At 35.3% G+C, this 72089-nt stretch overlaps 3 protein-coding genes and 2 long non-coding RNA genes across 8 annotated transcripts; 2 read left to right on the top strand and 3 right to left on the bottom strand.

The window, feature by feature from the left end:
* Positions 1-13454: 13454 nt before the first annotated feature.
* LOC111240937 lies at positions 13455-14637 on the bottom strand. The gene is made up of 2 exons (XR_002666605.1): positions 14406-14637; positions 13455-14199 (listed from the first exon to the last, which is right to left on the bottom strand). It is a non-coding gene; the product is annotated as an uncharacterized LOC111240937 (long non-coding RNA).
* A 14149-nt stretch (positions 14638-28786) lies between these two features.
* Positions 28787-30233, top strand: LOC111240938. The gene is made up of 3 exons (XR_002666607.1): positions 28787-28814; positions 29352-29408; positions 29501-30233. It is a non-coding gene; the product is annotated as an uncharacterized LOC111240938 (long non-coding RNA).
* A 7924-nt stretch (positions 30234-38157) lies between these two features.
* Positions 38158-39291, bottom strand: LOC106780628 (senescence-specific cysteine protease SAG39-like). The gene has a single exon (XM_014668923.2). It carries the CDS (start codon positions 39289-39291, stop codon positions 38260-38262), a length of 1032 nt encoding a protein of 343 aa, XP_014524409.1. The 3' UTR covers positions 38158-38259.
* Positions 39292-46123: 6832 nt separating this feature from the next.
* LOC106780620 (auxin-induced protein 15A) lies at positions 46124-46660 on the bottom strand. Its single transcript, XM_014668914.2, has one exon. It carries the CDS (start codon positions 46592-46594, stop codon positions 46322-46324), a length of 273 nt encoding a protein of 90 aa, XP_014524400.1. The 5' UTR covers positions 46595-46660; the 3' UTR covers positions 46124-46321.
* A 17372-nt stretch (positions 46661-64032) lies between these two features.
* Positions 64033-65320, top strand: LOC106780626. Of its 4 annotated transcripts, none has more exons than XM_022777052.1 (3): positions 64033-64177; positions 64280-64324; positions 64590-65320. In XM_022777052.1, exons 1-3 carry the CDS (start codon positions 64073-64075, stop codon positions 64971-64973), a joined length of 534 nt encoding a protein of 177 aa, XP_022632773.1. In that variant the 5' UTR covers positions 64033-64072; the 3' UTR covers positions 64974-65320. The 4 variants fall into 4 exon arrangements, with proteins under 4 accessions (XP_022632773.1, XP_014524407.1, XP_022632772.1 ...); XM_014668921.2 differs by having other exon boundaries at positions 64587-65320; XM_022777051.1 differs by having other exon boundaries at positions 64256-64324.
* Positions 65321-72089: the final 6769 nt, after the last annotated feature.

Below are 72089 nucleotides of genomic sequence, written 5' to 3'. Positions count from 1 at the left end.
ACGCACCAAGAGGGTCGTCATCAGGTAAATGAGTATTCTTGAGTGTAGGACTTCCTTCTTGATGTGTTTGTTGTTACATGAAAAAATGGTCATGTTATGACGTAAATAAGAAGTAAATATTAAAGTTGTGAAGTTGTTAACACTGGCAAGTGTACCAGATTGTATCAAGTAATAATAAGTGGTAAGACCAAGTATCGTTTTCCCAAGAGACTCGCAACACTAAACAGGTGAGCTTTTCCTTAACCAACTATAAGAACAATATTTTGTGGTTTTCGAATGCAAAACAGTAAAAGTAAATATGCATGCAATTTGATCAATTGAGACTAAACACAAAGGTGAATGGATGATGTTGATAATATAAGATGAATATGTTGTTAAGGTTTAGATTTCACCTAATCACTCTCATGCATAAACGAATTCATCTTCTTGATTAATGTTAATGCAACTTTCTAAATTACCCTAAACCCGATATCTCAGAGAAGAGAGCCTACTCCCAATTACTAGTTTACTATGTTTAGTCTCCATAGTAATTAGTATGCATTTCAGTGCAGAGAAGCTTAAAGAGAATTCCCTGTATTGCTAATCAAGAGAATTCCCTCATGTCTAGATTTCCCTGTATGTGTCCATATCGATAAAATCAATGATCATGACATTGAATGAGTTAAACAATGCAAGCATAAAGTATAGAGAAGAAAAGACCTAACAAATAATGAAGGAAAGTATATATCTTCAAGAACAATTCAAATACAAGAGAGTTTAGAGGTTACATATTCCCCAATAACAAATGAGATTAGTTCTCCACCGTCATGAAAAAGCTAGGTGTACAATGGAATGAAAGAGATATAAACCCTAGAAAGAGAAGAGGAGAGTTGTCACCACCTCCAAATCTGCCCCCAAAGGGGTGAAAAGTATGTTTCTGTGCCTAAGCCATCAAAAGATACAAACCCTAAAACGTCTAGGTCTTTAAATAGGGTAGAAAAATAACAGAAAACATGTCCAAGCCCAAAATAAATCATAAAGATAACAGAAAACAGGTCCAAAAATGGCGTCGTTAAGTGCTACAATATTGCTTAATGGTAGGTGCGACACTCAGAATGGCGCCTAGTGGTGTCGCCCAAGCACAAAAGAGTGAAACATTCGCGAGAAAACTGGCGCTTAGCGCCACCTGCGGTTCTGAAAAGCTGCACTCTGGTTGACTTTTCAGCATTCTGGTTGACTAGTGGACTTTTCTGGTTGTTTGGTTGACTTTTCTGCATTCTGGTTGACTTTTCTACACTGCAACTCCTTAATACTTCAACCCTTCTTTCAAATCATTCCAATAACCTACAAAATCAAGGGAATTTAGTGATAAAATCATCAGGTATAACCTCAACTCTCTTATTCATAAAAGTAAAGCAAAAACATGAGTCAAAGCAAGTTTTTAAGTCATTAAGGGTGTTTTTGATATCAAAATTAAGAGTAAAAATAACGGTTTTTGAACCGTTATCAGAAGTATATAGCAGAAGTATTTATCGGGAGGTCAAATACATCACCAACCAAATGTCTAGGCTAGGCGACGAAGGACTTAGATGCCTCTTGCACAGTGAAAAACTCATTTGTACGAAAACTTTATCCACTGTGCCCTTGACCTCATCTTCTACTAACTGTACACCATGCACTATAGTGGATGTCTCATAGACTGTGCCACGAGCCACTAGCATGATCCCGATATCAGAGAGAATATATAACTTTCATTGACGAGTGTTGTTCATGTCGTCCCCTGGGGCACCGGCAGCTGAGCAACTTCCTTTGTCGCTTCTACCTGTTAGATTAAATGTTAGGTTATAAAAAAAATAAATTAGTAAAAAACCATGATTATTAAGTTTACCTGTAGAGGGCACAACATGTTCCGCTACAGGAGATGGCAGAGGACAATTGCCATAATCCTCCTAACGCTGCTTGAACTAGCGCGCAACCATTTCAGCAACTTCATCATACAACTCTGCCTGATCTGCATCATCTCTTTTCTTATTTCCTTCTTCAGCTTTTGTTCATACTCTTTACTTAATCCATATGAAGATAAATGCGAGGAAGACCCAAAGAACTGTCGTATGCTTATGCCAGTCCCAACAACATGCACCCGTTCTAGGTGCTCAGGTCATCCAATAGCTGTGGCAAAAATATCTTGACGACCTTCTTGTGTGAATTGACCTTGGGAGCTCTGCTTAACCAAGGAGTCTTGCAACATAACAACACTACATAATTATTTGAAAGATCTATGTAATATATCACTAGTGTGTAATTGGGTTTTAACGTCACCTCATAGATGTCGGACCAGAAAACACCCAACATAAATTATTGACCGGTGGCATTTTCTTAAATAAGTTGGGTATGTAAATGTCAATTAGTAGGGGCCCAGACGTCTATAATATTATAGACGTCGGGGCCCCTACTAACTGACATTTATATGTCTGACGGGTAGGTGAAAAGTCATTTATTTCCGCCATATAGACGTCGGTTAGGAGGGGCACCGACGTGTATAATATTATAGACGTCAAGGCCCTCCGAACCGACGTCTATATGTTTGATAGGTAGGTGCAAAGTCATTTCTTTCCGCCATCTAGATGTTTGATCTCGCCACCCCGACGTCTATATGTGATTATAGATGTCAGCTCCCCTACAATCAACGTCTATATATACCACAAATATTAATTTTTAAATTGAATGGACGTCACATTAGTGAGGTCCCCGACGTATATTCGAGAATAGACGTCGGTCGCTGGGGCAACTAACATCTTATTTCCTGTTAAATAAGACATTTCGAATCAGCAGTTACGCACACTTCATCGTCTTCTTTCGCCTTTTCTCTCTACGGCATTACATTTCCAAGTGAGTTTTATCTCTTTTGAACTGTTTAAACTTACTTTTACTCCGATTAAAGTAGTCTTTGATGTATTATCTTTCGTTTGAACCGATTAAAATGAGTTTTTGTTGTGTTTTGGTGTAGTTTTTTCTCGTCTCTTTGGGTATCGTAGTGCACCTTCTCTGTTTGCTAATTTCCTTGTAAGAAAAGCTTGGGTCTTTTGGATATCTTATGGCATTGTAACCTAAAGATGAACCTAGGTCCTTGCCTAGTTTTCATGTCACCATATTCCTTTTCTTTGGCGGTTGGAATGGAACTAGGCAATGGCCCAAGTTCCCTTTTGGGTTGAAATGCTAGAAGAGATCGAAAAGACGTAATTTTTTCTTACGAAGAAACTAGCAAAGGAAGGAGGTACTACTACGCTACCCAAAGACACGAGCAAAACTGCATTAAAACACAATGAAAACTTAGTAGACGTTGGTTAATGCCATGCCTGACGTCTATAGTGCCCTTAGACGTTGGTTCGTGCCATGTCCGATGTCTTTATAGTGCCCGTAGACGTCGGTTAGTGCCATGTCTGACGTTTTTATAGACGTTGGACATGGCACCTAACCGACGTCTATAACGATGTCGGACCTGTAGAGTCCGACGTCCCATTAACGTCACCCGTAAAGACGTCCGATCGGGATGTGACGTTAAAAGCCCAAAATAACAGACGTTTAAAGCCCTTTTTGTACTAGTTTATATAACAAAAATGTATTAAAAATATGAGAAATGACATCTTACAATTCTTTCAGATATCTCTCTAGCAGTGTCGGAAGTGTAGGAGCCCGATGATCATAAATGGGCTAACTTCCATTTCTCGTGCCGAGATGACGAGGAGGAGAAGGGTCACCACCCTCAAAAAGTGAAAGTCTACTATCTAACTTCTGCTTCATTATTTTCTCCTCAAGCTTCCTGTATCCACCACAAGACAATAGGTGTGGATTTTTATTCTAAGCACTTATATCGTGTGCTTTTGACCTTGTTTCCTATGACAAAATGAAACAATTGTTAGGATATAAATTATGAATGATGAATTGAATGATTTTACCTACACTTACCTGTCACGTCTTGGATGTCCTAAGTTGTACAAACTGACGCCATGTTTCTTCGTCAGTTGCAGAATATTTAGAACATGGAGTTTCATTACTTTTTGCTCCAAATATATATTTGGACATCAATTTTGTCTTAAACCCTCCAAATCTTTCTACAATTGTAGATAAACACCTACTCTTAAGCTTGTGACATTTGGCATATCAAATGTCATTTGCAATAAATAAAGTAATAACCTTATATCAATACAAATTTATCAATTTAATGAATCTAGAATTTGGAGCAATGTTGTTTAACTTACAAATAGATCTTGCCAGATAAGATTCTGATTAACCTCAGATACATGGTCAAAGGATGGAGTAAGTATAAAGATATGATCATGTGCTAGTACTCCAAGGTAAGACCTAAATACATCTGCATTTGGGCTAACTACAACTCTAGTGACCACATCAATAATGACAGGTGTCCTCTCACCTGCATTTCTTCTAAGTATAAGTTGTCATAACCTCGTCGCTCCTCTCGTCCATCTAGAAGTGGTTGGGACTTCATCCCCTGACGAATTAGGTGGCTCAACCATATATCTGTCACAATGAATAAGATGAAAGATTAACAAAAGACTTATAAAATAACATATATTATTTAACAAAAGCCATAAATATTTACACAAACATGAAATTCATACATAATCATATGGATTGGTCATATGTGTATTCCCTCATTGTGATCTTCCCGAATTGCTTGTATATCACCAATTAGAGGGTTGTCATCCAAATTTATTGTCGTTTTAAATTCTCTTCTTTGTCTTCAATTTGTCTTTTTCCTTAAAGAGAGACATACCAATGGTCAGACGTAAGATCTTTGACATAAAAAACCTGACTTGGTTGATATGCCATGATAAACGGTTCGTCTCCATAACCAACCTTTCAAAAATCAACCAGTGTCATACCAGATTCATCTATTTTCACACCACATTGTCGACGCACTTACATTTGAAGAGTGCAACAGAAAACTTAGTGTAATTAACCTCCCATATCTCCTCTATTCTACCATAATATCTCATTGATCCAATTACAAGTTTTTGATCTTTGGATGTAGAAAATTGTAGCGGCTCAACTTCTAGACTAACGCCATTATTTTGTATTGTGCTTTTATCATCCAAAGTCTTTGTATAGAATGTGCAATTATTAATTTCATAGCATGTACAACATACAACATGAAACTTCAAACCATTTGCTAGCCACAACAAAGTCTCAAAAGACCGTGGTTCTTTCAAAACTTCAGATTTGAACCAGGACAAGAATGTTCTGTTATGCTCCATCAGCTGTCATTTCTCTGATTGTCTTGGATACTTGTCCTTTACAACAACTTTGCGTACTTCCAAAAACAGGATCACTTCATCTGTGTTGTTTAATATGTATAGATGTGCTTCCATAAATTCTTCACGACTTTCCGTCACCACATTCACACCTCGGATGCTTTTACTTGTAGAACATCTATTCAACCATGATGTTGGAGGGACTCCTATCGGATTTGCTTTAGTCATATAATTAGAGCAAAACTCGTTACTTTCTTCAACAATATATCTTTCAATCATTGAACCTTCTAGACGATATTGCTTTTTGACGTAACCTTTCAAAATCTTCATATAACGCTCAATAGGATACATCCATCTTAAGTATACTGGTCCACGCAACTTTCTTTCTCTAACCAAATGAACAAGTAAATGCACCATGATGACAAAAAAGGACGGAGGGAAAAACATTTCACTGACACAAGATGATGATAATGTCGCTTTGAAGTTCATCTAACTTTCTAGGATCGATGACTTTACTACAAATTGACGAGAAAAATGAGCACAATCGAGTAATGGTCTGCCTAACTTTTTTGGGCAAAATTCCACGAATTACAACTGGTAAAAAATTGTTGCATTAAGACATGACAATTGTGAGAATTGATTCCAACAAGCTTTAAGTCCTGCATTGACACTAAGCTCTTGATATTTGAAGAGTATCCTTGTGGTACCTTGATACTCTTTAAACAAAGACAAAAACTTATCTTCTCTTGTCTAGACATTGTGTAACATGCAGGGGGCAAATAAGTACGTTTACCAATCTCTCTTGGTGTCAACTCTTCTTGGATCTTCATGTCAACCAAATCCAAGCGCGTATTCGCTCCATCTTTTGTTTTTCCCTGGATGTTTAGTAGTGTACCAATCAAGCTTTCACAAACACTCTTCTCTACATGCATGACATATATGCAATGTCTAACATCTAACTTTGACCAATATGGAAGATTAAAGAATATTGGTTTCTTCTTCCAAGGGCACGTTACAGAAGACTTCTTGAACGTTTTCCCAAATACATGATGTACTCTATTAACTTTTTCAAGAACTTCAAGTCCAGTAAGTGGAATAGGTGCATTGTCTTTCTCTTGTTCTCCATTGAATGCTTTCTTTAACCTTCGATATGGATGATTAAATTGTAAAAATCATCGATAACGCATATATAATGTCTTCCTTCTGTGTTTTAATTGATGAGTTGTAGTGTTTTCTTAACATATAGGACATGCTTTATAACCATTCACACTATACCCCGACAAATTACAGTAAGCTGACAAGTCATTAATGGTGCAAAATAACATGGCATGCATCATGAAAGTTTCTGAAGCAAAGACATCAAATATTTTAACCCCATCAACCCACAACAACTTCAAGTCTTCAACTAGTGGCTGAGATACACATCTATATCATTTCCAGGCTGTTTTGGACCAGATATCAACATTGACAACATCATGTACTTTCTTTTCATGCACAACCCAGGAGATAAGTTGTAAATTATCGGTATAACGGGCCAACAACTGTGGTTGGTACTTAAATTACCAGATGGGTTCATTCCATCAGTAACTAAGCCAAACCTAAGATTTCTACATTATTGACCAAATTGGGGGAATTCTTGATCAATATTTTTCCATTGCTTTGAATCAGCTAGATGACAAAGGAGCCCATCAATTGTTCTTTCATCTACATCCCATCTTAGGATTTTAGCGTCTTTGGGATTCGCGATCAAACGCTTAAGTTTGGCCACAAGTAGAAGGTACCAAACTACTTTCAAAGCATAACCATTTTGATAACCCATATTTTGGACACGTTTTCAAAACTTCATACTCATTCCTTTATAATATGCAACCATCCGGACATTCATGTATCCATTTATACTCCAAACCCATCAGACAAAGAATTTTTTTTGCATAATAATTACGATTGGGTAATGTATTTCCATCTGGCAGCATGTCATTCAACAACAACAATAATTCTGTAATACTCTTATCAGTCCATCCATCGGTCGCCTTTAAATTCATTAGCCTTAACACCGCTGACAACCGTGTGAACTTAGTTGAACCGGCATACAAAGGAGTCTCCGCATCAGTTGACATCGTTTCATACACATGCACTTGGACAAAAGCTTCCACATGTCCTCTAAATTGTCTTCTTTCGGTCGATCTTCCACATCCATGGTGGTATCATATACATTTTCAGTTAGAGAGACAGTTCGAAAGTCTATTAATTCGTTGTGTCATATACATGTTGTATAACTTCGTATGAAACCATCATAGAGAAGATGTTCCCTAATATCAGTTGCCTTCAAGTTCCTCCCATTCAAACAGTTTGCATAGGGACATCTAAACTTGACTTCATCATCACCACTTCTACTCGCATTACGTTGCGCAAACTCTATAAATTCTTCTACCCCTCTCTCGTACTTAGTGCTGATGCGTGGTAAATTAATCAACCCTCGATCAATATGCATGTTTACTGAAATTGTTTACACAATTTCAATAATCTTGAATGATCACTTTGATCGTGCTTGTATTCAAGGTGTGACCTTATCCCATTCAAGAAGATTCACTTTTTTTAGTTTATTAAACATATCAATTTTAAACAACATATCTAAAATTTCACAAAATTTTGCTAGCATTTCACATTGCTCTTCAGGTTACATGAAATGAAAGTGATTATAAATCACAATCAAATATGCACCCGAAGATCAATACAAAACACAACTACAAGATTTCATGAAATTTAAGACTCGTAAATTTAAATTGATATGTATTAGTAAACTATGAAAAAGTTATTGCTCTTCTTAAACTGTCCAACCGGACAATTCAAGATTCAATACTTATAAATTATTATTATTATCTCAAATGGGAGATAGTCAATAATTTTTGTATTGAATCTCAAACGGGAAACTAAGGCTAATCCACAACAACAATATATTCAATCTCAAATAATTACATGCAACATACAATATATTCAAGTAAACAATATATTGAAGCAAACAAATAATTACATGTTCATATTAAAAGGAAAATTTAGGAATAGGAACCTGGGAGCATGAAAGTCGGTCAACAATAAAGAATTTTCGCTTATAAGAAGCTATAACCTCATCACAAAAATGCAATATCTAGACAAAACCAAACAACACATTGGTTAGTCTCATTATTTCTAACCTTAAAAAGTTTATTTAATCACCAAATACCCCAATTTAAACAATTCAAAATTATAATCCATAATTTCTATACTTTTAATTTCTATATACCTAATTTAAAATTATACACCAATTTACATCATCAACTAATTTAAAATTATGTTCCCTTAATTTCTATATCCCTAATTAAAAATTATACATCAATTTACATCTTCAACCAATTTACATTTCCTAATTTCTATATTCCTAAGTTCAAAATTATACATTATCAAATTATACACAAATTCAACCTAATTTCTATATTCCTAAGTTCTATTCCCTAAGTTATTCCTATCAAACACACTGGACCATACCAAACCAACAAGAACATACCAAACCAACAATTACCATTAAACAAAAAAATGGAGGTGGTCTAAAGAACATATCGGACCAACAAGAACAACAACACCAATGGCGGATGAACAACAGCAACAGCAGTGACGAAGACGGTGGCGAAAGTGGAGCACTTGGTAGTGGCAACGACAGTAGTGGTGCAACGACGTGGCAGGGAGGCAAGGACTAGTGGCGAGGATGAAGAACAGTCGAAACCACGACACCCAGAGGTTGAGCCACTAACGGTAGTGGGGCACCTGACAATGGGAACTGAGAAGACGGGGGCGGTGGTGCAGTAGCATGGCGACGAGGCAAAGAGCAGTGGTGAACGGCGAGGCAGAGAGGTTTCACTTAGAGACTTGGGAAGAAGAACAATGAAACTAAATAGAGTTTTGGATTTTAACCCTCGAAGACCTAACTATAGGTACCGGTTAACATAAAAATTGAGGCAAAAACCCTAATATAGGCATCTGTTAAAATAGATTTGAAGCATAAACATTATACGACATCGTTTAATCTACAATAGATGCAATATCCCTCGACAAAATGAAGTTATTGGAACGTTCTTAACCAAAGAAAGTCAGTACCTAACAGGAGATACTGCCTCAGTTAGCCAGAGAACCGAGGTAGTATCCCTATTTGAAAAAGTAAACGTCTAATCTAGAGTTTAAAGTTGTCAGTTGCAGATGTTTATGCCTTGGTTCTCTGAGAAACCGAGGCAGTATCCCTCTTCAAAAAAACAAAAGTTTAATCTGTAGTTTAAAAGTTGTCAGTGGCACGGGTTTATGCTTTGGTTCTCTGAGCAACCTGTTAAATCCCTAGCAAGTGTACCAGATCGTTATCAAGTAATATAAAACGGGTAAGTCCGAGTATCATTTCCCAAAGGACTCTTAGGCCTTAACTTTCATGTAAACTAATCGCATAAGACTTTAGAAGAAATTAATTTTAGGGCTTGGATGCAGAACAAAAATAAACATGCAATATGCAGTAATCAATTAGCTAGAAGAAACTATGGATGAATGGAATTGTTGGGGTTTACAATTTCATCTTATCCACCCTCTTATATCTACTCTTCTTATTTAATTCGCTTATTTATCATATTGTCATGCAAACTTTCTTAGTCTACCCTAAACCCAATCTCTTGGCGAAAATAGCCTATTATTAATTACTGGCTTGCTATCTCTAGCCTCCCCTAGTAACTAACAATGCATGATAAACGGAAGCAAAATACAATTCATCGTCCTACCCCTATCTCTAGGCGGTATTAGCATAATCAAGGAATTCCCCCCAATTCATGACATTATTGTACGTCTCCGTATCAATAAAGACAAACAACATTTACCGAATGAGTTAAACGATAAAAGCATTAAGCAAAGGTAAGGAACCCAACAATTGATAATATAAGCATATGCAAGCATATAAAGAAAATAAGAATTTTGATATAAGAGAGTTTCAAAAGATTACATTGTTCCCCAACAACAAAAGGTTTAGTTCACCATGGACATGGTGAAACTAGATGGAATACAATGGAAGAATGAAAGAATAAACCCTAAATTTGGTAGATTGGAGCCTAAGCATCCAAGGAACCTCCTCCAAGGTGTGTAGAACAACTCTGGACGTTTCTGCCTACCAAAAGATTATAATTTAAATCACACTAGGGCTATTTATGGACCAAAAAAGTAACAGAATTCAAGCCCAAGCCTAAGCAGACAACCGCTCAGCGCCTAATTTAACCGCCCAGCGGTTTCTCCTTAATCGCGTCACCGCTCAACGGTTTGCCTCTAATCGATCTGGTCACTCAACGTTGGATTTGGACATTGAGCGGTTCACTCGATTCTTCCTTTCATCCTTTTTCTTCTTCTTTCATGAGTTTAAGTCCACCTTGCTTCACTTCCATCTTCAATTCACATCAAAACCCTGCAAAAAATGCAAAAACAAGCATAATATCTCTAAAACCAACTTTTGACTCTCACATGACTCAACTAAGTGTTTTACTTGATTTTAAGCTCATTCTAAACCATAAAGGGTGTATTTTGATATCAAATTTAAACATGAGAATAACGATTTTTAGACCGTTATCACAACCGAGACAGTAAACCTGTCTCCAAATATATGTTAAGTCAAATATTATTTTTTTAAGAAGTCAAAAAAAGTTTTCTACCTCGGTCCTTTGACCAACTAAGACAATATACCCTTTTAAACAACATATTCAAAAGAACCGAAACGTATAATGTCTTTAAAATTACATCTTTGTTATCATGTTTATACTTCAATTTTTCGAAAACCAAAACGTAATAGGCAATTTAAAAACTTTATTTTTTACTAATGCAATACATGAGTAACTTTTTAGAATAATTGAGGAAGAAAAATATTTATATATATGGATTCATTAGGAGATAAAAGAATCAGCTAATTTGAAAAATTTTTAGAAGGCTAAGTGTAGTGAATTCGAGTTTTACTTATTTTATTTTATTTTTCTTCAAGGGAATACTAATACCTCTTATCCCCAAAATTTTATATATATAAAGGTTGATCTAATCCTTTTACAGGTAAGTACATGGTACCATAAGATATAAATTTTTTATATGCATAATCAAATAACATTTAACAACTTAGACACATCCTTTCCCAAAAAAAAAAAATTATTTACATGAATTTCCATACAAGAATTTTGTTATAATAACAGTGAGGGAATGCTGAACTGTAAATATTTATTTAACACCAAAAAGAAATATTTTTATCGTAAAGTACAAAATAATTTGAAATGAATAATGAGAGATGTAAAGATCGAAAGCTACATAATTTTTCCCCCTTTTTTATGCTACATAAATTGTCTACTGGAATGTGTGATGTTAAAGTGTTTAACTATCACATCGTAAGTTTACAAGGGAGAGATTAACCTTACGTAACCTTATATTATTAACGAAACATTCGTTTCTCTTCAAATCCATATAGAATCAAACATGGATGTCATATAACTAAGAAAGGGTTAGTTAGATTTGCTGGTGTTGATAGAGAGTGTTCCTATACTGGCTTCTGGTGCTCAGCAAGTTGTTTTAAGCACACCAATAATAGACCCACTTGCCTCACACCAGTGGACCAAAACCACGTATACATTGTCGTACCATTGTATTTGTACCATGTATGGACCAAAACCAAGCACAGATAAGGCAATTAGGATAACGAAGGACAGAAAGGGAGTGGGACAGGATACGAATCCTATGAGGGAAATAGGAGTTGTATAACTTAGCTTTGTAAATTACAGTCATAGTTTGAGCCTTATTATTATTGGGGAGTTTTTCGCAATAGAGTTGCGACTATAGGCAATTTACTACATATAAAGGAGTAGTTATGCGTGTCATGTGCTATATGAAAGTTCTAAGTAGTTTCATGTGATATATGAAAGTTAAAGGAATAATCATATATAAACGTGAATATATAGATTTGAAAGTTTAAGACATAACTCATAAAGTGAATAGCTAGTTATAGAAGGCTGTGTAAGCTCTTCTTATATACTCACAAAATAAAGATATTATTATAATGGATATTATAAAAGGTTAAATTAATTTATAGTTTTTAAACTTAAATAAAAAAATTAGAATTCATCCATATCTTAAATTTAATATATTTTATTTTTAAACTTTAAAAATAAATTTGATATAATTTTTTAACCAATTATATATATATATATATATATATATATATATATATATATATATATATATATATATATATATATGATAAATAGAGGTGTATATCTAGATATATAAGTTTAAATATAAACCATGTAAAATATTTTTAATTAAAATATCTCTCAACCAGACTCTTAATCTNTAAACTTTAAAAATAAATTTGATATAATTTTTTATACACACATATATATATATATATATATATATATATATATATATATATATATATATATATATATATATTTGATAAATAGAGGTGTATATCTAGATATATAAGTTTAAATATAAACCATGTAAAATATTTTTAATTAAAATATCTCTCAACCAGACTCTTAATCTTTACATCTTATATATCTTTTAGGTTTAAACTTCTTTTTGGTCTCTAAGTTATGAGTGGATGTTCAGTTTAGTCCCCGCTTTTAAAAATGTAAACATTTAGTTCCTAAGTTATAAAAAATGTATCAAATGAGTCCTTTTTTGATGTTCATGGTCAAAGTATAAAGAGCAATCTAAATTGCTGTTATTATTAAGAAACAAATCAGAGCAATCTAAAAATGTAGCAGTTGTTAAGAAACAACCAAAAACAGTATTTCAAGTCAAAAAAGGACTCATTTGATACAATTTTTATAACTTAGAGACTAAAGATTTACATTTTTAAAAACGGAGACTAAACTGAACATCCGCTTATAACTTAGGGACCAAAAAGAGGTTTAAACCTATCTTTTACATTGAAATAAAAGTTGTAAAATAATTTTAAAATTATGTGGATAGATAGAACTTGTAAAATTTAAATTAAAACTTGATATAGTGAATGTGAATCCGAAATAAACTTAACACACCGTTTGGATTGAGCAGGACAAAAGAAAAAAGAGAAAGTAAGACTAATGTATCAAAAGTTCATAATAATTCTTAGGTTAAACCACTTCAGAGGTTCCTATTTTCGCGTTTTTTTTTCAATTTAGTCCTTGACTTATTTTTTTTGCCAATTAAGTCCTTCAGAGTGAAAAATTGAAAGAAATTGACCCTTACCGTTAAATGAAGTTAACGGAGTTAAGTTTCACCTTACTTGTGATCACGTGGTTCACGCTGACGTAAAAATATTTTATTACCTGGAATTTTTTTTAAAAAAATAAGTTTTTTATGGGAATAAGGCACACTGTTCTGGTCCGAAGAGGTGCAAGGAGAAGGCACATTGTTCTGGGTTTCTGCAATTTGAGATTTTTACGAATGGGGTTTTGTGTTTAGGATTCTTCGTGGTTTCTGTTTTCTGATGCAGGTGGAAGGCGTAGGAGTTAACGATTTAGGGAAGGTGAAGGCGCGAATTGGGGTCACGCGATTCTAGGGTTTCTCTTTCTGATTTTGGGATGAACTGTGTTGATTTTCTAGGTTTGCAGATTAAGAACCGCTAAGGAGAAAACATGATTTGCGGTTGTTCATTGCTGATTGCGTTTATGGGGACACTGGATCCCTTATGTGTCGTGGCAGAGGTGCAATTGTTCGTTGCTGATTGCTTTTCTGGATGAGGGGAGAACTCGTGGTGGAGGTTTGGATGACGCTGCTTGCGGCGTGAAGAAGAGGCTTTGGGTGGTGGCGCGTTTCGCTCTGCTGTAGAGGTGGCAAGGCACTGACGGTGGCTTGCGATATTGCCTTCATCTCTCCAAGCAATCTTCTTGTACATCGTCGGAATATCCAACCTCACCTTCAATTTTTCCCACTGCCACCACAACACACACGGTCAAGTTCTAACAACCCAAGATAAAAAAAAATAAAAAAAAAAAAAATTGGAAAACAGAACAATCACACCCATGCCCTAAAACAAAGACCAATCAATTTAAGAGAAAACAGGGTATTTGCTTGCAAGCGGCATTTAATCAATCAATTTAAGAGAAAACAGGATATTTCAAGAAACAATACCCCCACCTTTCAGCTTCAGGAGCACTCTTTGAAGACGATGAAGATCTAATGCCAACGGGCAAGCCCGTTGGAGCCAAATCCAATAACCTTCCTCTCTCTCTCAAACCCTCCACTGTTGGAGGCGACGAACAGCGGTGGGGGAGGCGCGGCAAGCAGTAGTAGCAATGGTGGAGATGCAGAGGAAGAAGAAAATTGGACGCAATGAAGGATATACAATAAAAAATATTTTTATTGTTTAAAATATTGCCACATATACATAATAAAACAAATATTAAAAGGTTTTGTAGATGTCACGTAAAGATATCTTTCCACCTCATTCCAACAACTAAGCTTAAACTTAACTCGTTAACTTGATTTAACGGTAAGGATTAATTTTTTTCAATTTTGCAATCTTTGGGATTAAATTGGTAAAAAATAAAAGACGGGACTAAATTGGGAAAAAACACGAAAATAAGAACCTCTGGAGTGATTTAACCTAATTCTTACCATGATCTTATTTAGAGATTGACATAAAAAAATAAAAGTCGAACTGGTTGGATAATGCAGTGAATTATAAATATAATATTGGTTAAACTATAATTAAAAAATGAATACGGATTAAAATTCAAAAATAATTAATTACGAAGTATTTATCTTTAAAAAAATTAAAAAATAATATTTAAAATTAAAATCAATAAATAAATGGAAATTATTTATAATTTTTTTCTCATATAAGTTTTAAAAATTAAAATATCAATAGTAGGACTTGATGATAATGTCGATCCAAAATTGAGACTAGTTATTTCTTCTAAGGAGGCTAGGATGTAAGATATATATGAATTTAGGGTTCGGTTTCAATGAAGGTGAAAATAATTCAGGACATGAGATTTTAATGTGATGATTGTAATTTAAATATTCCTTCATTGTATGTGGAATTAAAATTAGGGTTTGGCTGATTTAGTAAAGAGATTGTGATTGAGTGTTGTTGTTATTGTTGAGTAAAGTTTGTCATCTTTTGTAAAGATTTAAAGGAAGTGTTCATCCTTTGTGAAGATTAAAAAGAGGTGGTTATCTTTCGTGAAGTATTTGGAGGAGTCGTTCGTCCCTTGTGACTTAAGGGGAAACAAGTTTCATCTCTTGGGGTAACAAAAGAAGTGTTCAATACCTTAAACTTGTTTATTTCTTTGTGATTGTAACAATTTATTGGTTTTGTGATTGTGGATCATTAATTCTCATTTGAGATTAACAACTGGACGTAGGATCCTTGTGATCTGAACCACCATAAAATCACTTGTGTAATTTTCTCTATTCCTTACTCATTTTGTTTAATTTATCATTAAGGAATTTGAATTACAAAAGAAAATTATTAGAGGCACAATTTGCGATAAGAAACCAATTTATCCCCCTCTTGGTTTGTTGTTCATGTTAACTATTCCGTTAAATCGCTCTAACAAGACAAAATTAAGCTTTTAAAATTAGGGAGAAGAAAAAAAAATGAAATGACAATGAAAAATGAAAGGAAAGAATCACTCTTTCTATGGGAGGAAACACACAAAAGATGGGAAAATCCGTTTGTATAGCGAAAGGTTCTATAAGAACTTAGGAGAATCACTCTCATTAAGATACAATAGTTAAAACTAATATTTTTCAAAAACATTTCACCTGTATTCTTTGATGATAATGGTTAAGCTTATTGAAAGCTTTAGCCAACAAAATTACAAAAGAATCAATGGTTGATTGTAACTACAATTAGTGGCAACCAAAAGTCAGCAAAAACATTCAAATTTGCATCCTTTTGGTCTATAAATGTTGACCATTAAGTGACCAATTGAGTCTTTATTACAACTTGAAATAAAAACAAAATAAAGGCCATTAACTGATTAACCCAAAACATAGTTTGGTCAGCCAATTTTATAAAGGATTAGGTCATTAGTTAAACAAATTAATTACTTAAGAAAAAAAATAGCAGCCAAGTGGCACTTTAGTCTTCCTCCATATGGCTAATGATGTAATTAACCACCTTGGTCTTTTTTTGATGAACCTTGTGCTTGTATTTCATTAATATGGACAACACTTGTTGAAGATCTTCCTTTGCTTTCTTGCTTTGGCCTTTATTATAGGTCCTCCAAGTTCTTCAAGTGGATCCTTGCCCTTGCACATGGTCACGTCTCCATCAATAGAGAGATTCAAGACGTAATGGAAAAGTAACATTATGAGACTTTGGAGGATCTTATTCACAAAGCCACCAAAGTGGAAAAACAACTTTAGAGAAGAAGCTCTTACAGAAAGATGTCTAACTCATGGGGCTTAATTCAACTTTTGAAATGAAGGTGTGTCAAGGGGCTCCAAAGTGTCTCTTGAACTTTCACCTAGGGTCGTTAGTTTTCTTGCATCTGTACATTCCATTTTATATTCCATATATTTCTTAATTTTGTTCCCTTTTATAGATCTTTGTGATATATAGGTAATTTTGATGCATATTAGTTAAATCTTTCTTTGGTTTAGGAGCATTTCTGCATAGAATTTAATAAAATTGTTTTAGAAGATTTTTACCTAGAAGCTTGGGTAAAGGTAATCTAGGGAAAATTTTTCTAGGAATGAATTTATTTCTAAGCTTGTCCATTGTGACTCACCTTTCTTTCCTAGGGGCTACTTGGAACACCTATACTCTTTGTTTCTTTCTAGAAATCCAATACCCAAAAAGAAAACCTTGTTTGTGAAAATCTTGCCATTCACAATTGTGAAGATCTTTTGAAAACCTTTGTGAAATTACTTTCTACTTCAAAGCATGAGTGATCAATCTCATCATTCTAGTGTACTTGGGACTGTGAGGGATAACCAAGAAGGTGTTTATTTGGTCGATGAACTTCAACACTAAAGCCAAGAAATTAATGAGTTGAAGAACATTTTTTCCCAATTCATGACGAATCAAAGTAAGGAAAAACAACAAAGAGGAAACCTCACAAAGAAGGAGGAAGTACACTAGAGAAATTTCCCCCTCTTCTCGCAAAAATGAGGGCTATAGTAACCATCACCATGATATTTTTACCTATCCCTACCTAGGAGATCCCATAGACATGGATATAGTATAGAAGATTACCTAGATTGGGAGATGGAGGTTGAGCAATTTTTTAGTGCCATCATATTAGTAAGGAAAGGAGAGTACCCCTAGCTACTTTAAGTTTCCAAAGTTCTAGAATGTATTAGTGGACTTCCTTGGTTAAAGACCATCAAATCAATAACTTTCCCAAGTCCACTATTGGAATGACCTTAAGACTACCCTTAAAGGAAGGCAAGTACCTTCTTATTATGATAGGTAATTGATGGACAAGCTTCAAAGAATCCAACAAAAGAACATGAGTGTTGAAGAATATAGACAAAAAATGGAGTTGCTCATGTTGAAGGTTGTGATTAGGAAGAACCAAGCATAACAATTGCTAGGTTTCAAAGTGGTTTAAATTATGATATTAGGGTTAGGGCAGAGTTTTTACCTTATAATGACCTAGTCCAACTAAGTATTAAGGTCAAGCAACAATTAAAGAAGAAAACCTCGTCTAAGAAAGACTACCCTAGCACATCTTACCTTAGAAAAGATTCAAAGAAGGAGGGCTATCCCTCCAAATCAAAATATAAGGGAGGGATAGGGAAAAGGAAAAGGAGACATATCTCCAAAAGGAACCTTCAAAACGGGTGTGAAGTACCACCTTTGGAGGGAGATTGTTTTATGGTTGGAAGGTTGTTAGGTAGCATGAATAAAGAGGAGGATGAAAACCAAAGAAAAAATATTTTTCATTCTAGATGTTTGGTTATGGGAAAGGTGTGTACACTCAATCTTGGTTTGGTGACAACTATACACCCTAGTCTTTATGCTTTGCAATGGTTGAATGAGGATGGAGAATTGGTGTTGAATAAGCAGGTGAACATTTTCTTTATAGGTAAATATGTTGGTGAGTTAGTATATGATGTGGTACCTATGGAGGTGAGTCACTTGTTGGGAAGGCCTTGGTAATATGATAGAGAGGTAACCTATGATGTTCTAACCAATAAGTATTCTTTCTTGTTTAAAATGTAGAAGGAGTCCCTAAAACCTTTATCTCTTAGAGCAATTTGTAAGGATAAAATTAAGATGAAAGTGAAAAAAAGAGCAAGAGAGAAAAGAAGGAAGAAAGGAAATTCTAGAAAAAAGGTAAAGAAAAGGAAAATAAAAAAAATAAAGAGTTGCAAAAGCCTTTTCTTGAGAGAAAAAGAGGTAAAGAAAGTGTTGTTTAGGAAACAACCTTTATATTTTCTTATTCCTAACAATATTTGTTTGTCTTTTGCGCACATTTCTTTGTCTTTAGGTATAAAACTTCTCAAGGAAATTCCTCATAGCTTACCTCTTAAAAGGAGTATTGTACATAACATGGACCTTATTCCTCGTGCATCCCTTCCTAATAGGTCAACCTATAGGAGCAATCCGGAAAATACTAGAGAAATAGAAAAGAAAGTAGAGCAACTCATGGAGAAAGGATGGGTTAGAGAGAGCTTGAGCCCATGTGGCATGTTGATAATCATTGCTCCTAAGAAAGTGGATCATGGAGGATTTGCTTTGATTGTCAGGCCATCAAAAACATCACCATCAACTATAGAAATCCTATTCCTAAACATAATGGTTTGGCCCATTCCTAAGAATGTAAGTGAAGTGAGAAGTTTCCATGGCTTGGCTAATTTCTATAGGAGTTTTGTCCTGAATTTCCACACCAAAAGATCCCCATTAAATGAAATTGTTAAGAAAGATGTGAGGTTTAAGTGGAAAAGGAACAATAAAAGGCTTTTGATAGTCTCAAAGGCAAACTCACACATGGACCTATGTTAGCTTTACTAAATTGTAAAAGATCTTTTGCGATATAGAGTGTGATGCTTCAAATGTTGGCATAAGAGGTGTTCTTTTGCAAGAAGGTCACCCTATAGCTTATTTTAGTGAAAACTTGAAAGAGATAGTGGGAAATTATTCCACTGATGACAAGAGCTATATGCCTTAGTGAGAGCCTTAAGCACTAGGCAACATTATTTGCTTTCTAAGGAATTTTTAATTCATATTGATTATGAATCCCTTAAATACATTAAAATTCAAGGAAAGCCCAGTAAGAGTAATTCCAAATAGGTAGAATTTATTGAATAATTTCCTTATGTTATTAAGCATAAACAAGGCAAGGCAAATGTTGTAGTTAATGCCTTATCTAGGAGACATGCCTTATTGTCCATGGTTGAAACTAGGGATGACAACGGATCGGGTTTTGGCCGAATAGTGCGATACTTGAACTCGACCCGTATGTAAAAAGTGTACTCGCTACCCGCCGGGTACCCGCATAAAAAAAACCCGCGGATTTTTTTCAACCCGTGGATATTCGTTGGATATCCGTTAACAGTGTCGGTATTATTATTCAAACCCAATTTTTGATCCAAACTCTATTTTCCATTCTTTTTCAAAACTTATAAACCCTAGATCTTCACTTCAAAACTCTGATCTACACCAAAATATTTCATATCTGCACCAAAACATATCAGATTTGCACTCAAGGATCTCAGATTTGTATAAAGGATCTCAGATATGCGCTAAAGGATCACATATCTACACCAAAGAGTCTCAGATCTGCCTCTCGTCGTCGCTCCCGACACGTTTCAGCCTCTCAAGCTCTACGAATGGGATCACCTGTTGTTGGCAGAAGAAGTTGTTGCGGATGGAGCCGTGAATGGTGGAAGAAGAAGCTGTCACGGACAGAGCCGTGAATGGTGGAAGAAGAAGTTGTCTCGAACGGTGCCGTGAATGGTGGAAGAAGAAGTTGCCACGGACGGAGCCGTGAATGGTGGAAGAAGAAGTTGCAAACGCTGCGACGACAGCGGCAACGTGAGGCGTCGTTGAAAACGATGGTTCTTGTTATTGGTAGGTGGTGGAAAGAAGAAGGGAAAGGAATATTGAGAAAGAAGAAGAAAGAAGAAAGGAAGGAGGTTTGAAAGAGAAGTCTGAGAGAGAAGAAGAAAAATGAAGAAGTGACCTTTTACTTCCTCTGCAACACCAAATATTTTAATTTTATTTTGTAATTTTATATTTTAATTTATTTTGTAATTTCATAAAAAAAGTAATGGGTAAAATTGGAATTTTGTTTTTTAAACGGGTAGCAAATACCCGTAGGTACGGATAATGTGATATCCGTACCGACCTGTTAACGAGCGGGTATTAAATTACCCGTTACCCGCTACCCACGGGTACCTTTTGCCCACGAATATTAAATATCCGCAACGGGTTTCGCCCGCGGATACCCGCAGGTACGGGTATTATTGCCATCCCTAGTTGAAACTAAGTGCTTGGTTTTGAAATGCTTATGGAATTGTATGATGATGATCATGATTTTTAAAAAATTTATAAAGATTGTGAAAAGGGAGCTTCTAATGATTTTTATCCACAAGATGATTTTCGTTTTAAGGGAATTAATTTGTGTGTGTTTAAATGGTTAATGAAAGAACTATTTGTTAAAGAAGCTCATGAAGGGAGTTAATGGAACATTTTGGGATTCAAATGATATTAGATATATTACATGATCATTTCTTTTGGCCTCAGATAAAACATGATGTGTTTTCATTTTGTAATAGATGCATTAATTATAAGCATACTAAATCTAAATCCATGCATCATGGAATATTTATGCCATTACCTATTCCTAACCGTCCTTGGATCGATATTTCTACGGATTTTGTTTTTACGCTTCCATGATCTAAAGGAGGAAAATATTTTGTTTTTGTTGTTGTAAATAGGTTCTCAAAGATGGCTCACTTCATTTTGTGCCATAAAAGTGATGACGCCAACCACGTGGCCAATTTTTTTTTTCAATGAAATGGTGAAACTACATGGTATTCTAAGGAGCATTATTATTTTTGTTTTTAAATTTTCAAGTTACTTTTGAACTCGATGTCTTTCGGCTTTTTTTTAAGATTTCTTTGGTGACTTAAACATTTCTGCCTATATGTAGGAATACCAAATACATATGTAGACACCTTTGAGTCATATTATATGCTATTGCATTCTTTAAGAGAGGATTATCTTAAGTCTTGGATTAAATTTTTGTGGTGAATCTTCACTTGACTATCCTATTTTGTATTCTTCTTTGATTCATTTTCTTCGCGTCTCTTAAGGGTTCAAATTTAAAAGTAATCGTACTCTTTCTTGGACATGATCATATCAATACCACTAATCATTACCATGCTTCCTTGTGAATATTAAGGTATCTAAATGGTTCTTTTGGAAAAGAAATTTTCCTTACTGCTAACAAAAACTCTAGATGTGTTGATACTTGACATTTTATTACTAGATACATTTGTTAACATAAAATCGTCAATGCACCTAAACGTGCTCATGTTTATAAGTTTTACCAAATAACATTAAAATGAGATAATAATCTGAAAACAACTTATGATGAAAACACAAGACTTAGAACTAAAATCCCCAACATAGAAAACCTTAGGAAAACACTTAGGTTCTTAGGAATTAAAAAAAAATTTAGGTTAAAACACTCAGACGCTATGCTAAATAATTAAAATGCCTAAAGCGTCTAAGAGAGTTAAAGTTAAACACTTAATGCTTATCATACCCAAAGGGTATTTGTTAAAGAAAAAAATTGCGATATGCCCAAAAGCTCTTATGCTTTGATGTTTAATTAATCAAATAACATTAAAAACAGTTGATAATAAGAAAATAACTTAGGGTGAAAACATAAGACTTAGAGCCTAAACCCTAAACAAACACAACCTAGAACTAAAATCCCTAAACATAGAAAAACATAGGAAAACACTTAGGTCTTAGGAAAGAGAAAAACATCTAGGCTAAAACACCTAAACGCATGGCTAAACGATGTTCTACCTAAAGCGTTTAAGAGAGATTGAGTTAAATGCTTAATGTTTATAATATCTAGAATAGTTATTTAGCTTCTCTCGAAAACAAAATAAGTTGAGACAATGTCTCTGACAAAAAATATTGAAAGACTTAATATACGAAAAAGCTTAAGCAAGTTAAACATTATCTGTCTAAAAAGAGATAAAAGCTAAAGAAGTGTTTACTTGACTAAACGATGCCATGAGCTCAACAAGTACCTCATCTTATGATGAATTATATATATATGCTTGGAATCTTCAAAGAAAAGAACTTGATTGTAAAATGCTACCTAACGGTAGGAAATCAAAAGCACTTTGTTGTTCTGAGCAAGCATTAAATGACCTTAAATTCTCAACGTTCAAAAACAACAAAAGCGATAAGAAAAGTCATATCTGCTGCCTACACAATTTAATTTAATTTTGCCGATAAGTTATTCTACACGCACAGTCATGTATACTGCATGCATAATCCTTTGAGGAAGATTTTTTTTTTTTTGGTTAGGAGGTTGTTGCGTAGTATTAATAAGGAGGAGGATGGGCGCTAAAGAAGGAATATTTTTCATTTTAGATGTATGGTTATAAGAAAGGTGTGTTTGCTCATCATTGATGAAGAAAGTTGTACAAATGTAGCAACTAAATGGCTAATGGAGAATCTTGGTTTGGTAACATCTACACACCCTAGTCTTGATGCTTTGCAATGGTTGAGTAAGAATGGAGAATTGATGGTGAGTAAGTAGGTGAACATTTCTCTCTCTCTATAGGTATATATGTCAATGAGTTAGTATGTGATGTGGTACCTATGGAGGCGAGTCACTCGTTGTTGGGATGGCCTTGGTAATATGATAGAAATGTAACTGATGATGGTCTAACCAATACGTATTCTTTCTTGTTTAAAGTGCAAAATATGTCCCTAAATCCTTTATCTCTTATAATGGTTTGTAAGGATCAAATTAAGATGAAAGCAAAAAAAGAGCAGGAAAGAAAAGAAGGAATAAAGAAAATTCTAGAAAAAGCAAAATGAAAAAGATAAAGAGTGGTAAAAGCCTTTTCTTAAAAGAGAAAGACGTAAACATAGCATTGGTTAAGAAAAAAATTTAATATTTGCTTAGGTCTAAAAATATTTGCTTATCTTTTGAACATGTTTCTTTGTCTTTAGGTATGGAACTTCTCAAGGACATTCCTCATAGCTTACCTCCTAAAAGGACTATTAAACATAACATAAACCTTATTTTGGGTTCATCCCTTCCAAATAGGTCAACCTATAGGAGAAATTTGGAAATTACTAAAGAAATACAAAAGCAAGTGGAGCAACTCATGAAGAAAGGATGGGTTACCTATTCCTGATTGTCCTTGGATCGATATTTTTATGGATTTTGTTTTGGCAGTTCCACGATCCAAACGAGAAAAAGAATTTTTGTTGTTGTTGTTTTAAGGTTCTCAAAGATGGCTCACCTCATTCCTTGTCATAAGAGTGATGATGCCAACCATGTGGCCAATTTATTTTTCACTAAAGTGGTGTGACTACATGGTATTCTAAGGAGCATTATTATAGATAGAGATGTAAAATTTATTAGACATTTTTGGAAGGTATTATAAGGTAAGTTAGGTAAAAAAAAATCTTTTCTCTACAATATGTCATCCACAAACGGTTGGACAAACCAAAGTGCTAAATTGAACTCTTTCTCAACTCCTTAGATGCTTTGTAAATAAAAATTTGTGAACTCAGGAAGCATGGATAACTCATGTGGAATTTTCTTATGATAGGGAATTCATTCTACTACTTGTGTGTCTCCATTTGAGATAGTTTATTATTGAAAGGCTTTTGGGTCGCACTAAAGCTTAACATGTTGGTACCAGCGGGATATGGTTCGAAGAGTATAACGCAACGGAATAAAACTAAGAGTAGCGTATAAGCGTGTTCGGTCACTTTTTACAAATAAATTGGTCCGTCTTAGAAATTCAATTTTCTTTCAGAAAATTTATCGAACAGTTAATATGCGTAAAATGAAATGAGTGTAGGGAATAGAAAAATCACACAAGTATTTTTACACTGGTTCAATTCAACAGAATCTACGTCCAGTCGTTAATCACTGTAAAGAGTGATTAACAGTTCCACTAAAAAACAATTTCACAGATTTACAATAAGTGAACAAAATATAAAAGAACCTTCCTTCGACGAACGAACTGGAAGAAGAACACTCGGCCAACTCGAAGAGAACCGCTCCGGCAATCGACCAACGATTCGCGCGCTTCTCCTTTTCACGAGACCAGGCAGAGCAGCTTGCTAACTCGAAGAGAGCCTGCTCCGACTATCGACAAACGATACACGAGCCTCTCTTATTCATGAGACCAAGCAAGGGAACTTTTGAACAAACTACTGAGAACTTCCTCTGACAAATAGTGTTCTACTTAGCTATCAGTTCAAAAACGTTGCCTCTGAAATTTACAGAAGCCAAATATATAGCCAATTGCACTGAATGCCAAAGGTCAGGTCCCAACTGCCACGAATAATCGATTATTGTAAGTGATAATCGATTATTCAAGTCCATTACAGGTTTTTCAAAAAGTGATAATCGATTATATCAAATGATAATCGATTATTCCTTAAGGACTTGTGATAATCGATTATTGCTTGTCCATAATTGATTATTCTAGTACAAAATACAAGTGATAATCGATTGTTACTTGTTCGTAATCGATTATTCCAGTAGAAAGTGCAAGGTTTACAATTTATTTAAGACTTTCCTACTACGCTCAATTTCTACAAGTTGCTGTTTAAATAATTCTAATGTCCTCTTCAAATAACACTTCTTGCAGCATCATCAAAACAATTCTTGAAGATTTACCAATACTCCTTATTGGTAACATAACAAACCTAAATTCTCCACTAATGTAGATTAGGGGCAACCTAGGGTCTAATTCGTAGACTTGGTACTTGTTAAGATAAAATTGTAGAATTAAACCTATTTATTTATTTACTAAAACTAAAACTATGTGGGGAAAATTGAATTTAAATTGCATTAAAAGAAAATAATACTAACTACTAATACGTACAACAATACTAACACTATAAAACTATGTCTGTGAAAGGAAACGGAATATTCAATACCATATAGTATCTAAAAAAGAGTAATGAAAAAAATTAAACCTAATCACCTATAATTGAACAAATCAGAAAATAATTGAAACAAGCAAAATTTAGAGTAAAGGTCAAATACAAATTTGTTATTGAATTTAAACTTCAAATCTTAAAGCAACCTATTTCTCAAGAAGACATCTTGAACCGTCAGGCCCTCTTTGGGGTCCTGTAGCATCTAATCTAGACACTATTGATTTGCATAGTCTTCTTTATGTTTCAAGTCAAATTCAACCGCAAAAGATGCATTAACCACGACTCTTAAAGAAATGGAGAATGACTATTATTAGTACTAAAGAACGAAGAGTAACACACATTCAAGATTCTTATTCTACTCCTAAATTGAAATTACTCAGAATCTGCAATGAAAAGAAAAAGAGAAACAAATTGAATCAAGACTAAAATAAAGCAATAAAGCCAAGTCTAACAAAATCCAAAATCCCTAATATGCTACTCTAAATATCAAGTACTGAAGTCATAAATATCAAAACTAAATCATTGCAAGAATTAAACAATAGCTGTGTTGGGAATTTAAAAGTGCAAATAGAAACGTAAATTGAAACTGAAATTGGAAAGAGCAACTTTTATTAAGAACTGGAAATCAAAAGTACAAATACCAGAAATCCCAGAGAGTTCAAAGTCTATCACCCATTGATCATCCCCAAGAATACCAGTGCAAAGAACGATTCTTCTACTTTAAGAAAGCTTTAAATCTAAAACTAAAGCATGAAATTGAGAATCTAGAGTGGTGTCTGTCACCCACCACTTGTACATTCCATATTACAAGTTGTAATAGAAAACAAACTTGGAATATTCGCGAAGTTTTCTTAACAAACTTCTCTCAATCAACTGCTTTGTGCCTTCAACTGTCGACCTTGAAGCTTCATTCTGATCGATCAACCATAAGGGTTGGCCTCCTTTGGTCCGATCATCCTTTTGGGTTGTGTTCCTTTGGGTTGTGGAGCTCACGTCTGTTACATCTCTTCTTCTATGCTTGAAGAACCCTAACTCCAGAGTTTGAGAGAATTGGGGAAACCCCTTACTCGAGATTTTCTTTTTGTCTAAATGAAGAGTAAGACTTTGAACCCCTTCCAAAAGATTTCCTTCAACCCTGTGTTTCATTAAACTTCTTCAAAAGGGCTTCAGCCCATCTAAATCGCAGCCCGATTCATTATTGCTTCAACTTTTCAGCTTTGGGCTTATGGCAACTACTACTAGCCTCCCTTATTTGAGCCTTTGTTATTTCATTGGATGTTGTTCCCTCCACCACCTCCAAATGCTCCTTCCACCTCTCCTTCCTCTTTTGTCCTTAATTAAAAATTAATTACTGTAGTAAATTTTCACCCACATCCGTCATCGGATGTCCAATATTCGTTGGCCTTCGCGACTCTATTCAAGCGATAAACAATGGAGACAACACATTAAACAAAGAGCATGAACAACAACAATAACATAGATTCAAACCATAATACACCCCTAACATGCAAACAAAGATAGAAACCTACGAGTAGTGAAGAAAACCAATCCAGGATAGAGACCACAAGTCGCAACGAAATAAAAGTAAAAGTTTTAACCTTTAACCTAAGGATGATTTTGGAAATAAAAGAATATGGGGAGGTGCAGAGAGTGTTTGGTGGTGGTGGAGGCAGCAACTCCCTATTTCTTTTCATCCAGCCACTCAATACACCAATCTTATTAAGTTCATTTCCATTAAGTTCATGTGTTTCATTAAGTTCATTTCCATGTGCAACGACCCAATCTTATTAACATCAACAGCAACCCAATTTTATCAACACCAACGTTGATTGAATTGCTACATTCAGCTTGATTTCTACTGTTGCCTTCCAGCCCATTTGACCAATAATAACTCTTCTTAAATTGGCCCAAACAACTTTAGCCCCTTTACATCTTATTGACCCAATTTTTCGCCCCTTTGACCAGGGGTTAATCCTACAAAAAAGAAAATGAAGAATTAAATTGTAAAAAAAAAAAGTAAAAACCTAAAAAATTTATTTACTTTTCTGATTATTTTTATCTAAAGAGGAAAAAAGACTTATTTTTTTAAAAACTTATTTATTTAAGTAAACACTTATTTTTACAAAAACCTATTTTAATCCTAATTACTATCACACAAAAAAAATAGAAAAAATTGGGAGTTACAATTTATGGTTTTAACCACCAAACTCCCTTAGATTTGTCGTATTTGTCTAATATTTATTCTATGACTAACGAACATGTTCTTTCAAAAGTTGCTTTTGTTAGGAACTTGTATAAGGAAGTGAAGGCACAAATCACTACAAAAATAATATATTTTAATGGAGGTTTATTTCCGACGGTTATAAAAACCGCAGTGAAGTTATGATTTTTTTTTTTAAATGTTTTTGGCGCTTTGGGACACCTGACAACATTTTTTCTTCTCCTTCCGCCACGCCTCTTCTTCACAGTTCACTCCAAAACTGCTCTTGGACACCGTTCTGTGTTGTTCACTACACTGGCCTGAGTCCTCATCATCCGTCTGAGTCGCGTTCATCCGTCTGAGTCGCGTTCAGGGTCATTCGCCTGAGTCGCGTCCTTCGCCTGAGTCGCTTCCTTCGCTTGAGTCGCTTCCTTCACCTGAGTTTCATCCATCGTGTGACTCTCCATTCGTCGTCCACCATTGTTGCATGTGCTTTTCCCGTCACAGTTAAGTTCTCTTCTTCGACAATCCCTAACTCTCTCGTCCTCTTAGCCTCATCTGAATTCTCTTTTTCATCATCCTATCCTCCTTCCAAAACCTTAGAAATTGGGAAACCTCGTTCCATTCAAATTTAGGTGTTTTAATATCATGTAAATTATTGTGGTTAAATTGAATGATTTTCGTTTTATATTGAGCATGTTGTGATGTATGGTATTGGCTGTAATGCATATAATGTTTTAGAGTTCTTGTTTTTCTTTTTACGTTAGGTACTGGGAAACGTAAACTCGTGTTGAATCGAGATTTCCATAATCCTGATTCAAGAGAAAGACACCAGGAAGTCCAGTTTTGAAAAATATTGATTTTAGAGCAGGGCACAGAGAGAGTTAGAAGCATGAAAAAGAAATATAAGGTCAAGAAGTTGATATTTTGGTACAAAATTTAGAAGCATACATGATTAAAGGTCATATTTCAAAATGCATAGACTAAATACTATCCAGAAACAGAACAAGCTTCTTCTTGTTATAATGCACAAAAAAATTTAGATTCTTAGGAAGTGCTTCCTTATTTCATTTTGAATTCCATTACTTATTCCAGTGTGGTCCTTACATAGAGATTTGTATCTTAATTAGTAGTTTTTGTTTTATAGACCGGAGATTCACGTTTTGAGGTTCGTGAGCGTGTGTAATATATTAGAGATCAACTTTTAGAGCTTCACGAGGTAATTATTTTCTACTGTAATTTAGCTTTAGTTTTAATTCTATAAATCTGTTTCTGAATATGCAGAATGCTACAAAATTCTACCCAACGGGTAAGTATTGGAAGAAATAAATCAGTTTAATGGCTAATGCTACACAACTGCCTTAACTATTTTTCTTTCCCTCACAGTAAAAGAAATAAATATGAGATGAGATTTTTTCAAAAGGAGAGATTGCTATACTTACATTTATTTTTACTTGATATATATTTAATCATAAAATTTTTCGACATATTTCCTGATGAGCCTGTGACCAATATTTGCATGATTTTATTTTTGTTTTCTAGTTTTTATATGTGCCAACATGTAATGTTATGCATGTTGATCGAATTGGACATGTGATGCAATCATCACCACTAAGCAGCTAACTTACATGATAGGCTGTTGTCTTAGTAAATAAATTTTATGGTTTTTCTTTCCTTTTCTTAATTTGTTGGTTGCAATGTAGCTTTATTTGCTTTTATCCATGCGTAAATGGTCACTTTCATTTTGCTGTTGTAGTGTGTTTAGTTACAAAATGAGACAAAAGTTATTTACTTGATCAAGTCTTCAACGAAGGTGTTTGGTTATATTAAATGGCAACTTTAATTTTGCTGTTTTAATTTGATTCTACTTCTGTGTACCTAATGTTGGTTATTTGATTTGTCAAGCTTCTAGTTGAAACATGTGTTTTCGAGATAAGCATCAAAGGAGGACCGTCACTTGTTTGAACAAGATAAAGTTTGCCCAAAATAGAGACTTTTGGAGACAAAATACTATCTCAAAAAAAGATTGTAAAAGTACAAATCAACTCAAAATTCAATTGATTCAAGGTAAGGTGTACAAAAGGGGACCCTTAAGCCTTCTTATATAGCCTTTGGAGTGAGCTTCGAGAATAGATTCAAGAGATGTGGGATTTTTGAGTGTGAGGGCTGGCCAACAGCTCCTGCACGTCTTCTAGGGGCTTTTGAGTCCCACATTGCTTAAATTTTTCCACTCCAAAAGGTTTATAAGGCAACTAGTTCTCCTATAGTTCAAAATATGAAAGCTAGCTATGCTATCTAGTACTACACGCCTAGCTACTGAACTTGTGAAACTTTTGACTCTGGAAAAATCAATGAGAGGTGCAATAAAACTTGTTACTGCTCTGAAACTTCCAAACTTGGCCGAAAGGTTCAACAGCATATTGGAGGGGAAGGAAAAAATGCTCTACGGAAACCAACATCAAAGAAAACTGTGTTGCACTCATTAAAGCTGATGCTCTTCATAATGCAAGCAAGGCCCCAACTCAATCATTAAACGCAGTTACGATGTCATCACCATTATAATGTAACAGATCTCTGCTAGTTTAATGAAGTGTCTTCCCTATGGACCTAATACATATAACTATTGCATCATTGATTTTGATTTGTACTTTCTTTTGAAGGAATTGTGCATCAACAAAGCAGTGTTGCTGAAAGTTTCAATCCTCCAAAGCTTAGGAGGAATGCTTCTGCTGCATCTGATATAAGTAGCTCTGCTTTCCAGGTGGTCAAATACTTCCAGGTTATACTTTAGAAATATAGGTTACCTTATTAAGAAATAATGAAGATGCTAATCCAGCTAAAAGATTAATGTCACATATCACAGAAACTAGTTCCATCATTTTATACATAAGGAATGTTGAGAAGCTCGTTCTTCAATCAAGGTCATTGGATGAGTCAGTTCATAGTTTCCATCTGTAGGATGCACTCTCTCACTGTGCTCAATGTTTTCTTTTGAACAAAAAAAGAAAACACAAGATGTGTATATTGTAATATGCCAAATTCTGTAAACATTTCAAAAGAGAGTAACATGAGGAAGGGAAGAAAGAGAGAAAGAGTGAGGATAGATGTAATGTGATGTGACTATTACAGAATATTGTCAGAATGAAGGTTGGAAAGAAATAAGCATGACATTCAAGAATGAAGGTTGAATGACCATTATTGTGTTTGAGTTTCTCTCATTCTAGAAATTACCCATTTCATCTTCTTTTCTGGTTTACAAACCCATTTTCTGCATTTGCATTTTAATTCTGTTTTTTTATTCAGAATTTAGTCTTCAATTTGTTTTTGTGATGCGTTTTGTTAATATAATTTCATTTTAATTTTTTCAAAAGGAACTAAAAACAATTATATTTTTATTTTATATATAAACTTGTTGGCTTTAATAGATACAGTTTCTCAATGTTACATCTAGAACTATAAGTAATTCTATAGTCTATATTTTGCATCTTCAGAATTTCTAAAAACATCTTAAGGTGAATTAATAGAAGATCATGATGAAAATACATTAAAATTACTTTAAAAGGAAAAATAATTTTTAATTTATTAGACCAATGTTAAAGAACACTGCTCAACATTTACTAAAATAAAATAAACTGTCTTAATTGTACCACTTGTTAGTACTCGAATATAAAAGTAAAGATATAGAAGAAAAAAAATCCAAGAGGGAAAGCAAAAGGGAATATTTAGGGTTTGATGAGATGCATATTAAAAGAGGAAGTATTTATTTTTGTCTGGTAAATTGAAAGTTATATATTACAGTATATGTTAGTATATGTTAATGCATCTTCCTCTTGCAATATTCTTAAATGCCTATATATTAGTGCTTTGTTAAATATTCAGCAAGCGTGTTTGAATGAAGGTATGTATGTTACTAGTCTCTCTTGAATAAGAATCTAAATAAAATAATCTCACTTTCTAAGAACTAAGTTACACCAACAACTAAGTTACACTAACGTGAACTTTGTGAGTCAAAGAAAAAGGCTTAATTGTGAAACTAATTTGATGATAATATCATTTTATCGTAATTGGAAAATGTTAGATATTGTGTTTATGTTAATTAGGGAAACATAGTTCATATATGTTTATTAGGAAAACATTTTATTTATTCTTATTATTTTATTTTTACATATTCGTTTGTATTTGGGCTTAGTCCACATTCGTATTATTATAAATACATTACCTTATGTGTATGCAAAGACACACAAGGGAGATTTCCCCTAATCTCTTTCACTATTTCATATGGTATCTAGAACTTAGGTTCTACTCCAGCCTCTTCCACGGTCTATGGTACTCATCACTGTCACAATCGTCGTCGTCGCCGCTGTAGCCGCCATCGTCGCTGTTGCCGTCGCCGTCGTCATCACCGTCGCCGGCACCGTCGCTGGAGTTCCAGAATCGACCGGCGACCACTCCATCTGAATCGCCTCGGCCGGGCGACCACCTTGGTCCAAAGATCTCGATGATCAGAGCACCCACGCGCCGTCGCCAGAGTTCACAGATCCGCCACTTCCTACCGCGCGTGCCGGCGCGTCGCTGGAGCCCACCGCCCCCGACCAGCACCACCATGATCGCCTCCTCGTCCTCTTTCTGGATCTATGGTTGTTACGTCAATCGGAGCATGTTGAATTTTTAGGGTTTCTCCCTCTCCATGGCGTCTTCCTCGTCTACAACCACCTCTGCTAGTGCCTCATCTTCTTCTGCTGGTGCCTCATCTGATTCCCCAATATACACCAATTATGTGAATGTACACTTGTCATTGACAAGTGAGATGGCACGAATTATGCAACATAGGCGTCCGACATCAAACTTTGGCTGAAGAGTCAAGGGTATGTGGATCACCTTACTAAAAATGTGACTAGTGCTACCGCTAGATGAAAATTGATGCTCAGCTATGCATCGTCATAAAGTCCACCATTCACTCTTCTCTGAAACAAATGTTTCGATCATATGAAACATGTTCAGAAGTATGGGCACAAGCTAAGTTATTATACACGAATGACACCCAACGTCTTTATGGTGTTTGTCAGGATCTATTCACTATTATTGGTTCGCGCAATCCTGGTCCCATGGCAGAATATTTGGGTAAAGTTCATACCCTCCTTCATGATTTTAATGAGCTATTACCTCCTGCTTCCACTCCTACTGAAGAACTGGAACAACGATTAAAGTTCTTCATGCTATTGGCATTATACGAACTCTCTGATGATTCCTCCCATGTCTGTGATCAGATTTTGGGTTCTCCCGTCATACCCAACTTTACTTCTACTTGTTCTGCTCTTTTGCGTATTTCGAGCAAACTAATCATTGAGACATCTCCTCATATTGATGATTCTTCTGTTATGGCTGCCCAACTTGATGATAAAAGTCGGTCTCGCAAGCTAGGTAAAGGACGACAAAAATGTGACCACTGTGGCAAGCTAGGCCACAAAATTGATAGATGTTATGCCCTTCATGGACGTCCCCCTCGATCTGTAGCAATGGCTAATTCTGATCCACCTCCTCGGCCTGTAGACCATCCTACTTCATCAAATACTGTAGATAACCCTGTAGTCTTCAACGAATTTCTCAGATGGTATGAGGATCGTCAGCAATCTAGTTCCACTACATCTGCATCTATTGCACGCACAGGTACACCTTTTGTTGGTCTGACTCACTCCCTCGGATCTTGGGTCCTTGACTCAGGCGCCACTGATCATATAACTGGTAACAAATCCTTGTTTTCTTCCTTGTTGTGTCCGGATAATTTACCCTCGATAACAATGACTGATGGGTCTAGAGTCTCATCTCATGGTATTAGTACTGTTCATATTTTTCCATCCATATCCATTGATCATGTACTTTATGTCCCTGGGTCTCCTTTCAATTTATTGTCCGTCAGTCGTCTAACTCATTCCCTTAATTGTGTTATTTCATTCACTAAAGATTTTGTTTGTTTGTAGGACCGAAGTTCGAAACACATGATTGGCACAAGATGTGAGTCTCATGGCCTATATCTTCTCCGCCCTTCTCCACATGTTGGCATCATCATGGAGTCACCATCCTTTCTTCATGTTCAGTTAGGTCATCCCAGCCTTGCCAAACTGCAGCAACTTGTTTCGAGTTTGTCGACGTTATCCAACTTGTCGTGTGAGTCTTGTCAGTTAGGAAAGCATACTCGTAGTTCCTTTCCTCGTAGTGTTTCACAACGAGCGTCGTCCCCTTTTTCATTAGTTCATTTTGATATTTGAGGACCTAGTCGTGTTAAGTCCACTTTAGGATTTCAGTATTTTGTTACTTTTATTGATGATTACTCAAGATGTACTTGGTTGTTTTTAATGAAGAATCATTCTAAGTTGTTTTCTATTTTCCAATCATTTTTTAATGAAATAAAAACACAGTTTGGGGTTTCTATTCGAACTTTACGCAAGCCGTGAATACCTTTCTCAACAGTTTAAACATTTTGTGGCTTCTCATGACATTCTTCACCAGACTTCCTGTGCTTATACTCCTCAACAAAATGGGGTGGCTGAGCGTAAGAGTAGACACCTCATTGAAACAACTCGTACACTTCTAATTCATGGCCAAGTACCCTCGCATTTTTAGGGTGATGCAGTTCTCACTGCATGTTATCTTATCAACCGCATGCCGTCTTCTGTCCTAGATAACAAAATCCCTCATTCTGTCTTATTTCCTCAAGACCCTTTACATCCATTACCTCTTAAAGTTTTTGGGTCTACATGTTTTGTTCATGATTTTAGTCCCGGTCTTGATAAGTTATCTCCTAGATCTCACAAATGTGTCTTCTTAGGATTTCCACGGTCACAAAAAGGGCTATAAGTGTTTTCCTCCTTCCCTCAATCGTCATTTTATCTCTGCTGATGTCACTTTTGATGAATCTTTGTTTTATTTTTCACAAGTCTCTTCGAGGTCTGTACCTCCACCTACCATTGTTGATATTCCTGTTGTTTGTGATCCTTTAGACTCTCATTCCCCACAGGATCATCCTTCAACTCCACCCCTTCAGGTTTATAGTCGCCGCAATCGTCTCCCTCATGACTCACCTCCTGTGTCGCCTCTTGTGTCTCCTCCGGCTCCAACAAATGAGTCTGACCTGCCTATTACCCTCCTTAAAGGTATACGCTCTACTCGTAACCCTTCCCCCCATTATACTGTTCTTAGTTACCATAGGTTATCTCCATCGTTTTACACATGTCTCTCATCCATTTCTTCTGTGTCAATTCCCAAGTCTGTGGGTGATGCCTTAACTCATCCTGGTTGGCGTCAAGCCATGCTGGATGAATTAAGTGCTTTACAGAAAAGTGGAACTTGGGAGCTTGCCCAATTACCATTTGGAAAGTCTGTTGTTGGTTGCAGGCGGGTGTATGCTATCAAAGTTGGCCCTGATGGTACAATTGATCGTTTGAAGGCTCGACTGGTTGCCAAAGGCTACACACAGATTTTTGGTTTGGATTATGGTGATACCTTTTCTCCAGTGGCGAAAATGACCACAGTTCGCCTATTCATTACCATGGCCGCTCTTCGACAATGGCCTATTTACCAACTTGATGTCAAAAATGCTTTCCTTAATGGTGATTTGCATGAAGAAATTTATATGGAGCAATCGCCCAACTTTGCTGCTCAGGGGGAGTCATCTGGATTGGTATGTCGTCTTCGCAAATCTCTATATGGCCTAAAACAGTCTCCTCGGGCCTAGTTTGGTAAATTTAGCTGTGTTGTTCAACAATTTGGTATGCCTCGCAGTGAAGCAGATAATTCAGTGTTCTATCACCACTCAAGTGCTGGATGTATCTATTTAATAGTGTATGTCAATGACATTGTTCTCACAGGAAGCGACTACCTTGGCATTTCTCAGATGAAACAACACCTTTGTCACCATTTTCAAACCAAAGATCTTGGCAAACTCTGGTACTTTTTGGGTATTGAAGTAGCACAATCCAATGATGGTATTGTCATATTTGAGAGGAAGTATGCGTTAGACATCTTGGAGGAAACAGGGTTAATGAACTGTAAGTCTGTTGAGACACCTATGGATCCTAACATCAAGCTCCTACCAAATTAGCAGGAGCCTTTCTCAGATCCTGAACGNTACAGAAGATTAGTTGGTAAATTAAACTATCTTACTGTTACGCGTCCTGACATTTCCTTCGCAATTAATGTGGTGAGTCAATTCCTTAACTCCCCATGTGAAGACAACTGAGATGCAGTTGTTTGCATACTGACGTATATTAAAGGATCACCTGGAAAAGGTTTGTTATATGGTCCAAACAACGATACAAAAATCGTTTGCTATTCAGGTGCTGATTGGGCTGGTTCCCCTTCTGATAGGAGGTCTACTTCTGGATATTGTGTCTCTATTGGTGGCAACCTGATATCTTGGAAAAGTAAGAAGCAAAGTGTTGTAGCTAGGTCCAACACAGAAGCAGAATATAGAGTTATGACATCAGCTACTTGTGAGCTTGTGTGGCTTAAACAATTACAGAGTGAATTGAAATTTGGAGATATCACTCACATGACACTTATATGTGATAATGAAGCTGCTCTTCATATTAGCTCTAACCCTGTCTTCCATGCGAGAACCAAGCACATTGAAGTTGATTGCTATTTTATTAGAGAAAAAATCATATCCGGAGATATCAAGACTGAGTTCGTTAACTCAAGCAACTAGTTGGCAGACATATTCACTAAGTCCTTGTGAGGACCTAGAATTGACTATCTTTGTAACAAGCTTGGAACATATGATTTATATGCTCCAGCTTGAGGGGGAGTGTTAAATATTGTGTTTATGTTAATTAGGGAAACATAGTCCATATATGTTTATTAGGGAAACATTGTCCTTATTCTTATTATTTTATTTTTACATATTCATTTGTATTTGGGCTTAGCCTACATTCGTATTATTATAAATACATTACCCTATGTGTATGCAAAGACACACAAGGGAGATTTCCCCTCATCTCTTTCACTATTTCATAGAAAAAAAAATATGTACGTATTTCCGGTGGTTTTTTTCAAACCTCTGTAAATATTGGCGGTTTTTTAGAAAACCCCGTTAATACTGGCGGTTTCTTCAAAACCCTCACTAGTATTGGCGGTTTTTGCAAAACCCCCGCTATTACCTGCGATTTTTTAAAAAACCGCGGGTAATTACTTAGCGGCGCAACTTTTCCCAGTGATTTTCTGACCCACGGGTAAAGCATTTTCCGGGGGTTAATACTGCCGAAAACGACAAAAATAACCCCTGGAAAAATTCTATATTTTGGTAGTGAATTGAAAAGAAGATGGAGAAATTGGCGTCTAACGCTAACCAAGGGAGTAAGAAGATGTAGTTTGAGCTTGGAGATTGGGTGTGGGAACACCTTAAGAAGGAGAGGTTTCTTCCAAAATGAAATCTAAGCTCCTACCTAAAGGAGATAGACCTTTTCAAATTTTGAAGAGAATTAATGATATTGTTTAGATTGTTGATGTTCCTAATGATTAAGGAGTGAGTTCTAGTTTCAACATTAATGGCTTGTCTTCATTTGATGTAGATACTCATTTTAGGAAAAATTCGCTTTAAGAAGGAGGGAATGATAGAGGTCTATCCCTTGAGGAAGAGCCATTGCAATTCAAAGAATCCATGACAAAATCAAGGAGCAAGCAGTTGGAAGAACAAATCTTTTCAAGGCTGATCATGATGTTCCATGAAGATTGGAATTCAAGAGATATGAAACTTTTAGTGATGTTGATTGGGTTGGATGTATTGATACTTGACATTTTGTTACTCGATACATTGTCTACCTTGGTCATTCTTCAATTTTCGGAAATCAAAAAAGCAACCCATGGTTTCTAAAAGTTCGTCCGAGGTAGAATACAAAGCTCTTGCCTTTACCACATGTGAAGTCGAATGGCTCTCATACCTTTCGTAAGACCTTCATGTTCCATACATAAAGCCAGCTCTCTTATATTATCACAATCAATCTGCTGTGCAAATTGCTTCAAACCAAGTTTTTCATGACCTACGGAGTATATAGAAATTGACTGCCACATTTGTTAGAGAAAACGTTCATCAAACACTATCAAACTTCTGTCTATAAGCTCCAAATTTCAGCAAGCAGATCTTCTCACCAAAGCCTTACCTCCTTCAACCTTTCATATTCACATTTACAAGGTGGGAATGCTTCATATCTACTCCTAGTATGAGGGGCTGTCAAAATCCAAAATTATGGACTGTGCAGATTAATCACAATCGTTTGCTAACTGTTTGCTATTTTTATCTTTTGTATTTTGTTTTCGCTTTATATATACCCATTGTTTGGTTTATTCCTTGTTAAAGATACATTTTCTGATTTTTAACAGTGTCTTTCGCTACCTCTTCTCACTGTTTTGGTGCATGCAGTTTTCTGTTGCATGAATAATTTGAAGATTACCTTGGAACTTTTCCATTTAGCTTCTTTGTGTGATGGTTTTGATAATTTATCTTGTATAGTATAACTCTTAAGTCAACGATGACTCCTTTTTCATTGGATAAATTGATTAATAACAAGGACAAAGTACAATATTGCATGTACAGCACACGACCAACAGCACCGATTTAAATGCTTGAAAAGATACGTAGAATTGAAAATAACAGGGTTCTAATTTTATAACTATGCAGTAGGGTAAGATGCTTGCATAGCAATGCCGCACAACCCTTCCTCGGAATCTACACCCCTTTGCATTCTAATGTAGCCTTCTTCACCCCACTCAGTTCCCCATGAGTTCTTAACCAACCAATACTCAGTTCCATCGTTGCTGACACCATATCCCACAGCAGTCACACCGTGGTCCAACTCAGTTCCACATGAACCAGTGAAGACACCACTCTTATAAAATTGAAAGTCAGAGCCACTAGCATCAATTGCAACAGAAACTGGTTGATTCGCTACAGCTTTTTGCAGTGCCTTCTCATTATTTGCTGGGACATCCTCGAAGCCACTAATGGTAGCTGCATGACTAGATGCTGCCTTTGCATTGCAGGTTCCGTCAACACCCTTGAAAGGGTAATTGGCTTCAGTGTTGAGTCCTTGATTTTTGATGATGAATTTGAAAGCATCATCCATAAGACCACCTTCACAACCTTGATCCACACCCTTTGTGTCACAATCAACAAGTTCTTGTTCAGACAAAGAAATCAATTTTCCGGTGCTCAATTGATGAATTCCTTCTGCTGATGCAACAGCAGAAAACGCCCAGCAACATCCACATTGGCCTTGGTCCTTCACTGGTGTCACCGCACCCTTTTGTCTCCAATCCACTGTCGATGGTACTGACGTCACATTTTCGTACTTAAAAGAGGTTGTCCTTATGATTGAGGAACACATGTGCCCCTTGAATCTATTTCTTGCTGCTATGAACTCCTTGTTGGTGAGGTCTGCAAATTGATTAATGGCTAACTTGTAAGGTTTATTGGCAGCACGGTTGAAGGCTTCAATGTAATTCACATTTTCCTTGAATATCCCGAAACGCTTTTCTCTTTCTTGAGGATCCTTGTACCATTTTCCGTAACGAGCCATCCATTCCTCATGCCTCTCATACATGGTGGCATCTTGGAAGATGCGACATGAAACTTGAAAAGCCAAGAATCCCATGCAGAAAACCAATGCCAGTGAAATATGATAGAACTGATTTTTTGCAACCATGGTCGCTAATGTATGTGACAGATAATTGGAATAACTAACTACTTCAGGCTGGTTATGAAATGTTTGAAAGATGTGTTTTGCAAGTGGGTATGATTATTTATGGTATTTATAGCAAAGATAATGTTGAAAGGTAAATTAATTTGCTTCTTTTCAACCCAAACTCGAAGAGCACATAACGTACGTCTGAGGAAGTTTTGTTCGACTCGTCGTCCAATCGTATGCATCCGGACAAATTATTTGTCAAAACAGTAACCTACACTGACATGGCAAACGGTGGCAGAGTAGTTTTCGATGAAATGCCTTGCGTGTGTCACAAATTTTTGGAATTATATATGTCCAGGTTTCAAATTTTGTTGTTTCATGTGCATCCGTATTTCTAAAGCATATCAAAATGTTATAAAATTGTATATATAGTCATTCCAAGTTACCACACACATGTATTTTCAAAACAAAAGGACAATAAAATTAGTTTCAAATTTTATCATTTTTATTTCATTAAAATGTAACAAAGATAAATATTGTGATAAAGAATATTACTGTACGAATTTACATTCATATATTTTATTTCTAATATAATATTTTATCTTTATTTAAATGTAATTTCAGGTACTAACAATAAATATATATTTTGAATAAAATATAAATAAAAATATTAAGATAATTTAATGATTATAATTGAAAGATAAACATGTGTAACATCCCAATAAATGTATAACAAAAGCTATAATTTATCTAAGGAGTTAGTATGAATAATAATAAGGTTTAAACCTTTTTTTGGTCCCTAAGTTAAGTTCTGATGTTCAGTTTAGTTCCCGCTTTTAAAAATTTCAACCTTTAGTCGTTATGATATGAAAAATGTATTAATTCAGAATGAATAGGACTGATTTGATACATTTTTCATATCATAGGGATTAAAGGTTGACATTTTTAAGAGCAGAGACTAAACTGAACATCAGAACTTAACTTAAGGACCAAAAAAGGGTTTAAACCTAATAATAAAGAACAGTGAGAAGTAGGCACAAAGGTGGATAAGGAAGATATGAAATAGCATAGAGAATTAAAGTTGTACAAGAACATATAAATTTGTTTACAATTTACAGAATTAGACCGAACGGTCTTGATACAGTTCATGACCGAACAGTAAATACAAAGGGGATCTAGACCGAACGGTTTTACAAAAATTAATTAAACCGAACGGTGATATATACATAAAAGCAGTAAAGCTAACTACGCCTACTGACCAGACGGTCCTACACTCTCTTCAGGCTGGACAGTCTGCGAGGCCTCTTCCAAGGAATCTTCAAAGTCGCCCACTACTCACACCCAAAGGGATGATCATTGCAGTGAAGAGAATAACCGAACGGTTAAGACCGAACGACACATGGACAAGACAGGAAATAAGGGTAAGCTTATGTAAATTTAATTAATCATTTTCACATACATTTAAGACATACAAACGATCCACATACATCAAGAATATCAAGCATGCTATTATAATCCAAGTATATCATTTAAAAATCGAACGGTAAACATCCACTTGACCGACCACTTTTGACACTGTCCGGACGGTATGAACCATGTAGCTTGCCGCTCTTTGCACCCGGGTGGACCTGGCTGGGATACATTCAACAGACCGCCACCCGAGGTTAGTCTAGTGGAACCACCTCGGTATAGAAATACCCTGAGGCTAAAGGACCTCCTGCCATTCCCATGCATGAGTTACCCTTCTCTACATGAGAAAGCGTAATCATGGAATATCAGGATAGAACGGAACCTGAGTCTGACTATAGTCATACTTTACCAATCAATTTCCAAATCATGACATATTCCTCCTTGGAATACTCTTATATAATCATAATAAACTTCATCATTCTCGTTTCATGACATCCAAATCCAATTATCTTATTCAGAAAACACTTATTTCACTTCTAGATAATATTGTAACAAAATGACCGAACGGTCAGAGACAGATAAGGAGACCGAATATAAAAAGGGGTTCTAGTAGCTGACCGAACGGTCAGGCAAAGAAGGAAACCGAGCACTATTAAACCAAGGAATATAACTAATACATGAGAAGAACAAATGGTCATCGACTAGTTAACTTTTAAGAAATACCGAACGCTTTACACTTTGAGCCAAATGCCTTAGAATACAGGAGTTCTCTTCAATAAACCGAGTGTCAGTACAAGACCGAAAACTCTTCTGGGAAATCATGTGTCAGTATAAGACCGAGCACTTTTCCAATGAATTATTATTAATGTAAAACTGAGAACTACAAAGACCAGAGTGCTAGTGTCTATGACTGAGCACTTCTCAAGACCGAGCACTCTTCAAGACCAAGTACTCATCAATGAATATCATATGTGTAAGACCGAACGCTATTCTAATAAATGACAATTAATATGAGATCGAGTACTCAGTCTATGACCGAGTACGTCTAGGACTGAACGCTCTTAAGTAAGTAATTTAATCTGAATGAATATCTAAGCAAGGTATTTGAATTTCAATCATCAATTATACAAGACCAGTCGGTCTTCAACCGATTCCTACAGAGGGAATACAATCCAGACCGATCGTTTTAGGGGAAACCGAACGGTCCTGATGACCCTCGGCTACAGATTCAAAATTTCACTAAGTTACATAACCTTATATAACATTTCATACCAAAATTAGACATGCATTATTCAAACAACAAAATCATACTTCCATATTCAATTTCAATCATAAAATCAGCAATCATATACTTAATCCATCATGCATTCAAAAATGATCATAACTAAATTTATAAGCTTCCCTTACCTCTAATTCCAGCTAGTTTCTTCTAAGTCTTTAAGTAGTCACTCCTAAGGCTTCAAGAGTCCAATGTGCTCTAAACCAGATTCTGATTGCTGCAATTGGAAGGTCTTGACGTCGAGAAGATTTAATCTAAAAGGAGTAAGGTGATCGGAGTAAAGGAGGTGGTCAGAATTTTAGAGAGAAGTTGGTGGTTTCTAGAGAGAAGGAGGAGAAAATGGTGGTTTCAGGAGGTAGAAGACGAAGTGGGCATACAGAAAAGTGGTGCTAATTTTCAAAACCAACTTTAAATATGGCCTCCAAAAAGGACGCTCGGTCCACTCCCTGCGTGCCACATGTCTTCCACTATCTAGAAGGTCTCATTCCCTCTACTACCACACGTTCATCGAGGGCAGGGAATTAATTGCAGCTGTCATCTTGTCTTCCACTCACATGGGGAAACTCAAGAAGCATGCCACCTGTCCTCCACTAAAGAGGGAAATAAATGGGGCGTGACAACATGCATCGATGTTTAAAACAATCATGTCACCGCTAGGCCTTTTATAAAACATTTTATATCAGTTCAAAATCCACCAAGTATAGAAAGTGATACGATGACAGTATCGTAAATATGACGCAATCGCACAAATGTAACAAATTACAATGCTTTTTTATATTGGTTGCATCCAAAATTGGTATAAAAAGTGGTGTGGTACCTTTTGAGGGTCTATTCTCTAAACAATCTTGTCCTAACATTTGTTCAAGAAGCTCAACTTTTAGACCATTGTGATCAATCTTCTTCCTTTGCATTGGTTCTAACATAATCTAAAAATGGTACTAGATGAAATATATAGTATTCAATGTAGTGAGGTAGACAATGTTTTCTTGACTTTAGAAAAGTGGGATTGTAACTATTTGACCATTTTCCTTATTAAAGGGAACCTAAAACACCAACAAAGAGACAAACAACCAAAACTAGAAAATAAGACATTAGAGTAAGAAAGGAAAATCAAAACTATTGAAAGATAAGAATTCCTCTCCAACCACCTTGAACTACCACAAGCGTGAAACTTTGCCTTTTGCAATATTATTACAAAAATGTAATTGCCCAAATGTGAAGTATACCAGTACTTAAAAAAACCAAATAAAAACATTTGCTCTAATTACTCGCTTAGATACTATTAGATCTTTAATAGCTCTTGCAGCACATAAAGGATGGAACATCTATCAATTGGATGTCAAGTCAGTCTTTCTAAATCAGGTGCTCAAAGAAGAGATTTATGTTGAACAACACAGGGCTTCATCAACAAAGGCAACGAAGACAAAGTACTAAGACTTAAAAAAGCATTATATGGCCTGAAGCAAGCTCCTCGAGCATGGTATAGAAAGATTGATCAATACTTCATCGATCAAGGATTCAAGAGGAGCAAAAGTGAGCCAATACTATATATTAAGGCATAAGGTCAGTACCGTCTCATTGTCTCTTTATATGTTGATGATCTTATCCATACAAGAAACAATATGGAGATGATGAAATAATTTAAAGAAGACATAATGATGACATTTGAAATGTCATACCTTGGCTTGATGAGTTATCTCCTTATATAGAGGTGAAACAACAAAAAGAAAGTATATTTATCTCTCAAAAGAAATATATTGAAGCTCTACTAAAGAAGTTCAAGATGAATAATTGTAACTTTGTCGTTACTCCCTTGGTGGTAAATGAGAAGCTACAAAAAGATGATGGAACACAGGCGACAGATAGATATATCATGCTACAAGAGTTTAATTGGAAGTCTCCTAACAGCCACACGACCAGACATTATGTCTATTACAAGTCTTCTATCAACATTCATGCAAAAGCCAAGTCAGATTCACTATGGAGTAGGAAAAAATTTTTAAGATATATACAAGACACAAAGGAGTTTGGTATATGGTACAAAACCATGACTAATTCAACGATGATTTTCTATATAGATATTGATTGGGCAGGATCAATGGACGACATGACGAGTACGTCATGATACACTTTCTCACTAGGAACATTTATTTTATCTTAGGCATCAAAGAAGCAAGCAATCGTGGCACAATCAACAGTAGAAGCAGCGTATGTAGCAATTGTTAAAACCACAAGTCAAGTAATATGGCTACGAAGAATACTTGAAGAAATGGGTGAACCACAAGATGGATAAACTATTATCTATTGCGACAACAAATCGACAATAGCAATAGCAAAAAATCCAATCCATCATCAAAGAACAAAATACGTAGCCATTAAATATCACTTCCTTCGAGATGAAGAGACAACTAAAAAAATTCGACTCAAGTATTGCCTAGCAGAAGACCAAATTGTAGATATTTTTACAAAGGCATTACCAAGACCAAGATTTGAACTATTGTGCGTTATGTTTGGAGTTACCGAATTTGCATTAAGGAGGAGTATTAAAGTGTAATGAAAATTCTAGAAGAATGTAGAAACTCCTAAGATAAAATAATTGAAATGTAATACAAATTGTAAAATATTGTAGAAAAGCCTAAGATAGGAAAAAGAAAATCAAGAGCATTCTACATAGGTAAAAATCTAGAACATTCCACATAAGTTGTGGCTAATATGTTCTAGAATAATCTATGGGTCTATAAATATCCATGTATTTTACCATTTGATGCAAGACAACATCTACCACAACTAAAAATAACTACAATATTTCTTCGAACTATTACTTCCACATTCTATTATCTCCACATTTTCTCTACACTTCACTATCTCTATATTTTCTCGACCCTATCTATTATTTCTTTCACAACCTCTAAATACTAGCAAGTAATCTTTACAAGCCAATCGAGAAGTTTCCTGTAGAATAAAATGAGTATTAATCAATGTTAGTCTGATAAACAGTGTAAGATTTGTTTTCTATGGAAATTGAAAGTCATATGTTGGAAAACATCTTTCTTGCAAGGAGATGAGAGGCTACCCATGGGATGATCTTATCCAAACACTTCTTCAGCTTGACACAACAAGTCTTGGAATGATCTTGGAATGAAGGTTGATTAAGGTATGACATGGGAATCACAAATCGCTTTTGATTCTCTCCAACATACTCTCGAAGACAACCCTTTGTTTGGGACTTTACTGATTTTGATGTTGCTTGGCTAGCTGTTAATGATGCCCGTTGAATAGCAGCGAAATGAAAACCCATTTTTAGTGGTGTTGTTTGTGAAGACAAGGGGTAGTGTGTGTTTATACAGCTTTTAAGACACTACCAAATTTCGACATAAAATTAGTCACTGTTAAAGAGGATTGAGGACAGGCACGAGATATCACATGGCTGTTTATAAACAGTCATGTCACATTATCAAGCAATGGCTAATATAACAACACCATCACATGGATTATTAGTTGTTCCTTGGGCAAAAGGTTATGGAATTATTATTAGTATGTCATTGCACCAAAGTTCACAAATAGAACAAGATATCAGAAAAATATGGGGGTACTGTATGTATAATTTTCGAACTCTAATCCTCACAGTTTTACTGAACAGAAAATATTAATTCTTATATTAACGACCAATTATTTTGTACTTTCCGAATTATTTTTCTTTATTAAATTTAAATAGGGCAGCAATTAATGATATAGATTTTAGTCAGTCACAATTTTTTATACGAACAAAGCAACTGTTTTTCTCCGAGACACTTGTTTTATTGGTCTAGTAACTTTAATCCTAAGCTTCTTGGATTGTAAGATCGTAGTTTCTGAAGACGAATTACAATGAGACATACCATTCGTGAATGATATAATTGAAAGCTTTCGTAACAGCAGGCCAGCCATTCATAAAAGAAAAGAAATGCTGATGTAAAGCACACCTTTATTTTTAACACGAAGTACCTCGTGCCATGCTTTTTCATTTGTTTCTTCACAATTTATTTGTCATAAAATTCACAAAATCAAATGTATACTTGAAAAAAATATTACTTTTTTGGAATATAATGAATTCTTATAAGAACTAAGTCTTGCTTTTAAATAGAATTCAACCATAACCATAGAAAGAAGTGAAGATTTGGATTAAACAGGAAACTGCGAAGGAACTGCTTGAGTAGTTGAATTCAATTTAGTTAAACAAAAATATTATATACACTGATTTTGTCACTACTTTTCTTTGAACTCTTTCTAGATAAAGTAGATGTTTACAAGCTCAGCAGATGCGTATTGTGAAAAATGCCTCTACTAATCTATGTCAGTCGATTAAAGTGAGATTTAAGGTCAATTCAAGCAAGAAGTTATACTTAAGAAGACATCTTCACTGCAAGGAATTGTGAGGCCACCCATTGGATGATCATATCCAAACTCTTCCTCAGCTTTACTCAACAAGTCTTGGAACGATGGTTGATTCAGGTATGACACAGGGATCACGAAACGCTTCATTTTCTCTCCGACATAGACTGCAAGATGGCCCTTTTGTGCATCCACTGCTTTCGAAGATGCTTGATTTGCTGCAAATAAGGCCTTTTTGATAATAGGTAAACGGAAACCCATTGCTGTATTGATTTGAGAAGATAACTGTTTCAAAAGAAATCTCTAAAATTTTGAATGCTTTCAGATATGAATGATTTGTGTTGATCCTAATAAGTGAATATATATAGATAAAACGTTATGAAAAAACTATGAATTGGTTACTTGAATTATTGGTGAAGGAGGGACATGGGACCAAATAAGAGACATGGCATGTGGTGTTGTCTTTGAGGACTTTCATTATCAACATATGGTATGGCTCGTTTTAAGGATTAGAAAACTCAATGGAAGTGCATAGCTCACCTACCTCAATAATGATCGACAAATTACCCACCTGATATAACCTCATGTTTGTCCATGCATTGCGATAAAGCTTTCATACTTTCAAATGTTTGAGATGACAGTTCTATTCATCAATATATATTTCTGATGTATCATCAAATAATATCATATGATAGGTAGCAACCATATTAAAAGCTCTGAATAAGTGTGTGGACTTAAAAATAGAAGCAACATCAATAACAATCATGCGGCCTCACTATAACATGTTAGATTCATTCTTGAGAAAATTATAAAGACAACACCAAGTGGCCATGTCTTTCACTTGGTCGACTTAGCCCTATTGAATTGAATAGCCCTCCTTCAATAATTCATGCAGCCAACGGTTTCTTATCTATCCGTTTCTCTATATATATTCATGGCTAACCATTTTCGGTCAACACAAATCATTCACATCCTAGAGCATTCAACACTCAAGAACTTATTCCCAAGACTTTTAGTAAACCATTCACATCCCAAATCATCACAATGGGTTTTCGTTTACATGGTATCCGAAAGGCGTTGTTTGCAGCAAATCAAGCATCTACAAAAGCAGGGGATATGCCCAAGGGTTATCTTGCAGTCTACGTCGGAGAGAAAATGAAGCGGTTTGTAATCCCCGTTTCATACTTGAATCAACCTTCATTTCAGGACTTGTTGAATCAAGCAGCGGAAGAGTTTGGATATGATCATCCCATTGGTGGCCTCACAATTCCTTGCAGTGAAGATGTCTTTCTAAGTATAACATGTTGCTTCAGTTGACAAATAGTAGTATGCTTTTGGACGCTAACATAGATTAATGGAGACACTTTGTACAATAGACGTCTTCTCAACTTGTAGAGATCTCCCTTCTCTAGATCGAGAGGGGAAAGACCATTCAAATCACAAATTCATATTCCTTAGAGCATACACACAAATCTTCTGCTCATTGTAATGATTTAGACTTGTTTCATACAATTCAATTTTTTCTCTCTCCAACATTTGTGCCTTACTACTTTTCTCTTCTATTCATTTATGATTTTGATACCTTTAGCTTGTATTGCATAATACATAATTCATAACCATGGCTAACTTTTCTAAAGTTTTGGAAATTTTATCGTTTCATGTGCATGCATAATACTGCTAATGCATAGCTGAATATCTGTATTGGGAATGATGTATGGTTCTGATACCTTTAGCATGTAATGTATAACTCATAATTCATACCCATTTGACTAAATTAAGTAAGTAATTGTTAACAAGTGTAATATTGTACAATGATCAGTTCACACAAGGGATACACTGATATGCACGACCTATAGGAAAGATATAAAGGAAAATAGTATATAAAAGTGATACGGCCAAATATAAAAGTAATACAAAACTTACTTTATAAGTTTTTTTTTAGGTTAATATGACATGATCAAAATCTATCTTAAGGAAGTTGGTTGAATTTATTGTAGTATCTATATATTATAATTTGATGTAAGGGTAATTAGCTTCTACCTACTTCCTAAAATGGCTTCCTTTGCATTGTATTTTTTTGACACTTTGTAAGGGTAATTACCTTCGATGTTCAATCCATGATGGATGTGACAATTATGGGAACAAATCTTTGAGATTGGCTAGTGAAACGTATGAAAAATGTGTTGTTCCTCTCTACCTTTGTTCACTAGGATTAAAATTCACATCCTTTGCACAATGACCCAATACAACCATACAACAAAGATCAATAAACCTAAACATATCTCTACTTGAAGCTTTTGTAAAACTACATTACATGCCATGCTCTAAAGTTGATATTCCTCTCTCCAAGTAGCTACAATTTCTTTTTCAGCAAACAATGTAATTTCATAAAAGGTATGGTTGGAAGTCTCATGTCGACTAAAGATATAAAACTAATTTAAAGTATATAATTAGTGAGTGTAAATCTCATTTTACAAGTCGGTTTTGTGAGGATGAGTTACGCTTAAAATCCACTTTTTAACATGGTATCAGAGTCATTATTAAAGTTTATCCTAACGAAATTTGTTGTTTGTTATAGTGTTGTCAAAACAGGACACTCAGTCCGGCCCACAACGAGTTGGCTCACTTAATTATAATGTTTTTTAAATGACTAACCCAACAAAAAGTACTTATTACAAAAAACTAGGTGGACTGGTGAGTCAACTTGGCCCACCATAGGTTCAACTCAGATGAGCTGGGTTCTTAGTGAGCTGAGTTCAAAATTGGCCCGTATTGAAATTTCAAATTTTTTTCAACCCAACCCGATTCAATGGTGAGTCAGGTTTGCTCACGGGTTCTAATCTATTTTGACAGTAGAGTTTGTTGAATATATTATTCCACATACTATTGGACCATTCATTGTGCTATACACAAAATGTATGTACCTTGACATGAGGAAAGTGGGTTGAAAGTCTCACGTAATAAGACCAATTTAGAGAATATATGTGAGTACAAACTTCGCTTTACAAGTCGGTTTTGTTAGGCTCAAAGTTCACTTTTTATCAACTACAAATTGTACCAAGAGGTTAAATTCTAGGAAATCAAATTGATAAAATCTCTTAATACAATATTTTTCCAACCTTAAACTCACTCTCCCTGCTTCCTAATCCCTTTAATAACCCATACCTTCCTCTAGCAACAGACAATTAATTTTAAACTGGTTCAGTCTTAATAAAAACAACCTTAGGATTGCACATCCACAGCTTTTAAAGAAGTTCGTTTTTAAACAAACGGTGTCTTTCTGATTCCAGGTAAAGGAAAACCCATAGTTGTTGTTTGTGTTTGTGAAAAGACCTGTGAACAAGCCTCTAAGTGTTTCAACTACAAATGTTTTATGATATCAATGATTTTGGTTGTCTCAAATGCTTGCGTCGGCGAATATATATATATATATAAAAGAAATTATTTGTAAGAGATGGTAGCCTACATGAATCAGAGAGGTGAAAGAACTGTTACTAAAGAATCGTGGGGCCAACAGAGAGACAAGGGCATGCGGTATTACCGTGGAAGACTTTCTCCTCTGATTCTGCTTAAAATATAACAGATGCATTCCTCAGACCGTAGAAACATAATGATCTATGAAATTTCTTTATCCCTTGCTTTATTCATCACCCACAAAATACATTCCAGCTGTAATCCAACATAATGTGAGAAAACATGTTTACAACATGTCTATAAAATAAGGGAATACCAATTAATGAATGAACAGTTAGGATTCACTTAGGCACGTCTCTTTTAGTTACATATGTAGCTTTATGTTGGTAATTGTTAGATATAGTAGGGTTTCACACGTCCATTCATCATTATCCTTCATAGAGGCACTCAAGACAACACCATGTGATATCTCATGTGAAGACCCTCCATCCTTTAACACTAATTATAATCTTCTAAGGGATTTGCGTTTCCTTCCCACAGAATCTTGAAAACTATATATATACACTATATGCCATTGCAATCCTCAAGTTTCAACGCTTATTAGATTTTGTTTCAAATTTTGAGATTGTTCTAATTTCTTCTTTTAATCACAAAAAAATGGGTTTCCGTTTACCTGTTATTCGACGAGCATCATTCACAGCTTCAAAATCTGTAGCAGTCCCAAAGGGCTACCTTGCAGTGTATGTTGGAGAGAAACAAAAGCGGTTTGTGATTCCCATATCATACTTGAACCAATCTTCATTTCAAGGCTTGTTGAGTCAAGTTGAAGAAGAGTTTGGATACAATCATCCTATGGGTGGCCTTACAATTCCTTGCAGTGAAAATGTCTTCCAACGAATAGTTTCTTGCTTGAATTGACAATATATCTCACTTTAGGAAACTAACTAGATTGGTGGAGAAATTTTGTACAATAGGCATCTTCTTAGCTTTTTAAGAGGGATAAGAGACAGAGTAACAAAATCAAATTGTATATATAATTCATTTGTTTATATTGCTTGAATTCAATTCCTGAAGCAGCTCGTCCGTATTTTCTGTTTCAGTTTCAATCTGCACCTTTCTCTCGAATGGATGATAAATTTCTCACTTTACGAGACTAACACAGGTATAGTGGAGACATTTTCTACAATAGGCATCTTCTCAACATGTAAAGATCTCTCTTCTGTAAAAAACCTTTAGAAATATCATATACGTTGTGCATTATTAAACTGAGTAACAGTTCTTTCACATGGAAATCAATTATCCCTCTGTAGATCTCTGCCTCACTACCTTTGTATTTAGCTTCCTTGTGTGATCGTTATGATAACTTAGCTCGTATGGTATAACTCTTATAGTCATAAGCGTGACATTTTTTTCATTAGATAAACTGATTAATAACAAGTGCAAAGTACAATATGACATATGCAGTGATATACGCGACTAACAGCAGCAATCACTGCTTAAAAAGATAAGAATAGCTTAATAGGATCTAAATTTTATAATTATGTAAAAGGGTAAGACACATGCATAGCTATGCCGCGCAGTCCTTCCTCGGAATCTACATCCCTTTGCCCCCTAATGTTAGTATTTTGCCCTCGCGGTGGTCGGCACGTTGCCTTGGTTGCTGTCATTTTGGCTGCATAGGTGGTATCTTCCTCTTTATCGTCGATTGACTTCGCTGCAAAGGAATTGTGAGGCCACCATGAGATGATCATATCCAAATTCTTCCTCACTTTTATTCAATAATAAGTCTTGGAATGAAGGATAGTTCAAGTATGACCACCTATCATAAAGTGTTAGATAAACTTTAATATAGAAGTTTATTAATAATTTTATTTGAGTCTTATTTTATTAATTTGAATATAGTAATATTTAGTTTGATTTTGATATACATAATAATTAGTAGTTTTTATTTTTTATTTTTTATTTATTTAAATACAGTATTATTTTATTTGATTGATATAAGAAAGAGATACATTGTTTTTGTGTTAAGTCAGTAAATATTGTGATTTTAGGTTTTATTGTTTGCATTTAGTTCAAAGTTTTATTTCCACCTATTTAAAGACCATCAAAGATTTAATAAAAATCATCACAGTAAATTGAAGAGTCTTATATGTGTTACTTTTTTTTTAACATAAGCGCTTCATTTTTTTTCTCCAACATCGACTACAAGATGGCCCTTTATGTGCATCCATTGCTTTTGAAGATGCTTCATTTGCTGCAAATAAGGCCATTCTGATTACAGGTAAACGAAAACCCATTGTGGTATTGAATTGAGAACATATTTTAAGAGAAGTTTTGAGAATTTGGAATGCTTTCGGATGTGAATGGTTTGTATTGATCCTAAATGCTTGAATAAGTTAATATATATAGATAAATGGTTGGGCAAAAACTATGAATTGGTTACTTGAATTATTGGTGATGGAGGAATATGAAATAGGAGAAATGGGACCAAATGAGAGACATGGCATTTGATGTTGTCTTTCGAGGATTTTCTTAATAATCAACGTATCATATTAAGATGTAGATAATAGAAGTGACCCACCTTCTGCGTCAATGAAAAAGAAGTGTAATTTGATCTTGTCGACAATAGCTTATTCTGGGAGGTCTCACCAAGGAGAAATAAGGTATTGTAGCCATTAAGTTCTTGTCTCTTATTTGGTCTCCTCACTCTTATTGTAGACTTTTGCTAATTTGACATGAGTTGCAATCTGATTGTTTGTATTTATTTGAATCTAAAGAAAAATGATGTTGAATAAATGTGAAGATAGAAAAGGAGGGATACACAAGTCTATGATGCCATAAAGCAGAGGAGTCTGTGTGGATAAAGTGGACGGATGAAGAGTTTGCTGGGCAGAGATAGAGTCCATCCACATATGAGCCATTATGGGTTGTTTGACAAGTTTTTCACATAAAAAGAGTTTGGCAAGAAAACAACAACAAAGTTAGTTTGTTTGGTGAGTTGAGAGAAAAAGAGGATTTTCTGTTGCATGGAAGGAACGCACAAAGTATGTGGGAGGGATAAATCATTAAATAAAAGTGTTCCAGAATGAGAGGTGTTTAAACCTGAACGGTTATCCATAAACAATGAGTCTGGACCCATATACGGATGATGAAGCGCGAGATTGGCAAGATCATTGGTGACATGATGCGTCTATGGACATGAACCTAGAAGAGGAACAAGGAGGCATCGAGACACCTGACGCTGAGACAAGACATGACCCTTGACATTGCACCACTGACAGCGACCAAGAAACGGTTTGTGATTGCCAGAGCATGAAGTTGATGATGCAGAAAATTACCCAGATCGAGTTGTATCATAATGGTTGGGTCGAGCTTGTGCATTCAAGGATGTCATATCATTGAACAACAGCAAGGGAGAGTTCTTGAATGAGCATCTTCTCGAGGTGGTCATCAAAAAGAATGGTTGCATTGACGCTACCAATGATAGTTTTGTAGCCGTCGTCGAGGCCACACAAGACATGGTCAGTCATGTCTTCAACAGAGACAAGAGAGCCAAGTGAGGCAAGGAGATCTGCAGTTTGCTTCAGAGAATGCATGTAGGTGGTGATGGATTGGGTACCTTTGGACGCCGTGTGGAGACGCTCTTTTAACTGCTTAGGTGGTTGCACTAGAGAAGAGTTCAGAGATCATGAGAGTGGTGAGGAGAGCATCTTATATAAGACGATCCTGTCAATGCCAGGGTTGATAAACAAGACTCAAAGTTGGAGGTTCAACGGTGGTGGAGACCATCGTCGTCGACACATGAAAAGATCCATCTGGATATTTGAGAAGATCATAGCCATCAAGAAGAGCTTCAACTTGAAGTTCCAAGGTGAGGTAATTAGAGGGTAGAAGCTTTGTGACACTGCTGAGGATGATGCAAATGAAGGGTTTTGATGACTCATGAGGGTTGCTAATAGATGAAGAGTTGTAGTTGGCTATGGGAGGCAAAAAGAAAGGTAGGAGCAGCATCTTATGTGTTTGAAGAAAAAAAACGAAGAGGTTCATGTTAGGCTGATACTATATAAAAGGTATTTGAATGAAATAAATTTTACAATTAAATTACAGTAGTATAAATATACAAATTGATAACCTAATTGGAAAGACTAAAGGAATCAAACTCAACCTAAATAAAAGGAAAGTTGATATATAAAAATTGGTTAATAAAAACTAATTATTATAATTTAAAACTAATTATTATAATTGAGAATAGAAAGATTTGAGTTCCATTTTTATTTTTTACACTTGTTGAATTTTAGATTTGATTTTAAAATTAAATAAATCGTTTTGAAATTTATAAATTTTATTAAGTATCTTAATAACTGTTCAGCTAATGCATAACCCAATTTCTCTATTGGGAATGACATTCTTTTGGATCACGAGACAGGATTGATTGACAATAAACGAAAACGTCTTTTTAAATTCATTTTATTTGAATTATAATTTTTGTAAAAAAAAAAACGTTTTCCGTAAGTTTTGGTCAATTTATTTGCGAGTTAGGGACAGTTAGCTTACGTGAGTACCAAAGGAAGAGACTATTTTAGTGGATAATTATCAAAATATTTTGTCCATAATAAGAATATGTTATAACAGTTAATATTTTTAATCTACCATTGTTTTTATATATTATTTTAAAGTATAATTATCTACATGAATATAATAATTAGTTAAATTATGTTAACGTATATTTTTATGTATTTATGATCGATACAACTTATGAAATACTTTTTTGTATATCAATTAATTTCTAATTCTTACAATTTTATAAAAAAAATAAAAGCTACAAAGTGAAAATATAAAAATAACATACAATTTATTAAACTATTTTATTGATGAAATGGGTATAAATTAAACTAAATAAATAGATTTAGAAAATCTTCTCGTTAAAGATTTGTAAGATACACCTTTATACCTTATCTATACAGGATAAAAATGCATAAAATGGTATAGAAAATAATTTTTTATTTTAAGAAAAACAAAAGAGAAGCAATTTTTTTATGTAGTAAAACTTTTCAAATTAATAAAAAAATCTGAAATAATAATAGAAAATTTGATTATAGGAAGTCTCAAGCTATTTGAATGCGACGTTCTCATAAAATTAATTACTTTTATTTTCAATATGAAAAACGCCTTATTTTTATATAGTAAATAGATGCATATTTTTTTTAGAAAAATCTCAAGCAGCATATTTTATACCAAATTAACTTATCCATAATATACATGAAATATATTTTACTTAGAAATTCTTTTAAACAAAGTGTAATAATGTACACTTAAAAAGAAAATACACATTTAACATAATTGAAAAGTGGAATCTAACAAAAATAAAATCAACACTAGTTAGTTAACAATATAGTATTTTCATCATGCATAATATAATATTTGCATCGCGCCTGTTCTCAACTATATACAATAATTTCATTGATATGATATCCCTAGTAATAATCATGGTAATTTTAAGATATTATTAACCAAACATAAACAAGATACTTAGGTATCTCGTAAATAGAACTTAAATTTCGATTATTTAACATTTATAAAGATTAATCTGTGAAGACTATATTTCAAAAGAATAAGCTTAATATATTATATAGTAAATATCAATAGTTGGATGTTAAGTATCATGTTTCCATAACAAAAAAAATTAGGTATCATTTGCCCTAGCGTGCCAAGAACATTAATATATCACAAAACTTAGCCAAAATTAGCTACAAATCATCATAGCTAAAATTGTCACTAAGCTAATGGGTTAATAATTCATAATTGAGACTTATCTAGGTAAGAATCCATGGTCGATAAAATACTCCTATTAATATTATTTTAATCGAGCTTTTAACTTTTACTTTTACATTAATCATACTTTGACCAAGATCTCTGACTCAAAGCATTGACTTGAGCATCACAGAATATTTTGCAGCCACTTCATTCACTTATTTTGTAGATAACAAGTAGGAGAAGGACGAAGGAGGTTTATAGGACAAGTAATGAGTACAAGAAGTTCGTGAAGTGGAAAAAGACTCTTTGTAGGGCATCTTTAGCTCTGTAAGTACAACTAGCACCAACCGTGGGGTCGATTAGTATTATGTCAAGAAGAATTTGTTGTTTGAAGAAAAAGAGTATAACAAGCATGGTTTCTACTAGGATTAGAGTTATTGGATAGGTTGGCCCTTCTACAATTGACATAACAACCATCCTTAAAGCTCAAGCAAGGATGCAATATTGATTTCAAGAAGAGAAATCCTAAAGAGATGGGAACTTTAAAGGAGGAGAACGCTAGGTTAAGGTAAAAGATTGAGGTTGATGTTATGGTCGAGAAGGAAACAGAGAAGAAGGTTGCCCATAATGCAGCCTTAGTGTTGAAAACCCCTCGTACCTACCCTGCCCACGGGAATGAGGCGGAAGGTGAATACCATCTCATCCCAAAGTCTCACTACTCTTTGGTAGTGGGTGAGAAGCGTCGTCATTCGTTTATCGACAATATTACCAAAAACCCTCTTCCAAAGCACTGGAAGTCCTTAGCTCTGGATCGTTATGATGGTACCACAGAACCAAATGAGCACATCTCTCTTTATGTCACCTAAGTCGGCCTATACAAGACCAGTGACATTGTCATGTGCAAGGCCTTTTCCACAACTCTCAAAGAGGCGACCCCTAGAGTGGTGGACCAGTCTCACTCCTTAATTTATTGATTGCTTCGACACCTTGACGAAGGCTTTCACTGTCTAGTTTGCCACAAGCTATTGCAACAACGTCACATCGTTGGCTCTCTTGAACATCAAGTAGGAGAAGGATGAATCATTGAAAACCTTCATTGAAAGATTCAACAAAGCTACATTGAATATCAAGAATTCGAATCCCAAGTTATGCTTCATTACATGATTATGACACTGAAGTTGAGATCGTTCACTAATGACCTATGCATGACACCTCCAACAAACATGCAAGAGATGAGGCTCAAGACTACAAAGTTCATTCGTCTAAAAGAGGTCAAGGAGTATCGTATAGTGAGGGCGAAAATAATGTACTCCGTTGAGAGGAAGGGTAATAATCGGGACTCTGGAAGGAAGAACAATCCCTAGTACAAAGAACCAAGGTCGACCAAGTTCTCGCAATATACCCCGCTTAAGGTCCCCAGGTCACGAGTATTGGAGGAATCACTTCAAGTCGACCTCATCCCTGTACCCAAGAAGTCCCAGAACCCGCCAAACACGAATATGACTAAGTATTGCAAGTATCACCATAATAACGATTATACTATTGATGAGTGCACTGCTCTTTGCCACAAGGTGAAATAGGTGATTCGTGTCGGGCACCTGAAATGATTTGTATGGCAAGATTATGAAGGGAGTTCTCGCTTCATGTACAAGAGTTATGATGACCGTAGAGATGACCAAAGAGAAGGGAGAAGAGATAGAGACAAGAACAAAAGGAAGATTCGGTCAAACAAAAAGATAGAAGTTTCGGCGACAAGCCTCCCTCGAGATGCACTATTAACATTATATTCGGAGCCTTCAAAGGAGGCAGAGCGATGTCTTTAGTGAGAATGAGGCACTTGAGGACGATCCAGTCAACGAAAGCGGTGTCCCAAAATTTTTTATGTAAGAGGATGCCACCCATCACATTTTCTAACATGGATTTTCAAGGGGTGGGCACAAATCAAACGATCCCATGGTGATTATAATGAAAGTTGAGAACTTTGTGATCAAGAAGATGTTGATGGATCAAAGTAGTTCATGGAGAAAAAGTCTTTATCAGAGAGTACATTAATTTCCACACAACCTTTAGAGATGGAAGGTTGACCAAGACCACACTAGTCAGGTACTTGGTTATTATCGCAAGTACGTCTAGGACACCCATTGCTGAATATTGTTTTGAGGTCAGAAGAGCACAAAAAAAAAAAAAAAGAAAACAACGAAATGATTGTACTATTTTATTGAATTGTCATACCCATTCCACTCTCAACCAAAATGGAATCAAAAGGAATGTACAATCAGAGATAAGAAAAGAACAGAATTATATTCAAGATCCCAGAATTCTCATACCCCTCCTTCTCACTTTCTTTCTCCATATATTCAAGATCCCTTACATAAAATCCCTCAGGATTATATTTCAAGTACGTGGCCTAGCCCCACGTCTCACTCCCTGACTTTCCGGGTTGTAAGTAACTACCCCATCATTTTCCATATTTTTCCCCTCTATTTGTATATTTACAACATTATTTTCTTCCTTATCAGATTCTGCAGCTGGTACATTTATTACATTGCCTTCCCCTTTGAAAACAACCTTGTCCTCAAGGTTGATGTGAGGGAAACTACTTTTAATAAAATCGATGTCCTCCCAAGATGTATCCTCATTGTTGCAAGGATCCCATTGGACCAAAACCTGAGAACAGAACTTAGAAACTTGTAAAATTGTTCTAGTTTGTAGAATGGCCACAGGCTGTAAGATGGGACCCACTTTAGAAGTTGTAAGAGGAAGTGGCATATAAGGCTTATGGCTTTCTCCTTTGAATGGTTTCAGCTGAGAAATATGAAAAACTGGGTGAATACGGGCAGTCTCTGGAAGCTCCAATTTATATGCAACAACACCCACCTTAGCAACCACCTTAAATGGTCCAAAATAACGCATAGACAATTTCTGGTGCTTGCGTAAGACCACTGAATGTGGTCTATAAGGCTGTAGTTTGACCAAAACCAGATCACCAACTTGAAACTACATATCATACCGCTTTTTATCAGCTTGGTGCTTCATACGCTGCTGAGCTTTGGACAAGTTACATTTCAATTGGTCTAAGAGATGGTCTCTCACAGTGAGTTAATCTTGAATAGCAGTTGGGTCGGTTGGGCTGTATTGATAATGAGTTAAAGTAGGTGGGTCTCGTCCATACAATGCTTTGAATGGTGTCATACCCAAGCTTGTATGAAATGATGTGTTATACCAATACTCTGCCCATGTCAAATGTTTTAACCACAACTTAGGATTTTCAAAAGTGAAACAGCACAAGAACATCTCTAAACATTTATTCAAGGCCTCAGATTGGCCATCCGTTTGCGGATGGTACGCGGAACTCATAGCTAGCGTTGTGCCCAGCAATTTGAATAAGTGTTGCCAAAAGGAACTGGTAAAAGCCTTATCGCGATCCGACACGATGGACTTTGGAACACCATGCAACTTGACGATATGTAACATGAAAGCTTTAGCAATGATTTTGCTATTGTAATCTGACTTTAAAGGCACAAAATGACTGTATTTGGACAGTCTATCAATCACCACCATAATAACTGTGAACCCATATGAATTTGGCAACCCAGTGATAAAATCCATAGCGACATCATCCCACACTTGCTAGGGTATCGGTAGGGGTTGTAACAAACCCGCAGGGAGTGATTGACTCACTTTGGCCTGTTGACATATAATACACTGGTGCACAAACTTAGTAACGTCCTCTCGCATTTTAGGCCAATAAAATTGTGAAGAAATACGGGCTAACGCTCTGGCAATACCAGCATGGCCCCCAATCGGGGAATTGTGATATTCTAGAAGCACCTTGTGAATCAAAGGATTGGGTGATGGTAACACTAGGCGATCCTTCCAATAAAGCAACCCATCTTGCAATTTGTAACGCGTATAAGGAGGAGCATTGGCTGTACATAATTGGATTAGTGCATGAAAGTTAGGATCAACCTGGAGAGCATGCTTTAACTCAAGTAAGAATTGGGATTGAGGCTCGGACCAAGCCATAAAAAAAACATGTGACAACGCATCTGCAACCATAATAGTTGTGCCTGGTTTATATTCAATAGTGAAGTCATAGCCCAAAAATTTATGAAGCCAAGCTTGTTGCTCCAGAGTATGTAAGGACTGGTTAAGCAAACATTTTAAACTTTTGTGATCTGTTCGGATGATAAACTTATGTCCCAACAAATAGTGTCGAAATTTGGCCAATGCTTGAGTGATAGCTAACAGTTCTCTAATATAGGCGGACTGTTTCTGCATTCTAGGGGCTATCTTTTTGGAGAAAAAAGCAATAAGGTGACCATTTTGACTCAGCACTGCACCAATTCCAGTCCTTGAAGCCTCAGTTTCAAGAGTAAAAGGCTGGGTAAAATTCGGAAGAGCCATGACAGGAGCGGTAGTAATGGCTTGTTTTAATAACTGGAATGCATTCTCGGTAGCAGGATTCCAAGCAAAAGCTTCTTTTTTTAGCAAATCAGTAAGGGATGCTGCCACGGTAGCATACGACTTGATGAAACATCTATAATATTCGGTGAGTCCCAAGAAACCCCGAAGTTGTTTAATATTCTCCGAACGAGGCCAATCTAACATCGCCTGTACTTTACTCTTGTCCATCGCAACACCAGAACCGGAAACCACATGTCCCAAATAGTGTACTTTGCGCAAGCCAAAAGAACACTTAGAAAGTCGAGCGTACAACAAGTGTTCTTGTAAAGTTTGCAAAACTAGTTCCAAATGAGTTAGATGTGTCACCCAAGAAGGGCTATAAACTAGAATATCATCAAAGAAAACAAACACATATTTGCATAAAACCGGTTGAAAAATGTGGTTCATCAAGCTTTGAAAAGTGGGTGGCGCGTTAGTGAGGCCGAATGGCATGACCAACCATTCGTAATGGGCATGATGTGTGCGAAAAGCCGTTTTATGACGATCAGCGGGTTGAACCAAAATTTGATGATACGTGGAGTGTAAGTTCAACTTTGAGAAATATTGTGCACCATATAGCTCGTCCAATAATTCATCTATAGTGGGCATGGGGAAACTATCCTTGATAGTTACAGCATTCAAGGCTCGATAATTCGTGCAAAACCTCAATGATCCATCCTTTTTCTTGACCAACAAAATAGGAGATGAGAAAGGACTCGTGCTAGGTTGGATAATTCCCTGCTCAAGCATTTCAAGAACCAATTTTTCAATTTGCTCCTTTTGGTTATGAGGATAGTTGTAAGGACGAACTTTAACTGGTTTAGTGCCTGCTTGTAACGGAATAGCATGGTCTTGTGGTCTTGGCAGTGGCAGGCCTGATGGAGGCTGAAAAATGTTTTGATACTTGTGTAATAATGCTACCAAATCAGGGGATAAGTCAGTAGGAAATTGAATAGGCAAGTTGTTAGAAATCTCAGGCTGCACTAGCTGAATGGAAAAACATTCCGCTATAGATTATGTACGCTGCATTCGGCGCATATGATGTAATTGAATTGGTTGAGGTTGGATCATATGTTCCTCTTGCAAAACCACAAATTTATCTTGCTGAAAAAATTTAAGAGTAGACGTGGCACAGTCTGCAATGTGCAGACCAAGAGTAGCTAACCAAGAAGACCCTAAAACAAGGTCAGCAGTTGAAACCGGAAGCAAATACACGAGAACAATCAATTGATGACCCTGAATTGTCACCTCTAGCTGTTGTATCAACCCCTCAGTTGTCATGGATTGACCATTGCCGACAAAAACTTGAAAGCCAGTAACAGGTTCAATTGGGAGCTTTAAAAATTGAGCAATGCGAGGTTGGATAAAGTTGTCAGAACTGCCGCCATCAACCAAAATCTTAACGGCAAGAGGACCAATATGTCCAGTGAAGCCAACGGTGCCCACACCACCAACGCCTTTCATGGCATTGAGTGAAAGATGATGTTTAGGTTTACATAATTCCCCCTTAGTTTGTAATAAATCAGGGGGATTGGGTTCACGATTATCCCTTAAATCGTCATCAATTAATTGCAGCAGCATCATTTGACGATTGGGACACTTATGATTAAAGAAAAATTTCTCATCACAAAAATAACAAAGGCCTTTTTCTCTTTGAAGTTGCATTTCTGCGGGGGAAAGTTTTATTATTTGATGGTGTTTGTTGGTTTGAGACAAAGTTTTAAGGTTGGGATTAGGAAGTAAAGGTGGTAAGGTGGATTTAGGTAGGCTAGAAGAGGTATCTGTCTTGGTATTATATGAGGTGCGGTAAGGAGTACTGGGTGAAGGTCTAGGTAGGTATACATGGTTCTTGGTTGCACTGGGGGGTTATATTTTTCCTTAAACAATTTGGCTAAGGCCACAACCTTGACCAGGCTAGGCGGAGATAAAGCCATAACATCCTTGCGAATCTCAGTTTGAAGGCCACTCAAAAAACAATCCAATAGAGCCTCATTATTGATACTAGACACATGATTAACTAAACCAATAAATGCTTTGTAATACTCACCAACAGTACCAGTTTGGTTAAGCTTGAATAAAGAAGCTAAAGGACATTCATATGCAGTTGGTCCAAAATCCAGTATTAAGGCCTCAATAAACTCGTGCCAAGAATGGAAAGGAGTGGAGCGTTGCATCATTTGGAACCAAGGGACGACGTCATTCTCTAGATGAACCGAGGCAATAGACAATCGATCAACCTCATCAATTGCGTAATACTCAAAAAACTGTTCAGCCTTAAATATCCAATCCAAGACATTGTGACCATCACAGCACGGAAAATCGAGCTTCACGTTTCATATCTGAAAGGGCGGCCGAGACGAGTTCGAGGCACCATGGACGGACCCGAAAGAGGACGCATGACGCTGTAGCAGAGTCTCCAAAGCCTCGAAAATTTGATTGAATATGGAATCATTGGCTTGCACCACTGTCTCAAGGCATTCAAAACGAGCAGCATTCACCGATTCCAATTTTGCCATCTGATTTTGGAGGTCTAAGTAATACCTCTCCATGGTTTCAAAATGTCGTTTAACCACTGCTTGGAGATCCTTCAATCGTGTGTTTTCTGCCATGGTCAATGAAAGCACCAATTGTTATGAGGTCAGAAGAGCACAAAAAATAGAAAACAACGAAATGATTGTACTGTTTTATTGAATTGTCATACCCATTCCACTCTCAACCAAAATGGAATCAAAAGGAATGTACAATCAGAGATAAGAAAAGAACCACATAACAGACAGAGAGGAAGATACCAGAATTCTCATACCCGCCCCTCTCACTTTCTCTTTCCATATATTCAAGATCCCTTACACAAAATCCTTCAGCATTCTATTTCGAGTACGTGGCCTAGCCCCACGTCTCACTCCTTGACTTTTCGGGTTGTTAGTAACTACCCCATCATTTTCCATATTTTGTTCCTCTATTTGTATATTTACAACATTATTTTCTTTCCTATCAGATTCTGCAGCTGGTACATTTATTCCAAATATGTTGGGAGTGGTGGTGTCCACCCACACTTAGCTATGAAGTTTCCCTCGACATTCGAAAACATCATCGCAGTTTACGAGGACTAAAAGACCGCTAAGTAGTGTTACATCACCGAGTCTACATCTAAGGAGTGGACTCGGCTAATGCCATTATAATGGGGAATCTCAACCCCTATTAGAAAATGATGTCAAGATAGAAACAGTTGGAAAGACCAAGAAGATAAACATTGTAGTAGAAGAAGGAAAAAGCTTGATAGGTTATGTTTTTATCAACAATGTCGATCTATTCACATTGACAATAACCAACCTCCCAAGGATTGACTAGATGGTAACTTCTCATCGGCTATCAATCTTTAGCCAAGCAAGAACATTTAAAAAAAAAAAAAAGAAAGTTGGGTGAAAAAAAGAAGATACACGAATATATATACTATTAATGTGTTGTCGGAAAACAATTATTACTAACTAATTTGGACTGTTTTCATATTATTGTCGTAAGTAATTCTAATTATTTTTTTTAGTGTTACTTATTCCGTCTTTTATCCTATAATATACTATTAATGTGTCATATACATTATATTTTTTTTTTCTTTTAGGTCTTTAAAATTCAAGAAATTATGGATGATGTTTCTATATAAAATTAAAAAAACTCTTTAAAAGGTAAATTATGACTTTAAAAAAAACAAAATTAATATATTCCCACTATTGTAATTTGATACAAAAACTCATTATAGAAAAAAAATTTATATGCATTACAGGAAAACTCAAGTGCATCATGAACATAAATCGTTATTTGGTCTCTCAATAAAAAAATAATTGATACACAGTTAGGAAGCTTTAATTTAATGATTTATTTTTCTAAAGAATATGTGTATATGTATATATACCAATGAATATTTCACTTTCTTCATAATAAATATAAATTTATTTTATATATTAACTTATTCAAATTGTAATATCACTATTTATTAATATAATATCATAAATATTTAAAAAATATGACGCGCGTGCAATAGTGGTATAAAACGTTACGCTTCTCTCTTTCTGTTTATAAAGAATGGCAGAAGAATTACCAACCGCGATTCCGCAATCGCAAGGAAGCTCCATGAAGAAACGGCCTTCGAAGAACGACAAAGTGTGGCTGGAGGATTATCTCCACTTCCTTCATTCTCGGCAAACGCTTCACCTAACAATGAATCAACTTAATCAGGTTCCATTCGTTCTATGAACTTTTCAATTCTCATTTTCGTTGTCAATTTTCTCTCAACACTATGCATTTCATTGTTAGTTTTTCTTCCTCCTACTGTCACAGGTCATCCGCATTCATGGCTTCAAGAAAATCCACAACGCTCCCAAGGTTCTTTTCTCTATCAAGCTAATCATAACTTCCGTTTGGTTAGTAACAAAAATTTGCGGGAAAACGTTGCCTATTTTCACCGTTTTCTTCTTAATTTTTATTCCTCACTTTCTTTTAAATTTAACGCGCTTTGAGATTAGAAGTTCTAGATTGCTTGGGTAGTTTAGGTCTCTGTCCGCAAATCTTCGAACAACAGGAGATGATTATCGAATAGGTTTTGGTTTTGAGAAATTGCAAAAACCTATCTGGATTCCGTTGGCAGAAGGTGCTGGTGGAGGCGGTGGAGTCGCTGGATCTCGTAGATGTGCCGCGTTCGACCCTGCGTGACAGCGTCTCGGCGTTTGCGGCGGTGGCGTTGGAGGAAGTGGTGGCGGATTTGGCAGAGCTCAAATGGCAAGAGTGCTGCGTAACCTCCGTCGAGAGAATAAGTTTCTCCGAAGGCAAGAGCGCGTTGCCTGCTTCCTCTGATGAGAGCTTCCGAGTTACGAGCCTGTCGAAGAGTATGGACGAAGTTCGTAACCTAATCCCTGAAGATTCCCGGAGAAGCCTGAAACCAACAAAAATGGTGCCGAAGCGTAAGAGGAGTAAGGTTCCTGCTTCCGACTCTGTTGCCTCAACTGTAGATTCCGCTTCTCTCGCTTCCTGCTGAGTCAATGAGTGAATATGCTCTATATATGAGTAAAATGTTAAATAGGAGAATGGATACGACACTAGATATGAATGAGTTCCAGTGTCAGGATATTCTGAACGGGTCTCACCAAAATGGCAAGTGTTTTCCCTTTGAACTGTTAGCCTCTCACTGCCATTTTATTTGCTTTCTATCTTCCAAATTCTATATTAAGGCTTGGAGAATTTGCAGATTACACACTATTAATACGTAAGGCTCAAATTGAGAAGATAATGACTGTAAAAGAGGCACTATAAGATGTTTGGAATTGGTGTCTGGCCTTAAGGTGAACTTTCACAATAGTAAAATAAGGGTGATAGTCACATCAATCATTGAGAACTCTTATTGCATCATTGCATTTACCATTTACGTACCTTGGAATAAATGCGGAGGGCAATCCGAGGAAATTAAGTTCTGGTAGCCAGTTCTGAACAAAGTTTTGAAAATATTAGCAAGAAGGAAAGGAAGATAGTTTACTTTTATAGGAAGAGTGTGTTTATTAAAAATCTATTCTTACAGAAGTACCAATTTTTACTTGTCACTCTTTATATTACCAAGGTAGGAGCTGAAATTAGGAAAATGTAAAGTACACTTTTGTAGGGATGGAAGATGGAAACTAGAAAGATAGCATGGGTTAAATGAGAGGATGTTCGTGAGTGATTTGAGTGGGAAAGGGTACAAGTAGATATATAAATTCAAGAATTAGTAGGAATTACTTTAAATAAAGAAAAAGGGGATATGTGGATATGGAATGACACTGAAACGGTAATATACACAGTAAAATCGGCCTACAACAAATTATAAAATTGCAGGGGAGGGGAGGATACTGACATGTTTAAGGAATTTTGGAAAATAAAAACACTTCCTACGACACAATATTTTTCTCAGAAGTTGATAATAAATAAAAGACAATTTAACTAAAAGAGCAATTGCAATAAGAGATGATTTGTGTCATGTGTGGATCGCTGGTGGAAACATGTCATTTGTTTTTTACCAGCAAAATACTTAACCATGTATGTAACAGGTGCTATAACAGGATAAATAATACTATTGTCTCCCATTGTCAACCTAGAAGACATTTCCAAAGTTTTAGTTATCAACAATTTAATAACAAATGAAGTAGAATCTGGAAGAGTCTATGGATGGCCTACATTTGGATATTGTGGGCACATAGAAAATTTGTTCTTTCTAGAAATGGGAAATGTTGATGCAGAGGAGGAAGTTTTTACTATAGCATATATGAATGTGTGGACTTGGATTAGAAACAAGTACCCCAACGTAAATTTTTCCTATTCAGATTGGTATCTTAATCCGGTTTGCTATATAAGATCCATGTATAAGTATATATGAAACACACAAACCTAAAAGATAAGCAAGGAGACAACCTGTAGTTTACAAATTTGTGAATTGGGGAGTTCACATGTCAGTGATAGAAGAAAATATAAGGTAGATAGAAAGTAGAGTCACAATTTAAAAAGAGGGGTTGATCGGAATGAGCGGGAAACATAATATAACTAAAATCTGGTTTTTTGGAGAAGGCTTGTTGGTTCTCATTTTTGTTTTCAGGACAAAGAAGAATACATATAAAAACTTGTGCAACTTGTGAATATCATGTTGCTGTGGTATGGTATCCTTGCTGTTGCAGCCACAGAACAACATCTAAGACCATATAGTTGATTTAAATTAGTGGAATTTATCAGTACTGCTTCACACTATTTTGAATACCCAAGTACTCCGTTGTTTATATATATATATATATATATATATATATATATATATATATATTTCTTTTTCTTTTCTGATAAAACAAATTTTGACCCAAAAATCCATTTAGAAGAGAAAAGGTTTACAAGTTAAGATTTGTCGTGAGTTACGATTGGGTGTACCATTTTGATTCCTTTGAAACAATGTCCCTTCTCCAAATTTATCATTAACAGAAAATGGAGAAAGTTGCTCCATTATAGTGATTATGGTCGAAACAGCATGTGTTAATACAAGACTTGTATATGTAGGTCTCAATGCAATAGATGGACTTGCATCAACGATTGTGTATTCCTTGCATAGTGACATTCTTGTTATTAGTAGTTCTGAATTCTGATTATGATTACTTAATTAGTAGACATTATGATTATGTAATCTCATACAAACTTAAACTTACATCTAAAACTAGAAATAAGTGACATGCATAAATCCAGACGCACAAGTATATGAACATAATCATACAAACGTACACGTAATTATATAATCTCAGTTCCACCAAATATTCTTATTTGTATTTTGGCTGAAATTATTTGTAAGTTTTAATTCAACAAAAAAAAAAAACTGCAATTTATAGATTCTTTATATTTAGAGCAACAATCATAATGTTTTCAATTTAGATGATAACATAAACTAATAAAGTCATACGAGACAATTAATTTCATTAGACAATTCATTAGTGGAAGGATTAAATTAACCTTTATAATTGTTAAACATCTTCACCGTTTCCAAAACTCTCGAAAGACCTTAGCATTCATGACTTGTGTTTGCTAAGTAACAATACTTAAAAGCCAATGAAATCATTGATCTTTGCTCGAACTTCATTCAAATTTAATTTGCAAAGTAAAATGACTCAATTAGGTTAAGAGCAGCGACATCAGACCCCAGTAACGTAGTCTAATGTTCGCATTGCAAATATTTGTTTAAGATATGGGCTTATAGAAAATAAATGTATTATATATATATATGGTGTAAAAGTAAGTCTCTGAGAAGTATATTAAAAGTAAAAAGGATTTATAATATTGTAAGTAGTGAAGGATAATCATCCAATATACATTTGCTAATATATATTTTTCATTTGCGTATAAAGACAAAGTATTCGATGTAGGGATGAAATAACTAGAATTAGAAGGGCGGACATCAATAAAATATGGTATATTTAGTTTGAATAATAAAAATTTAGTTTTAGAAACAAAAATGAATTTGTAATTAATTTGAGAAAAGTAAAAATGAAAAAAATTAACACTAAAACCAAGATGGTAAAAAAGATTATAATCCAAAAAATGATTATTTATTAATTAATTTATGCTTTTGGGCCTCTGTTTGCTATTTACACACGGTTTTGAAATGGGCTATTAGCCCAAAACTTAACCTTCACATTTATAGCTCTTGTTCTCTCTCTTCGCACCCCCACCATAGATCTCTCCACTATTGAACACATGTGAAGTCGTCGCCTGCATGTCCTTATTCTTGTTCCACTAATCTCCTTGCCAGCCGTCACAAACCGGTAGTTGTCACGAACTATATGATTTATATTTTTCATTATGAATAGAAAAACCTGAAAATAGAGTTAATTCTTGTCGGATTATTTTTCTTCAAAACAAATATTTCTTTACACAACAGAAAATTATATAACCTGATTTACCATTGTAAATTAAAAATGTAGGAGTTAGATTAATCTTTATGGACCCACATAAATATTTTCATAAATATTTGCCTAATGAAAAAGATATAAAAATTGTGTTCAATGGAAAAATAAATATTTTAAAAATTAAATTTATTTGCACGTAATAACGTTAGAACGAACATGGTAGGTGTTAATATATTTCCTATATATAACCAATTCCCAGACTAATAATTAATTTAACCGATAATTCATTTTTCCTTTATCCATTTACAGTGGTTAGACTTGCAATATAAAATAACACCCACTTTAAACAAACAGCCATGTCTTAAGAATGACATGTCAAAATAGCACCAATTTACGTGTTAAATCCTAAACTTTAAATCCGATTATTATGATATGTCAAAACAAAAATTTAAACTTGGAAAAGTTATATAATCTTAAAAAACAAAATCTAAAATTGGATATGGAATAAAAAAGAGTACCCACTCTAACCAAACAGGAAGAAAGAAAAGAAATGATCTGTATTCTCTACCTCTATCAGATGACAGAAAAGAAAAAATAAATGGATCCCTCGTCGGCTCTTCCTACTCTGATCTATACTTTATACAAAAGGAAAAAACAAGAACTAACTCTAATGTCAAACGCAACTTTGTAGACCATGGTTCAGCTACTCGAAACCTTCAAGCCTTCGTTTGAGTCTCTAATACAGCTTCGTTTGAGTGCTAATATATCCCTTTTTCCCACGTTTCACTTCTTCCGTACTTTGTGTTTTGATTAGGACAACCCAGCCCTTAATTGACTAGGGGCCATCTTAAAAATAAGATAATTAGAAAATTATAAGAAAGAGGTTAAATCCAAAATATGCAAAATTAGAGTCTATTTAAACAAACATAAATTTTTTATTTTTCTCCAAGAGAAAGAGAGATAAATTATTAAAAAGACACACTTATATATTAAAAACCAAAATTAAACACAATTTTACAAAATTATTATTTTTAAACCTTAACAAAAATCTACTCTATTTCTAATTATGTACAACCCAAAAGAGACTAGGAAAAATTTTTGAGAAAGAAAAAGAGGGATAAACATTGTTAACAATGTGACATCTAACAACTTTAAGAGATATGATTGGATCTAAAGTTAAAACAGTTTCCACTCAATTAAAGTTAAGGAAATAGGATGAGTGATCAAGTCATCAAATATAAATCAAATCACCAACACATAAAGAAAGAACATAACGTATATCAAATCGAACAACAATATAAAGAGTTAAAATAGTTACATTTAATCCCAGTAAAGAAGCATTTAGCCGCTCATAATAATGATTCCAAGTACAAGCATAAGGAGTTGTTGTCCACTTCTCATGGTTCACCTAAAATTTGTTATAATTGATGTTTAAAAGTTCCTAGAACTAAGCTACAAAAAAAATCATAAAAATAACATAGCAAGACTATGTTTTTATAGAAATTAAACGTGTTGTTTTAGTTCCAAAGGTGTTGGTCATACTTTGATATGTCCTCCCTATGTAGGTTTTCTCCATTCTATTATCTAAAGTAAAAGGATTTGTTTCACTAAGAATTATGTCAAACTCATATAAGATAAGTGTCAAAGTCAGAAGCAATATTAAGTAAACTAGACACTTATTACTAGAGCAGTCAAAATGGGTCACAATCCGCGAGCCAACCCGGCCCGTCACGGGTTCAGGCCAGGTTGGGTTTGAAAAATAGAACCCACTTATGTGCGGGTCAGATTTCAACCCGTCTCATTTAGATCGAACTCATGCAGATTGAACCCGTGGTGAGCCGGGTTGGCCTACCAACCCACCTACCTAATTTTATTTTTTTAATTTATTATTTTATTTATGAAACCCTAAAAACACAAATCACTCTCATGATACTTGCTCTCATTTGACGGTGCTCTTACCCTCACTTCACTGAAATTCTTCAAGGAACAGGTAAAACACCCTTCCTTTTTTCTTCTCTTTTCTCCACATTTTTGTTTTCTCACTTCTCTTTCTTTTCTTTTTTCAAAAACCCTATAATGACAAAAATAGGGGTTTGCGAATTTGTTTTTTGTTCTGGGGGATTTGATGACATGGAATGATTTTTTCATGTTCTGACATGCTTGTATCAAATTTTGTTCATTTTATTCAAATAATTTGAGTATACATTATTTGAACAAGCTCTTTTTGATATCTTTGAATTTGGGAAATTATGTTACAGGTTAAACTATTAATTTTTTGTTGATGTTGTTGAGTACTGGTTCTCTTATTTTTTACTAATATTTTTTTATTGATTGTCGAAATTGTTCTGATATTAGAAAAATCTTTATTAGTGAATTTGGAGACAACAAGAACAAGAGTCAAGGGTTACAACAAGAACAAAAAATGATGAATATAAGAAACTTATTTGTATGTTTTCTGTGTTTGTTTTTGAATGACATTTGGATTATATTGTACTTTTTATTATTATTTTGAATTGTCTTTAACATAATTTTTTGGAAGTGAAAATTTTTTAAATTTAAATTATGGAAAGTTTGTATTTTTTTTTATTTCTTAAAAAATGTAATTAAATGGGCTAGTGAGCCAGCCCGTTTACCCACCAACCCGTTGTGGGTCGAGCCGGGTTCAAGTTTTTCTGGCTCGCTAATAAATGAGTCGGGTTAGGTTGGCTCACTAAGTGACCAACCCGTGGTGGGCTGGGCCGGGTCAAGCCGGGTTACCCGTTTTGACAGCTCTATTTATTACCATACCCTAACTTTAGCTTTTGGTTTATCCCTAAACAAAGCATAATCATTTCCATATAATGGTTTCTGAAAAATCTCACAATGTGGAATAAGAACTCATTCACAACTATTTGATCCAAATTTAAGGGAATGTAATCACAATATTGACTTGAATATCAAGGATAATCACTCAAGACACAAACATAGTTCATACTCATACGCTAGAATCAAGATATAGTCTCTCAATGAATCTTTGTTTAGTATCTAAGAATTTATCATCCCATGTGTTTAAGTGTTTACACTCTAAGCACGTTTACAAATGTCCACTTAGTTTTATATCTCACTTCCAACTACCATGTACACACAAGTGAAAAAGATCACTAAGGTCTTTTGGGGCTTGTAAAGTGGTTGGGGTATCAAAGGACTATGTTTTACAAGATGAGCAAGACTCATTGCTAAAAGGGAAAACAAAAACATGCATGTGCCTAGAGTCAGTGTCTGCTCCAACCTTGTTTTTCCTTTCTTGCAACCTATTTTCTTTTTCATTTACATTTCCTTTTAGTACACCTTTCATTGACTTAGTTTAGTGTATTACTTTTCTTTATTCTGGTGTCTCAACTTAGTTCTTTTGTCTAAATTTGTTTTTTTGTATGTTCTAAAACATACCCTAACTTTGTTCTTTTTCATCCATCTCATAGCTCATTGTTTTCCCTTTATGGCACATACATAATTAATTCATCCTTTGTTAGAAAAGTAGCCCCTATATCTCAAGCCAAGAGTCGGGGGGGGAGGGTGTGTGAATTGGATTTCAAAAGCTTTTTAAATCTTTAAAGAATCTTGAATCTTGAAATCATTAATCAACATTGTTTGAATTAGGTTGTTAGCATAATTGGTTAGACCAAAGTTTCTGGTTTAATCGATTAGATAACTAATGTAATCAATTAAAATGACATTATGTCTTGTTTTGCTTCATTTAACATTATCCACAC

The sequence above is a fragment of the Vigna radiata genome, unplaced genomic scaffold (genome assembly GCF_000741045.1).
Source record: "Vigna radiata var. radiata cultivar VC1973A unplaced genomic scaffold, Vradiata_ver6 scaffold_149, whole genome shotgun sequence".
NCBI classification, from domain to species: domain Eukaryota; kingdom Viridiplantae; phylum Streptophyta; class Magnoliopsida; order Fabales; family Fabaceae; genus Vigna; species Vigna radiata.
Note: the sequence above shows the minus strand (reverse complement) of the source record. Positions and strands in the feature narration are given on the sequence as shown.

Coding starts and splice junctions, on each gene's coding strand:
- LOC106780620 (XM_014668914.2), bottom strand. CDS start 46,594: ATGGGTTTCCGTTTACCTATTATCAAAAAGGCCTTATTTGCAGCAAAT.
- LOC106780626 (XM_014668920.2), top strand. CDS start 64,073: ATGAAGAAACGGCCTTCGAAGAACGACAAAGTGTGGCTGGAGGATTAT. Junction 64,178..64,255: donor CAATGAATCAACTTAATCAG/GTTCCATTCGTT, acceptor TTTCATTGTTAG/TTTTTCTTCCTCCTACTGTC. Junction 64,325..64,586: donor AAATCCACAACGCTCCCAAG/GTTCTTTTCTCT, acceptor TTCCGTTGGCAG/AAGGTGCTGGTGGAGGCGGT.
- LOC106780628 (XM_014668923.2), bottom strand. CDS start 39,291: ATGGTTGCAAAAAATCAGTTCTATCATATTTCACTGGCATTGGTTTTC.